Here is a 72,089-nt window from a genome sequence, read left to right as displayed (position 1 = left end):
TTTGGTGCTTAGATTACTCACAGGACTGCATTATAATTTATGGGAAGCAAGGGCCGAACTTGCACGTAAGCACTGAAAACAGGTTATACAACTTACTTGACATCACCACGGCCTCTAGGAAGGAAGCGTGAGGGGAACAGGCTCGAGGCCCCGTTCCGGGGTGTGGGAACCCAGGTGCTGAGTGTTGTGCTGTTGGCCAGGCCTTGGTGAGACATCTGGTTCCCATTGGAGGCTGGGTGTCGCTGGGCTGAGCCGAGCTGCTGGGTTTTTCCTTTGTTCCTGGCTCTGTTCATCCTCCCCCACACCTTCCCCCCTCCCCCCCGAGCTTTATGGTGCAGAAGACCTGGAAAATCCGCTGGCGCACAAGGGAGACGATGATCCCCAGAATAAGTGGATGGTTGTGGGTGAGAGGGTCCAGGTGAAGAGTCGGCCCATGGGGCAGACCTTCCACACCTGGTGCCTGTAAACGGAGCTGGACGTTCAGTCCAGCTCTAGAGTGGGGGCTGCTGCTGACAGCAAGGACAGCAAGGAGAGGAGTGGCGGGGACGGGGCGGAGGGGGAGGCAACAGCAGGCTCCCCTGGGCGCACACTCAGTCACTGAGCACCTAGGGCTTTGAGTCCCGTGTGCTGCAGGGGTGGAGGCTCAGGGCCCCACAGGGCCAGGCCCACAGCCGGACTGGCCCACAGTGAGGCTCTGGCAGCAGTCCTGGGAGTAGACACTTGAGCAGGCCTGACCTTACAGCAGCTGTGCAATGCCATGGGGCTACCGATGTGCCCTCTAACAAAACAGAGATGGCACATTTCCTCAGATAGTCCTGCTTCTCACCTGGAGAAGATACATATATATCTGTATCTGTAGTCAGCCCTCTGGCTCCATGGGCTCCCCGCCAGCAGGTTCAGCCGACCTCAGTCTGAAAATACTCAGCAAAGGTTACGCTGTTGCTGAGGTGTACTCTGTCCATGGGCCTACAATGGTTGGATGGCTGCATCTGGACTAAAAATGCACAATTTAAAAAAAATCATTTTTCACTAAGCAATACAGCCTGTTTACATAGCATTTGCATTGTGTTAGGGATAAGTAATCTAGAGCTATTTTCAAGTATAGGGGGGGATGAGCATAGGTCACAGGCAAATATGTTCTCTGTGAGGGACTTGGGTATCCATGGCAGCCCGGTGGGTATGAGAGATGCCTGTCCATGTGAATATATGTATGTACACACATATGTACATTCAAATGTGGGGCACATACAGTGTGCAAGGCAAGTTAAGCTCACTCTCTCCCAAAGCTCATCTCTGCCAATCTTTCTCCCCGGACCACGTGGAAACGCCTCCACGGCTGACAGTGGATTTGAATTCTCATGGTGTCACACACTGGTATGTGGGAGGCCTGGGGGGTGGTGTGGAACCCCGGCTCTGGGCAGGAATCACGCACAAATGTGCCTGGCACGCACTGGGCACTACTGGGGTGAACCATGCTCAGTTTTTCCGTGCATGTGCACGTTTTCCTGTGTAAATCTCACCCTTTTCATAGGCCTTCCTTGCCCTATTTCTTTAAAAGGCACTTCATAAAAATTTCCAGGGCAGCCACATGTATCTGCTCACCTGTCAGGAAGTTCTCGGAGAAGAGAAACTGTCCCACAAACTTCACTTCACGTTTACTGGGCGATCACGTGCTCGGGGCAAGCAGCGGGGCAAGCAGCAGCGCGAGCGCACCTCTGGGCTTAGTGCGCATGTGGGAGTGTGTGCGTGGTCAGCGCCCCTGTGGAACAGGGAGTGCCCGGGGATTTGGCACGCATGGGTTTTTGCAATGGCATTTCAGGGAGAATGAGCTTCACTACACACAAAAAATTAAAGCCTGCAGTTGCTGCCAGTCCCGGGCCTTTCAGCCCCGTTCCCAACTCAAAGCACCCTGTGCTTTGGCTCGTGTTGAAATATCCTTCCCCGAGTTTGTGCAGGAAAAGACATCTACTGCGTGTAGCAACAAACCACTCTCAGGCCGAGTCTCTCTGTTTCACTCTTCATCTTTCTGGGGTTGCCTCTTCTGCTCTGGCTTCTGCCCACAGGGACCTCAGAACAAATCCATCCGGGTGGGACCCTGGCCTCCCGGCCGCAGGCACAAGCTTGTCCCTCAGCCTGCAGCGCTCTCGGCCTCAGCTCCTCGGACCTTGGATCTCTGACCTGCCGGCTGACGCCACAGGTGTCTCGTTTACTATCGGTCCAGCCTCTGTCCCTGGTCCTTCCCCACCGAGGCGCAGACTCCAGCAGGGCAAGCGAGGCTTCGCTCTGGCCGCAATCACGTTTGCGGCGCTCGGGGCCTGTTGAAGCGCAGCGGGGGAGCGGAGCTGCACTGGATGGGGGCACGAGAAATGCCTGTGGGGCCTCGGCCCCACCCACCCGGTTCCGTGGAAGTTGAGTTTTGCCAGAGAGCACCACCTGCTGAATGGCTTGCTTGCGTGCCATTCCCCTCGGCCGGACTGGAGCCTCACTCAGACCTGTCCGAGCTCTCGCCCTGTTTTCTCCAGGTCAGTTTCCCCCAAACACAAGGCAGGTCACCTGCGAATTTGGTCAAGTAGGGCTGACCAAAGCCCTCCTGCGGGCGGTCGGTGTGCGCTGTTCACAGGCGAGGCCTGTCCTAAGATCATGGGCTCCCCTGCCGCCAACGGCCCTGTTCCCTACGCCCATGACCTTCTTCTGGGCGCCCTCCTCGCCGAGGGCCCTCCCGAGGGCTCTGCGTTCGGCCCGCGCCCTCTGCCCGTGACGGCTGCGGCCCGATGCACCTGCTGCGCACGGCGCGCTCTGGCGCAGCTGCAGCAGGTGCGCGCTGGTCCGCGTTTCCTGCCGCATCCGGTCACTGCACTTCAGGCCTTCTGTGCTCTGGTTACAGCAACGCCTCCCCGCACCCGCTCCAGGGCCCCGCAGGCTGCCAAACGTCACCCCTTCCACCCCGGCCCCCTCCACCTCCCTCCACGGAGCGCCGGCTGCCCCCGGCCTCGTTTCTGCCTGTGCAAACCCCCAACTCTTCCCAGGAGGGCCCTCTCTAACGCCCCTCCTTCCAGGGCCCCCTCTGCGACCCACCAGCAAATCACACTCTTTGGTGTTTCTCTCATGGCCACCAGTTATTTGTATCTCAGTTTTAGATATATCTTTCTTACCCAGAAACCATAAGCTCCTGAGGTCGGAGACTTGATTCACTCACCCAACCCCGGGCCTGCGGGCACCTTGGCAGGGCCCTGTCCTCGTGGAATGTAAGCTGAGCCCAGCGGAGGCTAAACGAGCAACCCCGGAGCGATAAAAGCATACAATGCCCTTCGAACCCGGTAGGAAAGCCCACCCCGTGCGGGGAGGCTCCGGGAACCTTCCTGAACAAGTGACCCCGGGAGTGGACTCGGAGGACGAGCCAGACAAAGGGAAGGCGGCAGCGGGTCCGGGGTTTCTGAGAACAATTCGGGGAATGTTGGTCAGGCTGCTGGCAGATGTGCCGCGGACCGGACTTAAAAGTCAGCACCCCAGAGAGCCTTGCACTTCGACCCTCATTTAAAAGACTCGGATACCTACGAAGTGAGAATAGGGGCAAATCAACAGCTTACCTGATGAAAATGAAACTCTAGGTGCCGAGTCCTTGGGTCCCTGGTCAGCGCCTGCAAGCTTTCTGGGAGCTGAGCTTATGGCCGCTGCTTAGCAACACCTTCGGAGCTGCGTGTGCGGGGCAGGGCAGGGGGCCCACGCATAAAACACGCAGCCTGAGGTGAGTTCAGTGGCGGGGCACACTGGTCCTGACAAACTTAGTCACTGTACACTAGGTGCCGCTCCAAGCACCTTACATACGATTCATTTAACTCTCACAACTGCCACAAGAGGTAGATTTACAAGAGGTTGTGATGGAGACCTGGTGTGGAGCTACACAAAACCTGCTGTGAGAGCAGGTAGGAGGAACCCCAAGCCCAAACTAGGGGTGAGTGGAAATGAGGGCCGGGGACCGGCTCCAAGAGGTAAAGCTGTTCCCTCCCCACCACCTGCCCACCAGAGGCGGCGGGGCAAGTGGGCCAGGGGCCGAGAGACTCTGGTGGCAGCTGGATGGCAGGCTGCAGGGGCCCACCGGAGAGAGGGGAGGGCAGTGAGGGGGCTGTTGCTACCAGGCCAGAAAGCCAGAGGTTTGAGTGGAGCTAGCAGCAGCACGGATGGAGAAAGTGGTGAGAAACAATACCCACAGGGGTGGGGAAGATAACCATGCCCAGACACTAACCAGGTGGGGGCACATGGCCAGCCCACACCTTCAGGACAGGGTCATGTGCAGCATTTTTACCTCGTTTAGAAAAAGTTAACCTCACCCGTCTTTAAGAGAACTAGATCCTGGCATAACAGACACACTCACCTGCAGTGTCGAATTACACGTCCTGCCAGTATTGTCACCCTCTTCTCTCCAGGGTCTCCTGAAAGGCTGGACCAGAAAGGGTCCTGCCACCAGACCCAGAGGGTCAGAGGCCTGGCGCCTCCTCAGTGGCCGTGGGAGCACTGGCCCTTCTCCTTGAAGGGCTCCTGCCCTGTGAGCGGCCCGGACTTCGGGTGAGTGTAGGCCTTCCGACAATGGGCAGGAAGGACACTACGTGGGCCACCCGTTTATTACTACTTCCCTTACTCCCTGGGTCTCTGAAGGCCTTGTCACTAAGAGTGTTGGCACTTTATATACTCTAAAACCCCTGAAAAGTGTTTTTATGAATCTTGCAGGTAGACTCATTGCGTTCAGTAAGGAATTATTTTTTTATCCTCACCTAAGAACGTTTTTTGATTCTAGAGAGAAGGGAAGGGAGGGGGAGAGGGCAAGAAGCATTGGTGTGAGAGAGACACGTGGACTGCATGCCTCTTATGCAGACCCTGGCCAGGGACTGAACCTGCAACCCAGCGACCAAAGCAAGAATTCTGTTCTTGACAGACTGAGCTGTCAGAGGGGAGGAGTGCTGAGGGACTGGGTGAATAAAAGGTGAAGGGATTAAGTAAAGACAAAACAAAAAATACCAAAAAACCCCTACCACATAGACACAACAGTACGGTTGGTGTGAAAGGGGGGGTGGGGGGAGGTAGGAGGGTAAAGGGAGAATAAATGGTGAAGGAAGGAGAACTGAGTGGTGAACACAATGTGATATGTTACAGATCATGTACATTTTAGAACCGTACCCCTGAAACTTACGTAACTTTATTAACCAGCCACCCCCATACATTCAATAAAGATGAGTATTACAAAAAAGGAATTCTGGCCCTAGCTGGTGGGGCTCAGTGGATTGAGCACCGGTTTATGAGTCAGAGTTGCTGGTTCGATTCCCAGTCAGGGCACACGCCTGGGTTGCAGGGGAGTCCCCAGGGGACTCCCAAGGGGATGTGGGAGAGGCAAGTGATCCATGTTTTCTCTCCCTCTAAAAATAAATAAAATCTTTTAAAAAATCATATTAAACTTTGGATTTTTATGTTTACAAGCAAGTCCCCCCCGCCCCACTGAAATTCTGGGCATATTTGTAGATTTTGTTTACTGTCTCAGTTTGGTACTTAGAACAAACGTCCCTGACAGAGCGCCCAAACTATTAACCCTAACTCTGCCACGGGCATGCTCGTCCTCGGTTACCACCATTCGCGTCATTCTCTGGAAGGACTTTTTCTGGTACGCAATTCACATGCCAGTCAAACCAGGATATACTTACTGTGAATTCTACACGTTGCACTTACGAGTATCATCCGTGTGCGAGGCTGCCGAGGAACCAACAGTCTTGAATGGCTGGTAAACTGGCACCAGAACACCCACTGGGTGAGTAAGAGACAGTGCTGCTTCCAGTTTACCTTCTTGCTTTCTGACTTCTGAAGCAACCCTGGGAACCTGGGGTCAATGAAATAATCTTCTTCGACTTAGTCTCAGTCTACAGACCAGTGATTTTCAGCCCTGTATCAGGACGAACGTCAAGTGAAAGAGCCCCTCCCGAGCCCTGACAGGGCCGCTGCCTCATCAGTGAGCTGCTTCCCCCCACCCCCCATCCCTCCTGTCTACTCCCTGGTTGTTAAGCTATCATTGAAAGGTCAGCCATAAGGCTCTAATCGGTCAAAAGTAACTTCAGGACGGTGGAGGGCACCTTCTCATCACGCGCCCACCACTCAGGAAGTAGCTCTGCGTGTGAGCTGCAGGGTGTAAGGACTCCCTAGCGCCCTTCGAGTCCCCGTCAGTGGCAGGGCCAGTGTCACTGCAGCCTGTGGACTTTCAGTGGCCTCTACCTGCCCCAGATGCTGCCAGGTGCTGTCTAATGTGACACTCTAGTCGCACACTGTGTGTGTGTTCACTCAGGCTATGCATCATTTTGACTTTACTTGCCCACTTGACCTTAACCAACACCACCAATTCTTCCTTCCAGCCAACAAAAAATAACAACAGCAGGAAGTTTCACTCCATAAAGCATTAAAGATATTTTAATGAGGAAAAAAATCCGTATCTTAGTCTTATATTTCTATTCAAAGACACTCAAAACTAGTTTTTCCCTGCCCATCCCTTGTAACTTTAACTTTATTTGTGACCATGTAATAAAGGCCAGTTTAAAGATTTTTTTTTAAAAAGTTTAAACCTTTTTAAAAAAGATTAAACAACCAGGCTAGCAAAAAGTTACTCAATACATACTTTCCTTATATCAAACAAGCTAGTACTTCAGTACAATGGAACTATACAGAATATGTACAATACACACATGTGCACAGAGCAAACACTATAGGCTCAGAACGGGTTTGAACAAACATAATATTCACATCAATTACAGTAACTCTAAAAATGATTGTAACGTTCAAACGGCACTTAGTTTACAAAAAAGTCACAAAAATATATATATGTAGTCACCAAGAACTATGGTTCCTGTAAAATACTAATAGCCAGATACTAGTATACAAAATGTGAAGTTCTGACATTGTGTACATTTTTAGGAAATAAAGCAAAATCCAAAACCATTTTTGTTACTGTTGAAAGTCAAACATGCCAAGTAACTTAGCTATAGCCACTGTCACCAAGTAAAGCGATACTTGAATGAGATGACGACTGGGTACGAAGCTGGTGAGCTGGGGGACTGGTACAGCCCAGAGAGCTGTCCAGGTTCTGGGAGAGGGCGGAAGACACCCATCTATGTAACGTAGTCTACATTCCCCCTCAGCACTGCCCTCCCCCAAGGGCTTCACAGAATGCCAGTGCCCCAGGAGAACCACAATGCTGGAACTAGCAAGTTTCCCCACACCCCCTTGGTGTCGGGCTACAGGCAAACAGTAAAGCATGCATCGGCTAGAGAAAGCAGTCGCCCATCCGGAAGACCGTGGTGCAGTTTCCTTCTAGGCTGGTTGCACTAGAAAGCACTCCAGTTTTTAAACGGAGCCAGATTTATCTGTTAGCTCTGTAAAACAGTGAGCTAATGTAGCAGCAAGTATTACACAAACAAAACAAGTGTATGTAAAAATTCATTTGTTGCATCAAAACACTTCTTTCCCCTTCCCGCCTGTCTCCTTCAACCAGACATCAATCTCGTCTATCACTGAGCTGTGGCGTGTTCCCTCCATCCAACTTTCTCATTTTGTTACATGTCGTAATCCTGGAAGGTTAAACTTACTCTTAAAAATGGGAATACAGGAATTTTAAAGTAGAAGTCTGTTCTAAAAGTATCTCTCACAAATATATATATTTAAATATTAAAATAGGCTACGTAGGACTTTTATCAAATGGCTTTTGGGAAGGTAGAGGAGGTGCACAGCAGCTGCCAACCACCCTCCAAGTAGACATAAGGTGCCATTCAGGGGGCCCTGGGAGAGGCAGGCAATCTGTCTGATGCGGGAGCACCAGTAATGACAGAAACATCAAATCTGCTATTGGGACTTGGTTTGAAATCAAAATTTACCCTTCTAGGGACAGTTGTGTTTTGAAAATATCTTGAAACAGAGGCATTTGAAGCCAGTGCTTTGTACAAAGAGGAAAATGAATCAAGTTTACTGATCTGACTCCTTCCGAACACCCGGTGGAGTTCACTCCAGGCCCCTGACAGATAGAGCAACACGGCCCCCCACGCACCCCGGGCTGCGCTCAGCAGACCCCTTGCACAGCATCCATTCGCGGGGACATTCAACTGGTAACTCGAAAAACACACTTCCAACCCACTCGCAGAAGATTCCCTCTGGAAAAAGGTGTTTCTAGGAGCTGCACGACAGGCTTCCCATCTTCAAATGAACAGCCTCCACTGACACCGAGGGACGGCCCCTCCTAAGGCGGGAAGACTTCTTCCACAGCGGGTGACATACTTTGGTAACCTAAACATTCATGGACAGGAAGACTTTTCCACCTTCACTGAATAATGAAAGCTGGGTGTGGTTAGATGGCATTTGGGACAAGGGCAACTGAATAAAGTTATTCAAGCTCAGTCCTCCAAACCATTACGGAGAAATTTCATCAAATACATCATCACAACTGACCCAGGGCTTTAAGCTTAATCAGAAAAATTATTCAATTTCTGAAAAGAGAAAGGTAACAATAAAAAAATTGATTTTATAAACCAGGCACTTCAAACTGAAATTCAAAAAATGAGTTAAAAATTCTTTTTTGGTTTTTGTTTTCTATCATCAGTCTGAACTCTTAAGTTCCTTGTAAAGCGCTGGAGCCCACAAGTACTTCAGGCAGCCTTGGCTTCCAGACGCCACCAAAGTGAGATCCCAACAATGTTGCCACACATCTGAGCAGAGACTATTTGTAAAGACTTAAAGACATGAATCTGTTGTTTTTTTCTGTCATAAAAATATCATCACTACGATAAAGTGAAATATCTAACCATATACTTTAGTATGAAGTACAACTATAATGTCACCAGGAGTCTTCATCCCATAATTTGACGGACTTAACTTTCCATTTCTAAATCTCAACATAAGCATAATCTAAAAATAAAATATTCAGAGTATCTGCTCTTTAGCTGAACCTGGAAATTGATTCAGTTTCACTTCATTGTTTAATATGAATCACTATTGCTTTTTGCAAATTTGTCTTTCTGAGGACTTTCTGTTGTTACTACATTCTTTGATAGCAATTGAAAGATGAAAATGGGTATAGGAAAAATAAGAAATACTCCTTTAAATTCAGATGATTTTAAAGACTGTAAGACTATGTTTAGCTATACATATTCCTCATAGATGTCTCTCAGTAACTTTCAAAATCTAAATCTATGATAAAGCATCTTATGTCAATAACTTTATAGTGAAAAAACACATTTACTATCTTTTAGGAACTTCGGGTCCTATCAAAGTGAGCTTTATAAGCCATCACCTGCCAGTTAACATTAACATCTAGAAACTATTATCCCTCACTTGGATGTATGTTTCAGAGTTGTAACTTCACATTTTGCAGGTGAGTGAAAACAGTTAAGCCCTACGTGAAAGTTTCTAATTCTTCTCTTCATCAATCCCTCAAATCTCAAATGCCTTTCAGTTAAACACTACAAGTTTATTCATCAAGTAATAAGAATAAATCTCTCCATGTGGTATGCTGGTAGAAATCACCATACCGTAACGCATTTTTCAGGGGCTACAAAGCTAAGAGAGTCTATCTAAAGCATGATCTGAGAACCTTCCAAATAAAAGCCACTGAACTAGATAACTGGCCTCCATTTAGATTAAGGTGGGTACAGGAATATAAAATAGCAAGAGACAGAAGAGAGCACAGCGAAGAAGGCTCCCTGGGAACTGTGTGTGCATCGGGAGAGACTGGCTCAGTAGTCAGAAGGTAACAGCATCACCAACGGTAAGCACATCAGATGTGAGGACTAGTCCATTCCAGTTGATAAAATAGCAAATGGACGTTTTTTTTTGCCTTTTTTAAAGCTTAAGGGGCATGTGTTGTAACAGGGAATCAAATCACGATCAGCCAGAGCGGCTGCTGAAGTGTTGGCCATGTCAGACAGAATGAGGCTACATTTGTGTGTACTCTGCCTCACTGAGATCACAGGCTTCAAAAACAGGCAATGGAACTCAATGCAGGACTGACTACTTGAAATAAAAATTAACATTACTTGAAATTCAAATGAAGAAAAATCCATTTAATTTGTGGACAGATTCCATTTGCTTTCCAGAAAACTTAAAATCCAAAAACCCATCCACATTAACCCCTCTGTTTCTGAATCGGAAGCACTTGTGGTTAGAATACGCCCTTAAAACAGAAAAGGGGATGGCAGGAACCGCGACACATGGTGTCCTTCCATTCTCCTCGCTTCTCAAGTACAACACACCCATTTGGTAGGTTAAAAATGAGAAATAAATGTTTCTTGTATAAAATACTTGGTTTTAAGCCCTGGCTGGTATAGCTCAGTGGATTGAGCGTGGGCCTGCAAACCACATGATCACGGTTCGATTCCCAGTCAGGGCACATGCCTGAGTTGCAGGCCAGTTCCCAGCAGGGAATGCACAAGAGGCAACCGTACATTGATATTTCTCTCCCTCTCTCTTTCCCTTCCCCCTCTAAAAGTAAAAAGAAAAAAAAATACTTGGTTTTAAAAAGGCAATTTATCCTGCATCCTATAATTTAAGCCCTTTAAATATCACAGTTACCCTCTTGGGCCTTAAAAAAGACAGCTATGCTTAAGAATTCTAAACTGGAATTTTTTGTTCAGTTATACTGATAATTTCTAATGAATAAGATAATGTAACTGGCCTTCATCTGTTTGCAAAGTTCTCCACATATTCTGGTAAAAATTACATATCCAAATATCCCTTAATTAAACGAATTTTAAATAAATCTAATTAACTCTATATACAATTATTCCTTGAAGCTTACTTAGTTTCTTAAGAGATTCACAAGCTAAATAAATATCATTAAACTGTGTAACAAGAAAAATGCAGAGCCTCCAGGAAAGAGAGAAAAAGAGGCCCTTGTTTCTATCGTTTTATGTTAAATGCGACTTGGTTAGCCATATTGCTGAGAACTGGGGAGGAGACAAGTGACCAAGCAAGCATTTCCCCAGTACCACACTCGACTTTCTCATGAAAACTGCAGATCTGTGCAATTCATAATTACCAGTGAAAATCTAGAGTTTCCACCTGGGACCAACAACCAGCAGCAGTAACTCTGAGGACACGGAACTGTGCAGGGCCTTCCTAGGTCGAGTTCCTGGGACAGACGCGCTAAAGCACTTTCAACCAACAAAATCCCCAAATGACTCTAATACATTTCTCTGATACTATTTCTTTCCTTCTCTTTCTTTCTTTCTTTTTCGAATAACTATTAGAACTCAGGGCAACAACTGCTGGTCACAGTTTTATCTATTCTTTGTCTTGCCCGTGTGAAGATTTAAAAATTAACTTAGGCCCTGGCTGGTGTGGCTCAGTGGATTCAGTGCGGGCCTGCGAACCAGAGGATCGCAGTTCAATTCCGGGTCAGGGCACATGCCTGGGTTTCAGGCCAGTTCCCGGTTCCCAGTGGGGGACACACGAGAGGCAACCATACATTGATATTTCTCTCCCTCTCTCCTTCCTTTTCCCTCAAAAGATAAATAAATAAAATTAAAAAAAATTAACTTGGACACTTATCTGCTGGCAGGCGTAGCAGTTTTCGAAGTGTATGCCGGGCCTCCCCAGTGGAGACGCGGCAGCACTGTGACTACCAGTCTGTGCGGGAAGCTCTCCCACCCTCCTGGTCTGGAGCGGCACCAGTGGGGGCCCTCAGGACCCGTGTGCCGGCTCTCCTGAAGGCCGCGTACACTTGTTTGAGAGCAGAGGGGTGGAAACAGGTGAAAAGCAGTGGACTATGGAAAGGGGCGGAAAGAAAATTAGCCTAAAAAAAAATCTTCAATGAGTTTGCTTTCCCTTCCTTACATTTGGGGGGATAAATTTCAGAATTAGCAAATTTTAAAAAAGGAAACAATCAAATCATTAAAACTTAAAATGGATTTTATTATTAAGGTCTACCATCTGGACAAAATTCAGATCTTATGTGTTGAATAGTAATGTATATTTTATTTTCTGATCTAATCAGGTGCTTTCATAATTATTAAACTTTGGGCATATACACAGAAAAAGAGCTACTCAGAAGTTCATTGCTGATGAACTCAAATATTTAGGATCAAGGTGTAAGTGATACTTCAAATGGTGCGAGATGGAGAGAATACTCCAGCCTAGTGGATGCTATCAATCTCAACTGTAAATCAGAAAGTTTCCTGTTTTAGCAGCAGAAGAGGTGATATTAAGATTTTTAGTTTTTCTTTAGTCAACAATTGTTTTCTTCCCTAGATTTATAACCATCATTCACAGACCACCGTGTTGCAGCCTTTTCACGTCTCTTACATTATTGCTTACATTCTGTAAAAACTACACTAACTGACTTTAATAAACTTGGCAATGTCTAAAAATATTTTGGAACAAGGACAATGTATCACTGTCATGTGGGATTTTTGTAAACAATCTTAGTTGGGTTAAGAACATAGCCTTAACAGAATTCTTTATGTTGTCCAAAACAGCATAATAAAAAACATCCCCAACAATACATAGACCTACATATAAAATATAGAATATCTCCAATATTTTTCCTTTATATACTATCACAGCTGTGTATGCAGGAGCAAGTATTGTTGATGGGGTGAGAGGAAAACAAATTCAGGCAGTGACCTAATTAGCCAGACACGAACACTCAGACAGGTAAACAACAGTTCTAGCCAGAAAAGCAGTGTTAAAGAGTGCCCAAGAGACTGGATCTACAGACTACGTTCTCCATGCCCAGCCAGTTCATGCATAGCTCGACTATTCTCAATCATGGTTCTCTGCCTTCGTTAGAGGAACAAAGGAAAGGTTTTTTTTGTTTGTTTGTTTGTTTTGAGGACTGGCACTATAAAGGTACAGGGAATACCTATCCCAATATCAAATTTTCACTATGAAAAACCAGAATAGAAATGACAAAGCTTAAAAAAATGTATGTTGGATTTCAGAAGTATTTACCCTAATAATTCTTTTGAAAGCTTATCATCAATACCTCTAAAACCAACAGACTTTTACAAATATTGTACAATGTCCGGGTGGGAGTAAACATCTCTTCAGGCCATCTGTCCAATAATTCTTAGCGCGCTCTTTCTGGTGTGCACTTTCATCTCAGGAAGGTCCGCGTCCATCCGCTCTCTCCTTTCCCTAGCACTGCCTTGTTAGCCTACTTTGAAAACTGGAGGAAGAAACTGACACATGTTTTAAGCCAAGTGGTTCTCCTTCAGTATCACAGTTTGTATCGTGTTTTGACATCATGTTACTGCGCACTTACAGAAGCAACCTCCCAATTATGAAAAATAAAACATCAATTGCAGGGTTTACAAAGTAAAAAAGGGAAATTCTTTCCCAAACTCTTTTTTGTTTAAAAAATTAAATTAAATTTAAATGTATAAGACCAAGCACAGGCACTTTCCAAAAACCAAACTGAAGCCAAAACATGAAATTACTCAATAGTTACAGAAGACAACTCTGATTTTGGGGGGTCATCTCTGGTTGCCTCGGCACAAGCACTGGTCTTTGGCTGCTCTGGCATTTCTTCCTCTTTTTCTGCCAGCCCACCAAAAGACCCCAAGGGAAAAGTGCCTTCACAATTCTGGGTTGAGGAGACCTGTGAAATCACAGGCATTTGAACAGAGGAGTTGCTTTCAAAACTGTGTTCTCCAAGATCATACTGAACAAGGGTTTCTTCTTGCTCGTGGTTTAAGTAGTCCGGTACTAGGAAATCACTAGATAAGAGGCAAAGGATGAAACAGGAGTTAATTTTTAATCTAGTAATAAACAAGACACAATAAAAATACCTGATTTGTAAAACAACATTGAATTTTTTTATTTTTCTAATTCCTGAGTGAAGATTAAATTTAGGAATTTAACTTCTCAACTGTCTTAAATATGAACCAAAGTGATCCATCAGCACCGTCTATCACTCTCACTCCCATCAGCACTAGGTAAGACTCAGTGTCACCATGGCCACCTAAATACCGCATTTTGCAGTGTATAAGGCGCACCCATGTTTTTGGTCCAAATTTTCAGGGGGAAAAAAATCTTTCGTTTTATTTTGTATTCCAATTATTTATTTATTTATATTTAGAAACAAAACCAATTGTCATATTCCAGGGTATTATTTTACATACGGATAGTTACTGCTTTCTAGAGTTACACTCTAGAAAGCATAAATAAAAGAATGAAAAATATTGATATAGATATGGAATTAGTAGAACCCATGTATAATGTGCATCCTTATTTTCCCATCAAAAATCTAGGCAAAAAAGTGGTTATACACAGCAAAATATGGCAGTCTTTCTTATTTTCTATAACAGAGTTTCTGTTAAACAAAGAGCTTTGAATAACTTATGCCTAATATTTCTTGGACTACATACTTATTAAAAGGTTAATAAACCTAGTTGTATTACTTCCTGAATATAAGATAGTTAAGACACTAAATTTTTATGCACCTTCTAAAAAATATACTACTTAGAGAAATTTTAAAAACCTATGTGTCCTGCTATTAGATTTGGTATATGAGCCCTGGCTGGTGTGGCTCAGTGGACTGAGTGCCGGTCCGTAATCCAAAGGGTTCCCGGTTCAATTCCCAGTCAGGGCACATGCCTGGGTTACAGGCCTGGTCTCCAAAAGGGGACATACAAGAAGCAACCGCACATTGATGTTTCTCTCCCTCTTTCTCCTTCCCCTCTCTCTAAAAATAAATAAGTAAAATCTAAAAAAAAAAAAAAAAAAAAAAAAAAAGATTTGTTATATGAAAACTGCTAAATTACATTTGAATCAGAGTTTGGAAATAAATGCCATGAGGTTAGTTACCTTTTAGCTCTCAGAGACTATTTAGTTTAATGATATTGAAAGCATTTAATAGTCTATTGATATAAATTATAAGCAATTAATTATTGGATGTAAAATTTACCAAAATGTTAGTAACAGTAGATATTACTCCTAGGTGGTGAGATCAGCAAAGGGCTTTGATTTTTTTATATTTCATACTTTTTTATATTTACTAAATTTTCTACTATAAGCATTTTTATAGTTAAAATCAACATTATGAAATAAGCCATCTTAGATGCTTTATTTAAATATTTATTGCTTCATTATACTAGAAATGTCAACAACTAATACACTTAATAAACTTATAATTTAATTGTTCAATATTAATAAAACCCCTAAAATCTGCTCATCTGCAAGCAGTTTAAGATGTCGTGTTATATTTTCTCCCAGTGTTAGACAAAGAAATGGAGGACAGAGGGGCTCTGTGCAGGGAGGCGCAGACGACAGCAGTGGGGGACTGGGGCCCTGCTTCAGTCCCGACTGTTCACTACGGCACGTGTGATCTAGGTTTAGAAACAGGATAGCCAGGTGCTCGGCATCAGAAGCAACTACGTTAAGCAAAGTGAATGTCTGATTTGAGGAGAAAAACAAAATCATGCAGGGATATTTGGAATTTATTGAGAAATAAGATTTAAAAAGTAAAAGTGGTAAAATTTAAGGGTCATTTTATAAGAAACTGAGCATTCCTACAGATGTATTAAAAATAGACAACTCAAAATTTTGTATCTAGAAGGGACCTTAGAAATTGCCGTTAAAACTTACATTTTATATTTTTCTAACTTTTAAGCTTCTTCATTTGTAAAGTTACACATTCAATTACAACAGCAGTTAGTGGCAAAGCTAGAACTAGAACCTGATTTTCTTGGTAATCTATAAATCAAAAAGGTAATTCTATTAGAAACTATTAATAATAAAAGAATGACACGTTAAGGCAAAAGAAAAAAAAGGAAAACTTCATTTCATCCAAGTAATCATATCCATTATACTTGCTACTGAAATTTCTCTCTTACTGTATATTCCTTTATATAAAATTAAAATTGAGAAAACTGGTCAAGAGTGGCATTAACATCCAGAGTCGGAGGTACTCTGCTATCACGGAGTACCACGTGACACGGCAAGTGTTCCGACAAGGTCTATTTCAGATCCACAGGGTTACTCTGCTCTTGTATTGTCAAAAACAAAACAAAAAACACCCCCACCAACCACCCCCAAGCCTTCCCAACAAAACCCAGAGGATGACTAGCCTACTTGTGCAGGAAAAAATTTCTAATTTCAAATATAATATTTCAAATTGTATATATTTAGAAGATTCAGCAAAATGTTATCAGATCAGGAGGTCGAAGTATGGACAGTGGGAATTTGAAAGGAATGTGAGTGATTCCCTGGCAGCCTGGAAAAGACAAAGCAGGCTGCCCTAAAAGCAGGAAAAGAGAGTTTAGAAAGCAGTTTTCCTGGTTCGGTTTTCGTTGTGCGCCTCACCTGCTCTGGAAGTAGTTTGCTAGCTCTGACGCTTCATGGTTCAGACTCCTCAGGTGCACGATTAAATTTCCAGAGTTGGTGAACATGGCGCCACATGTTTTGCACTCGTAAATCCGAGGCTTGCGGATAATGTGCCGGGAAACCCTCATGTGGTGCTTATATTCCCCGAAGGAAGTGAAAGTGGCACTACATATCTGGCACCGGAAACAGCGTTTACCTTCATGCTTTAGGCGATGCATCTTTAGCGAGTAAGCCCTGGTGAACTTTTTTCCACAGCGGTCACACTGAAATGGTTTAATTCCTACAAAATAAAGCAAAACAAAATATTGTCTAAAAACAAAACAAAGTGAAAGGTCATAAACTTCACAAATTTCTGAACTGTAATTTTGTAGCGACAGATAATTTGAAAAGGACAGGTATTACCACAAAAATGAATTCCAATTCATTTTCTCAGAGAAGGGACAGAACATAATAAGTCGTTGCTGCTTTTTTAAAAAGAAAGGCAAGTGAAGGTGAGGTCAAGCAGACATGCTCAGGCTGATTTCTGAAAACCCTTCTAGTCATCCGTTTACAGACTTCAGCACACAACTTAACTACAGTATTTACAAAGGACCCAAAGGACCCGACCTAATGTTGTTTCATTTCATTCAAGTGCTGAAGTTTATATTGAAAGGATGTGAAAAAAATCAGTGGCTACTCTTCACTCCCTCTCTCAGAGGAAATGAGAAGACAGGAGACAAAGTTTAACTTCTCTGAACATAATGACAGAATTATCATTTGATGATTTGGTTTTTTTTTTAAGATTTTATTTATCTTTAGAGGGGAAGGGAAGGAGAGAAGGAGAGAAATATCAATGTATGGTTGTTTCTCGTGTGTCCCCTGCTGGGAACTGGCCTGCAACCCAGGCATGTGCCCTGACTGGGAATCAAAGCGTGATCATGTGGTTTGCAGGCCCGCGCTCAATCCACTGAGCTACACCAGCCAGGGCTTGATGATTTGGGTTTTGGGGTATTTAATGTAATAGTGATAAAAAAAATCTGTATAAATTCACTTGTAAATTATAAATTGCTTTAATGGTCTCTAAATTCATTATCACAAGTCTCAAAATATGACCTGATGCTCTGACAAAGCCATAGGGAACTGGGATTAGACACAGTTGGACAACCAGACCCATCTACCAGGAGGAAAGGGAGGTCACACAGCTGTAGACAACAGCGAGGATTTCCTGCTGATCAGGGGTCAGTGCTTTACCTGTAAGACTTTTGTTGTCTTTACGGGATCACTGAACTTCAGTTGCAAATCTCTTTTGCACATCATTTACCCAAAATCTCTTTCATACTAAAAAAGTACTACAAAGCTAACTAGCCAGGGCACAGAGAAATTCAGGATTGCAGAATTGAAACTCAATTATACTATTAAATTTTTTAAATAACTTTTTACTTGGAAATAGTTTCAAACTTAGAAGGTGTAAGAACAGTACAAAGAACATACATGAACACACCCCCCTTTAATCCCATTTCCTTTACAATCTGTATTTGTGCCTCTCTACCTCACATATACACTGCCCCCCAATATGTCCAGAATTTTATTTACATATTACACACACACACAGCTCTAAGTTTTAATCAGAATACTTATGCCTACGGAAAATAAGCAAACAGTTTTCTGACCCTGTACCATTTCAGCAACACACCTAGGCTTATCTGTTCTCATTTGACTTCCTAGAGAAACGAATATATTTTTTTAACTCAAAACGACCGGCTTTCTATTTTTAACTGGGATTCCAAAATAAAATGTTATTTATTTATTTTATTTTATTTATTTATTTATTTATTTTTAGAGGGGAAGGAGAGAGGGAGAGAAACATCAATGTATGGTTGCCTTGTTGCCTTTTGTGCGTCCCCTGCTGGTAGTTTGCCTGCAAGGAACTGGCCTGCACCCCAGGCATGTGCCCCGACTGGGAATCGAACTGCGATTGTCTGGTTCGCAGGCCCGCAAAATAAAATGTTTTAGAGTACCCATTTATGGCTCAATAGGGAAGATGACATTACCTGAGTGGATGAGCATGTGCTGTTTCAGGTTCTGAATGCGGGTGAAGCGCACCCCGCAAGTCGGACACTGAAAAGGTCTGTCTGGACCATTTGGACTTGGCCGCTCTGTACTGCTGGTAGAAGGAGCAATGTAGAGTTGGTAGGGATACTGAACATTTTCCAATCTAAAAAACAGACCAAAGAAGGCAACCAGGCTCTGATTTTTGAGTTGAATAAACATTTCTGCACAACTTGAACAAAAGAAAAACACTTCAAAGATGTATTGAAACTGTTAACTGTTACACAACAAGCTTCACTTACAGCAGTATGAAAAATGTTACTGTCCAGAATGGCCGGCATCTTAAGCAAGGACATATGGCCACAGACAGTACCATAAACAGTTTGACCTCAGGTATCCTTAATTTTTCAAATTCTTAGCTTCCTACCACTGCTTTAATTTAGGACCTCATCAGTACAAGCCCGAATTAGTAATTCTCTCTCTTCAGCCCCACAGCCCTCTAACCCAACCTTCTCATTGTTTCACAAGGACCTCTCTGATTCAATCAGCTTGTGGAAACGCCTGCATTGGTTTAGTTTTCATCAAAATAAAGTCTAAAACCCTTTGTGCAAAGCATTCTTCGTGATCTGGGTTGTTTACTTTTCCAGCCTTGCATCTTGTCATACTCCCCCCAAACATACCCTATACCAAACAGTTCCTCATAGTTCTCCCAGTGCTGTATTCTGTACATTTAATTTCCTCTATGAGCCGACCTTCTTTGCCTAGATAATGCCCAGTCACTTTATGAAATGTAGCAAAGCCCCCCCGCCCCGCCCTCTGGCAGCTTTCACCAGTGGTTTAGGTAGGCACCCTCCAACAGAGCAACAGAACCCTCTGCAGACCACTCGAGGTTGTGTTTATGTGCCTGTCTCCAACCTCTCTCCCTCCCCCAAAGGTGGTTTGGTCTCTCTGAGGGTGAAGGCTATGCCTTTCACCTCTCATCTCTCTACCACTTACCACGGCATTTAGTACAGAACAGACGACCTCATTAATGTGTGAAATTAAGAAATCTAGGCACACTTCCATTTGTTTATACCTTCATTAATTTTTAAAAAGATTTTATTTATTTATCTTTAGAGGGGAAGGGAAGGAGAGAAGGAGAGGAATATTAATGTATGGTTGCCTCTCGGGAGTCCCCTGCTGGGAACTGGCCTGCAACCCAGGCATGGGCCCTGACTGGGAATCGAACCGTGATCATGTGGTTCGCAGGCCCACGCTCAACCCACTGAGCTACACCAGTCAGGGCAATACCTTCATTAATTTTTTTCTAATGACTCTGGTACTAACCTGTTCTGCCAGGTTTAGATATTCAAGAGTAAACCTTCTTTGAGGTCTTTGAATCTTTCAACTTTTCAACAAATACAGTTTTTAAGTCTGTCTTAGACTCTCTGAGGATTTAACTTAATGGAGTCTATTTTCAGTGGTCAGAGACAGACAATGGTTAAGAAAATGATCAGAACAGAGAGTAAAAATAAGGTGAAGTAGTGATCAGTGCTGCTTTATTTGAGACCAGTGGTCAGGAAAGCTCCCCAGAGGACTGACAGTGTCCTTTAGTCAGTGGTCTGAAGGTCAAGAAGGATCCAACAAACAATGTGAAAATCAGGGGAGAAACATTTCAGGGAGAATAAAGGCCCTAAGTGGCAGAAAGGCCCCGCAGCACAAACAAGCAGAGGCAATTCCATGAACTGAAAGGAGACCCATCTGGCCAAAACGCTGCATGCGAGGAGGCTAGTCTGAAGGGAGTCAGGAAGAAATCACCTTGTGTAGGGCTTCAAAAGGCAGTAGCAAGTTTAGATTTTAACTGTGAATCTATAGGAAACATTCAAGAATGTTTAGCATATATAACTGCTTAGCATATATAACCTGACTTAATTAAAAAACAAGATCGTTCTAGTTGCTACCTGGAGAATGACCCAAGTAGTAGGAGAGTGAAATTGGGGGCCAGTCGAGGCTACTGTAGTAGTCAGGGCAAAAGATGGTGACTTAGGTTAGGGTGGCTATCACAGAGACGGAGGAAAAGTGGACCAATATGGGATATGCTTTAGAGGGAGAAACGTGGGGACTTGCTTAAGGATTAAATATGGGGAGGGGCAATGGAAACTAAGGGAAAAAACAAGTATAATTTCTGGAGATACTGCCTGAGAAATTGGGGGGACAATGCTGTTTACTAAGAGGGGAAAGATGGGCGAAGCAGGCTTTGAAGGGAGTTAGAAGCCCTGAGTTCTGTCTTGGCCACATGAAGTCTGAAATGCCCTTTATATATCCATGTGGAAATATTAAACAGGGAGGGTCAACCTGAAGGTGACTTGGTAGATAGATGAGGGTCTGACAAGTATTTTCTGTAGCAGGACAGTAAATATTTCCAGCTTTGCACACTTCATGATCTCTGCTGTCCACAGACAATATATAAAAATATGAGGGCGGCTATGTTCAATAAAACTTGATTTACAAATGAAGGTTGCTGGGCTGGAAGTGGCCTGTGGTCCCCGGTCTGCCAACCCGATACAGACATTAAAGTGACCGGACTGGTAGTTTTGGAAATGCTAAACGCTATTGTATCAGTGGTCTGATTTATGACGTGATGATGCTACCTCATTACTCTGAAAAATACACTAAATTGTAGTCCCAATAAACTTCTTATATAATTCTCAGATAAAATACGTAGGCTTTGCGAGTGTAGTCCTTAAGAGAAAACAACATACTGACCGATCGTCCTCCTCTGCGTGAGCATTGGTGCCGGAGGTGCTCTGCAGTGCGGGTAACCCTTCAGTGGCGCCTTCATCTACTGAGCCTGGAAATGAAAGATGACTGCTGTCAATGCTCTGGTGTAAGTAAGCTGTCAATTGCAAGCTATATCTTTAAGCCTTTAAAAACAGACATATGTAAATGTATATCTGAATTATCAATCAAGAGTATGTGTTTTGTAACATTTTACTTTAAATGTTGATGTGATTTAAAAAGAAACCATATGTATAACAACGGCCCTTTATTATTAAATTCTTTTAGGAACATTTCTTTGCTGTAAATTTTAGAAACAAGCAGAGCAATTCAAATGTAAACTGAACAAACATTTATATAAAAATAAATGTTATAACAGTTACTTAAGGAACCGTAAAACTTTTATTTAGTTTTTTTGTTGTTGTTGTTGGCACCATCACAGGTGTTTCCCACCCCGCCCCCCTCCCCAGCCTTCACCGCACTGTTGTCTGTGTTCACGGGCCATGCATACCCATTCTCTGGCCAATCTCTTCACCTTCTTTCATTCGGTCCCTCCCCTCTGACAGCTGTTGGTCTGTTCCATGTTTTCATGTCTCTAATTCTCTTTTGTCAGTCAGTTTATTTTCTTCACTAGATTCCACATATAAGTAAGACTGTATGGCACTTGTTTCTTTGACTTATTTCACTTAGCATAATACTCCCCAGATCCATCCATGCTGTTACAAAGGGTAGGATTTCCTTCTTTTTCATGGCCAAGTAGAATTCCATTGTGTAAATGTACCACAGCTTTTTTACCCACTCACCCACTGATGGGTGCTTGGGCTGTTTCCAGATCCTGGCTATGGTAAACAGTGTTATGAACACAGGGGTGCATACATGCTTTCTGGTTGGTGTTTTGGAGTTCTAAGGGTATATTCCCAGAAGTGGGATAGTTGGGCCAAAGGCAATCCCACTTTAACTTTTCTGTGGAAACTCCACACTGTTTCCAGTGGCTGCACCAGTCTGAAATCCAACCAACAGTGCACTAGGGTTCCCTTTTCTTTGCATTCTGGCCAGCACTTGCTTGTTGACAATTTTTATTTACTTATTTAATTTTTTAATTTTCACCTGAGGACATTTTTTCACTGCTCTTTAGAGAGGGGAGGAGAGAAACATCAATGTGATAGAGAAACGTCAACTGGCTGCCCCCCCGCACAAGCCTGGACAGGGTTATCAAACTTGCAACCCTTCAGTTACAGGACAAGGCTCCAACTGGCCAAACTGATCAGGGGAATAAATTTCATTAAAATTTTTTTATTGTGGCGTACAACTTACTGTATATATAATTTTTACAAAGACTTAAAGAGATACCTATAAAGTGAACACCCATGCACTTCCAACAAGTCCCATTAGGACTCTGCCAGCGTCCTAGAGGTCCCCATTCAACCCTTCCCTAACCACAAACCCCTCCTTCCCAGAGGTGACCATTATCCTGACTTCAACAGTTATCATTTCCTTCCTCTTTCCTTGTCCCCCCTCCCTTTCCAAAGTGATTTTACCTCAAATACACGTACTCATGAACCAGGGGTCGTTTTCGAGGAACACAGCCATGCACCACCCACTATCACACTACAATGGGGTGGGATGACGGAGGTTGCAGCAGGGACCGGGTTGCAGCTGAATCTGAAATACTTTCTACCATGCCCGTTAAGGAAGTCTGCTACTCACCACAAACAGTACGGTTACGTTGGCTGGTTGTCAACTTACATGAACTGAGTCACACTGTGTGTATTCTTGTGTCGTGCTTCTTTCCTTCAGTATTTTGGACTTACCCATGTTATAGGTAAGTGAAGTTTAAAAATGGTGGCATGACATTCAAAACCCATCTATGTCACTCTGGGTGGACAGTTTCAGGCTATTATGGACAAGGCTGCTGGGAATATTCTTGTACAAGCAACTGAGTGTACACATGCATGTTTCTTTCCAGGATATTTAAACTCTTCATAAGACATTTATCTTGACTTTATTAGAAAATGCTAAACTCTTTCAGAAAGTGATTATATTAAACTTACATTGGTGTTCTGTTGCCCCACATCCTTATGCTTGGTACTGTTGGATTTAAAACATTTTGCCAATCCAGTGGGTGTGCCAATATTTTATTGTGGTCTGATACCCGAAGAGCCCTGAAACACCAATCCAAAAGAACCTATGCACCCCAATGCTCATAGCAGCACAATTTACAATAGCCAAGTGCTGGAAGCAACCTACATGCCCATCAGCAAATGAGTGGATCAAAAAACTATGGTACATTTACACTACAGAATTCTACAGAGCAGAGAGAAAGGAGCATATTATACCCTTTACAACAGCATGGATGGAACTAGAGAGCATTATGCTAAGTGAAATAAGCCAGGTGGTGAGGGACAAGTACCATGTAATTTCACCTTTAACTGAAACATAATCAACAAAAGAAAAAAGCAAACAAAATATAACCAGAGTCATTGAAAATAAGAACAATCTAACAATAGCCAGAGGGGAGAGAAAGAGGGGAGAAGGGCTTTCAGGAACTACTATAAAGGACACATGGACAAAACCAAGGGGGAGGGTGGAAGCAAGGGAGGGAGGTGAGTTTGGAGGGGGTGGGTGGGGGAATACAGACAACTGTAATTGAACAATAAAATACTTTTTTAAAAAGAGGTTTAGGCATTGAAAAGATAAAACTGTCATTATGTCTACATATAAATAAATACATGCCATTAAAAATATTTTATTGTGGTTTGAGTTTCATTTCCCTTATTACTAATGAGGTTGAGCACCTTTCTGTATATTTATTGAATCCCCTCTTTTGGGAAATGCTTGTTCAAGTCTTGTTATTGGGTTGTGTGCTTCTTATTATGAGTTCTTTCCTAATTCAAATACGATCCCTTTGTCAGTGATACATGTAACAAATATTCTCCCTCTTCCATGACTTTTCTTTTTATGGTTTCTTTTGATGATCAAAAGTTTTAAGTTTTAATTTAATTAAATTTATTAGTCTTTCCCTTTATGGTTATGACTTTTTGATCTTGTTTTTCAAAATCCCTCCCTATCTCAAATTATCTTACAAAAGACATTTTCCCCTTGACATTTAGCTTTTTTCAAAAATCCACCTGGAGTTGATTTTGTGATTGAAAACATTTATTGAAAAGCCCATCTTTTCTTCTCTGCAGTGCACTGAGCACACAGTCTGTTTCCAGGTTTTCTACTAGTTCCATCTGCTTGGCTGTCTTTGCATCATGCCAATCTTTAGTTACCACAGCTTTATAATAAACGTTGGTATCAGGTAGAACAAATCTCATCCTGTTCATCTTTTTCCTGAACATCTTAGCTATTCTTGGCCCCTTGCATTTCTTTATACATTCCGAATCAGTCTGTTGAATGTAAGTGGTAATAATCATTCCATTTCTCCCCTTTTGTTAGTTTGAAAATTATACAATCTTTTCCCATTCTTTTTTACTAGTTATTTTAGAAATTAGACCCATACTTATCAAAGTCTAAAATTAAATAAAACATTTACTTTCTCCTGAATAATAAGGGGCAGGGCAAAAGTAGGCTACAGTTGTTTGTATGGAAAATAACAATAATTAATAAATAATAATACAAGAATAAACTTTTACATACTCACAACTGTGTAAGTATCTTAGAACACTTTAACTCCATTTCCCACTCACTCTCACTCTGCGATTTATAAATTACTGTGATATTTTACTGTTTTTGACAAAGCCCAAGACATTATTACTTTTATACAGCAATATTTATCTAATTTGTTCACATTCTTACCTTTCTTTGCTCTTTATTCCTACTCATATATTAGACCTTTCCTCTGTGCTCCCTTTACTTCTGCCTGAAGGCTACCCTTAAGAATTTTCTTCTTAAACTCAGTATTAGTTTTAGCGGTACAGCATAGTGGTTAGACATTCACATAACTTAAGAAGTGACCTGCCCAATAAGTCTAGTACCCACCGGGCACCATAACACAGGTATTACGCTGTTATTGGCCGGAAGCACTCCCTATGCTGTTTTATAACTGCCAATTTGTAGTTCTCAATCCATTTTTCACCTGTCCCTCCCGCCCACTCCCATCTGGCAACCATCAATTTGTTCTCTGTGTCTATGAGTTTATTTCTCTTTTGTTTACTTATTTGTTTTTTAGATTCCAATATAGGTACAATTATATGATATTTGTCTGACTTGTTTCACTTAGCAGAATACCCTGTAGGTTCCTCTATGTTGTCACAAATGCCAAGATTTAATTTTTATTGCCTGATTAATATTCTATTATATATATGTACCACACTTCAGAATTTTCTTTAGTGATGATTTGCCAATTTTTTTTTCTTTGAAAATGTTTTTATTTCACCTTCGTTCCTGAAAGGTATTTTTATTGCATATTGATAACCTTTTGATAACCCTTATCTTCTCCACTGCATTTTCTGTCTCTGGGGTTAATTTTATGTGTCAATCTGACAGGGCAAAGGGACACCTAGACAGCTGGTAAAATATTACTTCTAGGCATGTATGTGGGGTGTTTCTGGAAGAGATTACCATTTGAATCCACAGACTGAGTAAAAATCATCCTCACCAATGCAAGTAGGTTTATCATCCCATTCCTTGACCAAACAGAACAAAAGGTGTAAGGATGGCAAGTTTGCTCTCTTTGCTGAAATATCCATCCATCTTCTCCAGTTCTTGGACACCAGCTTTCCTGATTCCCAGGCATTTGGGTCTGGACTGGAACCATACCACCACCTTCCCTGGGCCTCCAGCCAGCAGAAGGCAAATTGTGGGACTTCTCATCCTCCATATCACGTCAGCAAATCCCTAACAAATCTCTGTATCTCTCCTCTTGGTTCTAGAGAGCCCTAACACAGCCTCCTCTAATTTATCCTCTGACTCACCAATTTTTTTTTCTGCAAAGTCCAATCTGCTGCCAAAACATTGACTGATTTTTTTAATTTCAGTCATTGTTTCTCCCTAGAAGCCCTATATGTTTTTTTCCTTCAAATCTCCTATATTACACTTTTTAGTTTACTGCTCTCTGCAATTATGGTTCAAGTGTTTTTTATTTTGTTAAACACAGTAAGCATATTTTATATGTGTGTGAAAACTACGCCAATTTATTTCTGTTGCCTGCTCCCTGCTCCCTGCCCCCGCACTGGTTCTGCCTGCTACATTACATCGTGTGCCCTGGTTGTTTTTGACAGGAGTTAGTTAGTGCCCTAGAAAATTCTTTGTAAGAGACTGATTTACTGAAGTTAGGGTGAGTATGTCCCTTTTCGGAGAAGCTTGGTATGTTTCCTTCTGCTAGGTTACTGGAGGGCACTACTTACACCCAATTCCCTGAGATTCCTTGGCCTACCCCTGAAAGCAGCAGTCCAGATGTAAATCTGCAAGAGGCCTGGGTGGTGGCCACAACCTCTCAGGGATGTGTTCCCTTCTTTCGCCTTTTAACCTTCTACTCTGCCCAATGCCAACACAGCTGTTTCTATAGTCTCCTGGAGTCTGGAGGAAGGGCAGCAGGTTTAGCTGTACTGGTATAGAAGTTTGGGGTCCCTACTTAATGTATAGAGCAACTACTCTAAGAATTCACAACTTTCATATCTTCTGGGTCCTTACTTTTGTTTCTGTCACTTTTTGAATTGATGAACCCAAGCCATTTGAGTTTTGGCATGCATCTTAGGGAAAACCTAGTTTTAGTGTTCTGACATCTACTTACCTCTATGGGGCAGGCTGTCCCCTAAAATTAACCATCTTTTCAAATGCTTCTAAGGCACCTTTATAAAATCATATTGTTGTCTTCAGGGGGGAGGGGTAGATCCAAACAACCTAGACTGTTCTCATCAAGCACTGAACTTTGCCATTGTGTTAAAACATATGCAAATAATCTGTGCTGCACCAACTGGAAAAATCTGAGCTGCTGAGGCTGGGTAGTTCATTAATAGCAAGCAAACCTTTGGTAGTGATATTTTAATGAAAGTGAAAATGTGCTAATTCTAACAGTTTGTACAACACCACATAAATGTTTTGCTTTAGGCCGCAAGACCTGGTCTGATGCAGGTGTGCTGTGAGACTGTTTTATGTCCAACAGGAAAACACCAGGCCCTACCTGTGACCACTGGGTCCTGTGTCAGTGTCAGGCCACTTTCTAAACATTAGGGGGCTACTTTTTCTCTTCTTCAGCTAAAAAATGAGTAGTGTATTTAAAACATTTAGAACAGTGGCCCTGGCTGTGTGGCTCAGTGGACTGCAAACCAAAAGGTTGCCATTTTGATTCCCAGTCAGGGCACATGCCTGGGTTGTGAGCCAGGTCCCCAGTTGGGGGCGTGTGAGAGGCAACTGATCGATACACCAGGCAACTCATTGATACACCTCTCACATGTAGATGCTTCTCTCCCTCTCTTTCTCCCTCCTTCTTTCTAAAAACAAAAAAATAAAATCTTTAAAAAATTTATAACATTGGCTGGCACATGGTAAATGCTCACTAGTGGGTGGCCACTGTAATTATTTTTCATCACCAGAAAAGTTTTTTTAAGTACCCTTAGTACTGATCAATACTTAGCAGCAAAAAAGAGTAGTCAGTAGTAGTCAGTTTGATGTAACTGATCAACGCTCCCCTCCAGAACATGTTTCTCTCTCTCTCCATTCCTCTTTCTCACTAAAATCAATAAACGTATCTTTGGGTGAGGATTAAAAAACAATAATAATTTAAAAAGAAAACAACACACTAATACAAAAATAAACTGTTCTGTATACTTACAATGTAAACCTACTTCTTTTGCCCACCCATGTATAATGTTATCAATATATTTCCTACTCACCAGAGTACTCCAACCCTCCTATACCCTCAATCCACCTATTCAGTATCATCCAGGCAGTAATGATTCTTACTTTACATTTACAAAGTTTCTTAAAACCCATTTGTTTTAATCCTCATCTGAGAATGGTTTTTTTCACTGCTTTTCTAGAGAGGGAGGAAGGGACAAAGAGAAGAAGAAAGAAACAGACAGACAGATAGATATACATATCAATGTGAGAGGGAACTATCAATTGTTTGCCTTCTTATATACACCCAGACTAGGGCTCAAACCTGCAACCTTTTGGTCTACAGGACAATGCTCCAACCAACTGAGCCACACTGGCCAAGGCTATACGCCTATTTTCTTTATAGTTTTAGTCTAAGCATCTTCATTCATACAAGGACAAATATATGGTAACTGGTTGGCCCAAACTCCCTGCATATCAACACCAAGTTACTTTCCCTAAAATATCAGTAAATATTTATTTTATTCCCTTTAAAGTAGACTCCTTATCACCAATAGAATAAAACCCGAGCTTACTTGGCCTAGCTATGCACACACTGCTAGCTGCATACAATATCATTCTCCTCTAATTTTGTTTGAGGCAGTTACACACCAAACTAAAATTACGTATCTTGCCAGATTCCCTTGCAGCTAGAAATATGACAAAATCTGGCACAAATTTTTAAGGAATTTCTGGGAATGTTTGTGCTTTCCTGATATAAGAACTACCCCTTTCTGGAATACAAGGCTCAAGATCAAGCAAACATTTGTAACCACAAAGCAGTAAGCATACAAATGAAACTGACAATATAAGACCAGTAAATTATAAATAGGCCTATGTCACTGATTACACTGTAGAGACACTATACCAGTCCTGGATTCCTTATTTCTGAATGTTTCACGCGAAAATTAAAATCCTGTTTGGTTTAAGCTACTACCCTGAAGGGATTCTGTTACATGCAGTTGAATGTAATCCTACCTGAAACCAGTGTTCAAAGTTCTTCACAACATGCTCTCACGCACACATTTTGTCTTATCTCCTCTTATCTCCAGGCTTCTGTTTTATTCACATCATTTTGCACTGAATTTGCTCTTTACCAAACATGTATCATTCCACACCTCTGTGCTTTTATACATTTTCAAAGAAATGGCATCTCCTTGCCTGGGCAAACTCCTACTCAGCGTGCACCTTAAATATAGTGTGAACTTGCTTTCCTTTGGGAACCCATAACACTTTGTTCAGGCCTCTAGCCTAGCACTGGCCACTCACTTACACATCTGCTTCCTCAATCAGACTACCAAACCCTCTGATGCAGCAACTATCTTTTTATCATGTATCCCCAATGTCTGGCATATGTTAAGTTTTCAACAAGTTTTTAATAAAGAATAAAACACTAAGTGGATTTTTTAAACCAGTATTTTCTGCACTGAAAGTAATTCACAATTCATTAATACATATCTATACCTACCTGCCTTTGTCCCATCAAATATGGTTCAACTGTTTTCTTTCTTCCCCAATGTAATGTATAACTTACAAAGAAATTTACAGTATTAGTAGCATCTAAAAAAATCCAGTTGTGTTTTATTCTTCCTAATATTTCCTATAGGACCCAGCATAAAACTTTAATCTAGTAAGCACTTAAACAATGCTTATTCTGACTTCACTACAGCATCATGGAAAACACAGAAAACATAGTACCTATAGACGAAGACTGTGGACTAATCAGAAGGTCCTCCTGGACTTGTTCACTTCCTGGCACTGTCTGCTGATCACTCAGTGAACTCTGAGATGCACTGACAGGCTGGGACACTTCCTCATGAACCTCCTCGTCACTTAACCTTTCTACTTTGACCTGGACATCTTCTTCGGCACCCAGAGGCAAGGTAGTTTTTGTGTTCTCACAAGTCACAAAATCAGCCATTCTTCTGTCTGTCTCAGATGGGCCAGGTAATTCTAAAGTCCGGGTATTTTCTGCCTGCTTAACCTTATCAGGCTGAATCCTTCGATCAATCCCAAAAGGAAAAGTCCAGGGAAAAGCTAAAGAAGAGTCAACTGGTTGATTTCTGTTTTCTGGGTAGGAAGCTGAAGAATTCAACACCTGGGGAGAACCTGTTTGAGTGCTACACTTTACAGGACTCTCAGGAGACATAACAATGTAGCTTTTGCGCTTTCTCCGGGATTCTCGGCAGACAGGGATGGTTCTTTCTACCACACTACACTCTGAAGATACTGGTGAAAGGCTTCCATCTCGAGAAGTAAAATTGCAGTTAGAGTTATTTTCTTGTCCAGCATCTAGACCCTTTTCTGGTTGGCTGTTGGGTGTATTCCATAAAATGCTTGATTTCATGAACTCCGAGCAGGTGCTAGCAACACTAAACATTTGCATATAGCTGGCTGCAGCTAGAACATCAATGATATTTTCTGTGTTAATTGACAGAGTGGCTGTGTAAGCATATTCTAGAAGAGGTATAAAACCAGTTACTGTCACATGATGCAAATCCAACACATTCTTGTTCTCATCCTCTGCTTGGCCTACAAGTTTGGTGCGAAAAAAATCACTGCAAGCTGCTAGTACCACCTTATGTGCCCGGAAGATTTTGTCCTGGACACGAATAGTGATATCACAAAAATGTCCATCATTTCGCAGCATATTTAGTTTTCCAAGCATTTCCTGGCTGTGAGAAGAAGAGCTATGAGTAAATGTTTTCACACCCATCTTTTCCTTCCTCTTCTACAGATGCTCTTCAAGGATGCAAATGAATCAGAATTGACCTAAAAATACATAAAATAAGCATTAATTGATGGTTTAGTTAGTAATTGAAATAGGTGATTTAGGTAGTTTTCACACAGCCACTGTGCCATCTATCAAAAAGCTGATAGATGGCACACATATGGGCAACTAATTTTCAACAAAGAAGCCAAGGATACACAATGGAGAAAGAAAAGTCTCTTCAATAAATGATGCTGGGAACACTGAACAGCCACGTGCATTGAAATGAAACTAGACTCTGACCTTACACTACACACAAAAATTAACTAAGAATGGATTAAAGATTTGAATGTAGGACCTGACAATAAAATACACAGAAGAAAACATAAGCACTAAGCTTAAGGATATTGGTTTCAAGAGATGTTTTTGTGAACTTGACTCCAAAGGTAAAGGAAAAAAGGCAAAAATAAACAAATGGGACTATATCAAGCTAAAGAGCTTCTGTACAGCAAAAAGAAGGCATCAATAAACAAAAAGGCAACCAAGGGAATGAAAGACGATATTTGTAAATGATACTTCTGATTAAGGAGTTAATAGCCAAAATATATTAAAATTTTACACAGCTCAACAAAAAGACTGAGTAAAAAATGGGCAGAGGACCTGAATATATACTTTTCCAAGGAAGACACAAAAATGGCCAACAGATATATGAAAAGATGTTTAACATCACTAATTAGTAGGGAAATGCAAATCAAAACCACAATGAGAATGGCTATTATTAAAAAGACAAGAGGTAACAAGTATTGGAGAGAATATGGAGAAAAGGGACTCCTCATACACTGCTGTTGGGAATGTAAATTGGTGCAGCCACTATGGAAAACAGTAGGGAGGTTCCTCAAAAAGTTAGCAATCTCACCTCTGGATGTTTAGCTGAAAAGTTAAAAAACACTTATTTATAAAGATAAGAGATTTAGTCTCATATTGTTATTTATTATATTATTTTTCTATATAAACACCTTTAGGCTTACTTCCCCCCATACACAATGGAATATTATTCTGCCATAAAGGTGATGTATTGCCATTTGCAAAAACATAGATGGATCCTGAGAGTATTATGCTAAGTGAAATAAATCAGATGGAAAAGGACAAGAACTGTATGATTTCACATTGTGAGGGATATATAACAGAAAACAGCAAACTCGTGGACACACAAAACAGAATAGTGGTGGAGGGCACAAAGGGTGAAGGCGGTAAAGGGGGTCAGCATTACATACTGACCCAAAGGAGAGTGGAGCACACAACAGAGTATACAGATGTTAAATTACAATGAAATTTACACCTGAAAATTATACATTATTAAACAATGTTGCTCCAATAAATTTAATAAGTAAAACTCTTCATGAAACCTTCACATGCAAAAAATTTTTTTTTAAATTCCTTTTACTTGTCCCCCCAAACTGTCCAGTGTAGTGCAGTGTATGAGCTAATGTTTTAATGAAATGCAGTTTTAACTGCTTCATATTTGATAATTTATTCGACTGTCATTATATCTCTTATCAGAGCATTATTACCTGTGTGACAGAAAAGGGTTTATTACCTTGTGAAATAAAGAAGTTATTAAGTGGCAGATCTGGGTAGCCTATTTAACTCCCAGAACCTACTTGACTTCAATGCCATATACTGTCTCTTTTATTTTTATTATTTTTTAAATATTTTATTTTATTTATTTATTTTAGAGAGGAAGGAAAGGAGAGAAGGAGAGAAATATCAATGTATGGTTGCCTCTCGTGAGTCCCCTGCTGGGAACTGGCCTGCAACCCAGGCATGTGCCCTGACTGGGAATTGAACCGCGATCATGTGGTTCACAGGCTCTCGCTCAATCCACTGAGCTACATCGGCCAGGGCCATATACTGTCTCTTTTAGAACACAGTGATTAAATATAGGGGGTTAAGAGACCAGGTTTTAGAATGTGATAGGCTTGGATGCTCTCCTTAACAATTCCTCAGTGGCTGTTATGAGAACAAAATGAAATAATGTATGTAGTAAATGCTTTTGCGCAGTATTGACACTTTGTAAATCCTCAACAAATAAAAGTGGTTATTGTTGTTGTTTAGATTACTAATATAGTAAAAACCTTTCTGGAATTAAATTTATGTAAAAGAATGTTCAGTAATCAAATGACTGGATTTTCCTTAAAAGAAAAAAAGACACCTACCTGGTTTGCTATTAGTAGATTTTATATTTATTTTATTCTTAGTAAAGAATATAAAAAACTAAAATTCTCAAAGACTTCAATGTAGCAATCTAGTAACGCTTCAGTTTCTACAGTGCTTTCCCGCACCTCTTTTTCACACCCTCTCTTCGAGGTGAGGAGGCTCACAGTAGCCCTTCGACAGAGATGGGAAGGCCGACCTGTGGGTTGGTGACTAGGGCCGGTGACCACCAAAGCACAGCCAGAGCCCATCGGGGTTCCCTGACCCTCAGGCCACAACACTTTACCAATGCAGAATGCATGGCCATGTACAGGAATTATTTTACCCACGCTAAATAACTTTTTTAAAATAAAATATCTGGTACTGAAATAAATGCAAAACAAAGCAAATTTGGGGGAATAATTTTTGTAAATTATTTTTGGATAAGGTATCAAACAGCTCAAAAATGCAACCACCACTTAAAGAAGATGTTAAAAATGAGTATTTAATGGACCTGAAGAAACAAATGTTTGGTTCTGACAATTACTGACATACAGTGAACATTCAATAACTGTAGTTATATGTATGCACTCCGTGAAAAATGTGATGAAAGAATATGTAAACTATGACCCCATCCTTGTGTGAATGTGCACACACACAAAGTAGGACAATAAGAGGTCTTCACCAGAGACTCATGGATTCCGGCAGGAAGTCATGACCCTTTTGAACGTGCCTACAGAATGGCTGCATGCATGGGCAACAGCCTCCATTGCATTCAAGGGACTCGTTCAAGGAGTATGGGTGTTTGATTATTCTCTTCTTTTTTTCTTTCCCCTTGAAAAGGCTTTCAAAAACTGAAGATGGCAATCATATCCCACTCTTTCCTAAGGTTTTTATCCTAACGTTTTTCTTCTTTAAACTAAGTATCTCTTGTTCCTTTGAGTGCTCCTTAAAATCTGATTAATAATACCCTTGCTATTCAGATTGCGAGGCTCCGAATGATGTCTACCCTCGACAGGTCATTATGACCAGTGCTCAGAACTGCACACAACAGGACAGGTATGGCAGGATTATAACTGAGTGTCCTTTACTATTTTTACCTCCCTGTTTTGGACACACATATTAGTAAGCCTCAATCAGGTATTCTAACAGTCAAATCATAACACTGACTGATTTTGTTGACATTATAAAAACTTAATTCAATAACTGACTTACTAGATGTGAGGAACTCTCCTAGGTGAAGGGAGGAGAAACACAAGTAAAAATGAAACATTGTCCTTGACCTCAAAAAGCCTGCAGTCCCTTATCCTTATAAAGAAGACATAAGTGCCTAAGACTATAAGAGGTATGCTGCAGTGCTGTGCAAAAACAAAAAATGGAACACTTAATTCGCAAGGTGCAAGGGAGAAGAGGCATCATGGAGGACAGGCCTATGAAAGTAGAACTCTGCCAAGTGATGAGGCAGAAGGGAGTTTCAGGTTATCAGGGGATCACATAAGAGGTCAGCGAATGCTGCACCCTGTACACTGTGTATACCAGATTGCAACTTGTCAATGGGCATGAAGATATTGTAAATGTGAGCATGCAGAGGGCTGTCTGTTTAAATATCAAACAATCAACTATATAACATCCCTTCAAATGTTCTATGTGGGTAAATATATTTGTAAAGGCGGGGGAAAAGCTGTATATTCTAATATGGGAAGACAAAGTGATCTACCAGGTCCTCTTCCCTGTCTGATAACACCATAGGAAGGATAACAGGCATAAAGCTCTGGGCGAAGATAGCCAGGTAAGGACACTAAAATAATTATCTTGATCATAAATTAGAGTTAACAGCTCAAATATATACTTGCTCCACAAGTAATTAAAATGAGACTCTAGACAGCTAGGATTGATCTAAGCAAGCCATCACTGAATGCATTTACTCATTTCTCTTTGATAGGAATGAGATGAAGATGACAACAGAAGGCTATATAAAGTTCTTTCTTTATTTCCTGCACCCCAGTCAACTGACTTCTTTTTTAAAAATCCTGAATATCAAGAGTACTTTGATGGTCACGTGGTTCAGGGAAAAAACATGCCTTCAGAGCCAGTGATACCGTCTTAATCTAGGGGCAATATGAACAAAGGTGTATAAGGGGAAGAAATTAAATAGCATATCTGGAGAATATATGCAAAAAGTGTTAAAGTGCAACTTTTCCAATCTTGGTTTGGGTGGAGGGCCCAAACAGCAGATACTATACTATAAAGTGAGGTGCAAGACCACCCATGCATGGAGTTCGTGAAAAACTACTTTTTGACCTTGGATTATGTCTACTTTTAAGGTTCAAAGAGTTAAAGATTAAAAAAGGGTTTTTGTGGAGAATGATTGGTGTATTCTGAGTTCCAAACATTATCCCACTCCCCACTACTCCCCTGCCCGGGTAAGGGGCTGCATGTTAACAACTCTTTGTCTCAGGCCTATATAAAATGTGTCACACTTGAAATCTAAAGGGTACGAGCTGATTTGAACTCTGGCCCAAACTGGGAAGTAGGTACGCTTACCATCTCCCAACAGTATACAAAAGCAATACAGTGCAATGTTGGAAACAGGACTCAGGAGCCAGAATGCTGGATTTGCATCCTCGTTCTGCCATTTATATGTGACCTTGGCACGTCACTAATTGTACCTTAATTTCTGCAGCAGTAAAATAGGGACAAGAGAACCTATCTCAGAGAGGTCTGAGTGATAATTGGCTTAATACATATATAGTGCTTATAATAGTACCAAGCACAAAATAAATATCACATAGAGGTTTTATTTATTTAGTTTTAGAGAGGAAGGGAGGGAGAGAAACATGCATGTGTGTGAGGAACACCGATCCACCGCCTCGCATGCCCCAGCTGAGGATATGGCCTGCAACCCAGGCATGTGCTCTGACTGGAATTAAAGTGGTGACCTTTTGGTTCGTGGGTTGGTGCTCAATTCACTGAGCCATACCAGCCAGGGCTAAATGCTATAAAAACATTGGTTGCAGTTGCTATTACTATTAAAGACCTTAATTTCTTATTCAACTCTTGCCCCTACCAATCCTGGAAGGGCAGGAAACTACAGTCAGAAAATGAAGAGGAGCCCTCACTGTGTGGCTCAGTGGGTTGGGAATCATCTCACAAGCTTAAAGGTTCAATTCCTGGTCAGGTCCCTGGTTTGGGGCATGTAAGAGGCGCACTGACATTTCATTTCTCTCCCTTCCCTTCCCTTCTCTCTCCCTTCCCACTCTCTAACAGTAAATAAATAAAATCTCTAGAGAGGGGGGGAAAAAAAGAAAATGAAGAAGAATAAAAGTGCAAAGAAGAGAGGAGACAGAAAGCAAAAGGAAGCTAGAACACCCTCACCTTTTACTGCAGGCCTGCAGAAGGCCTGAGGTGGGCAAAGAGAGAAACCTTTAACTCTGTATTAAGTTTTGGAAAATAATTATTTCCTGAATGACTAGCAAAGTTATTAAGACTTGCCCTTCAAGAAACTGAAGAGAAAATTAACCTTGCAGAATCAATTAAAATGGACAGCGGAAGAGACACTGAAGTGGAAGACAAAAAAATGGATTCTGAGTACCTTCCATAACTCAAAATTGTTTGATACAACGGCTGTGCTTACATGATACAAAGCGTGACATAGCTTTGAAGCTTGACACAGCTATGACTTTTGACACAGCTTTGAGGTATGAAATGAGAGAAAGAGGAAGTGAGACTGAAAAAATGCCTTGTATGCCATGTGTTTATTACATGAGTTTCCCAACACACAGCTATGGAAGCTTAGTTTCATTATACACTCTACATTAAAAAATTACACGGAGAAATATAATTTGGAAATACTATAATATCATACATTGTGGCAAAACTTGGGATGAATGACATTATTTGAAAAAGTCATATATACTATGGACTACTCAGAAGCCAGAAAGTATAACCTAAAATTTTCATAGATAATTCTGTTAAACACCTCATACCTTTCTGTGTAGATGAGCATGTATATGTGTATATACACGTGTAAAGTTATATATTTCGCCATTTAAAATTCCTGAGTAAAGATAAATATTACTTAATTCCAATTACTAATGTAAAATTTATGCACCATTAATAAAGATGTCCTTGTGTAATAGTTTGTAATTTGAACTAGCAGGTAATTCAGAAATAGTTTCCTTCCTAACCTTCCAACTCCAAATTATTCCTGGAATAGTATGCATGCTTATCAAAGTGGTGGCTGCTAAACAACAGACTTTAAGAAAAAAAAATCCTATGACTTTTCCTGTAGTTGGGTTGAAAACTTTTTGCCAAATAAGGCATATAGCCTAGTTGTTAAAAGGGAATGACTTCAGTTACACAAATCTAACGTTTTGAATTTTGACTCTTCCATTTACCAAGCAGGCATTAAATCTTAGTCAAGAGGATTAAAATATTATAGCACAATTCCTGGTATCAAGTAAGCATTCAATAAATGTTAGCTACTATTACTAAAAATGAAATGGAGATCAAATTTCAAAATGTCTACTCTATTTCTTATATGACAAGAGCACACTGTGAATATGTATATTTTGCTGAGAAGAATTATCAGAGGATCTGATAATTCAGCATGCCTAGTACAAAATATTAGTAGTTGGCATATTAAAGTAAGGTGACTGCCTAAGATGATATTTTAAAAAGTAATGAGAGACTACTAACCCTAAAAATAATTTAGATGGGAAAAAGTGATATTTAGTAAGAATATGCATGTTTAAAAACCCAACCATATCTCAAAACTGGATGTTAACTTTACAAATGGTGCAAGATTTTAAATAAGCTAAAACTTAACTGAGAAAATTTCATTCTTATCCTATCTTCTAATTAAAACTAATCAAGGACAGAGAAGAAGGTCTAGGGGAGAAACAGAGTTTAAGATAACTGTTAGGAAATAGACCCAGATGAAAATATCATTTCTATTGGCTAACTGTCCACTCTGTAGCAGATGTAACACTAGGAGCTTTAGATAGTATCTCACATGAAGTAAGATGATAATATTCTGATTTTAGAGAGGCAACTGAGACTTGGAATATTACTTTGTCCATGGCCTGTTATGTTTATGCAATGTTAAGGACCTAGGACCTTATTCAATAGGTATGGGTAGACACTGGGGAGTAGTATAGTTATATCTATATGTTTAAAAAATTATCCTGGTGACAACATTGAGAGTAGATTTAAGGGTAGCTAGTACAACAGTATATGATAAAATCAAACCAAGTTGGTGGCAGTGAGGATAAGTTTGAGTTGAAAAAGCCAAATAAAACACACCTGAAAGCCTTGGCTGGTGTGCAGTTAAGTGGAGTGTCATTCCAAAACCCAAAGGTTGCAGGCTCAATCCCAGTCAGACACACGCCTAGGCTGTGTCCAATCCCCTAGGCTGCCAGTCCAATCCCTGTTTTAGGTACATACAATCCAAGGTCCGGGCACACAGGAGGAAACCAACTGGTATTTCTCTCTCTAAAAGCAAGGGAAAAATTGTCCTTGGGTGAGGATTTAAAGGAAATCTCAGAATATGGAGGAGTTAAAACCATCACAGCATGGCTGTGCAATGAGATGGGGTGGGGCGTAGCTAGGAGAGGTGAATCTGACCTTGGGACTCCAACACAGATGACTGAGTAGATGGTGTTTTCACCAAACAAGATGGAGAATGAGAGGAAGAACAGGTTTCAGTAGGGATTAATGATGAATGGAAAGAAGTATTTTGTTTTAGGCATGCTGAATCCAAAAGCTGCCCATTCTAGTTTGGAGTTCAGAGAAGATGCCAGAGCTGGACCTAAATAGGCATTTTATGTAAATCACTGATAAATTAATTTCACTGTTCAAAGTTAGAACTGAGGACATCTGAAGAATGTGTGGGGAAGAGGAACAGAGGAAATGTACATTGTGAGAGGCAGAGTAAAAGGATTCAGTGAAACATTTTATAGTGCGTAATTTATCTTTTGAACCTGTCCAATACTGAGCACAATACACACAAAAGAATCAATGAAATATGTGAATGGATAAATATATACCATGAGATTTCTACCTGGTTTGGTTATCTAAAATGCCTGTATCTGCTTATTACTATTGGTTAAAAGGTGAAGAAGAAGTTGCAATTTAAACTTATAGTCTTGAATTTGAATTAAAAGCATCAGAATGAACTCATAATGTAGTTAATCTTCAATAAATATCCTCACACTCAGAATGGTTTTCAAACTCCAATTCCCACTAAAAGTAACCACAGCTCCTGAGAAAAATGGCTGAGCACACTTCTGAGCCACCAAATGTCCACCTCCAACAGTTTAGCAGAGAGCAAGGCAGCCATCAAAGATTATTAGGGATGTGTTGAGGCTCAAGTCAAAGGAGGTTCTGAATGGCCAAAATGAAATAGTAACCTGCAACACATGAAATATATTTAGCCCTGGCTGGCGTAGCTCAGTGGATTGAGCGCGGGCCTGGGAACCAGACGATCGCGGTTCAATTCCCAGTCAGGGCACATGCCTGGGTTGCAGGCCAGTTCCCAGCAGGGGCCAGTTCCCAGCAGGGGATGCAGGAGAAGCAACCATACATTGATGTTTCTCTTCCTCTCTCCTTCCCTTCCCCTCTATGGATAAATAAATAAAATATTAAAAAAAAGAAATATCTCTCAAGTCATGAGTTCATGTGACACTAGAAACAAAGACAAAACTAATCTGTCACCTTTAAAAGACACTACCTGCCAGAGGGGAGGGGTGCTGAGGGCCTGGGTGAAAAGTGTAAAGGGACTCAGAAGTACAGACTGGCAGTTACAGAACAGTCACGGAGGTGTGAAGTACAGCATGGGAAACATAGTGTAATATGTTCATAATACTGTAATAACTATGTACGGTGTCAGATGGGCACTACAAATTTCAGGGGGAACACTTTGTAAAGTATATAATTAATTGTCTAGCCACTATGCTGTACACCTGAAACTAATACAAAATATTAAATGTAAACTAATTTTTAAAAAAATATAAAAAATTTTCTTAAAGAAAAAAAAGATGCTACTGAACCAAGTAATTTTTTCAAAAATTAGTTTTTAAGATAGAGGGAAAAATAAAAAATTTATTCTGCCTTCCCAACACAAATGGCACTTTAGAGGTAATCAGATAAAATATGAAGAAAGTATCTCTTATGGAAATAGTCTAGCTAATAAATGGAGCACCAGAAGTAGATTACCAATTTTGCACCCCTCCCCCCATGAACAATGATTCATACTTTCACAAAAAGAGAGCAGTAAGACAATGAAATCTGCTCAAGTTTCTAGATGCAACTGCCAATTCTTGAGAAACACAGAGGTTGACAGGAATATGTCAGGGTATACCACTACAATGCAAACAGCAAAGTCTAGATGAGGTGAAACTATACAGGACAAAAGACTTGGTTATTTCCACTAACAAACGGCAAGGAAAAAGAAGATGAAAGGGGGACTGAGAAAGGAAACTTGTAGATTAAAAGAAACTTAAAAGATTTTATGAACCAGTCATACTACGTGCACCTTATTTGAGAAAAAAATCAATGCATAAAATACAAATTAATGAGTTAACTGAAATTTTTACTGAGCATGTCATAATTAAGTACTGTTAATTTTTAATGTGATAATAACATGACTATATATTTTTTCTTTTTTAAAGATTTTATTTATTTATTTTTAGAGAGAAGGGAAGGAGAGAGAGAGGGAGAAAAACATCAATGTGTGGTTGCCTCCTGCACGCCCCGCAACCAGCGACCTGGCTCACAACCCAGGCATGTGCCCTGATTGGGAATCGAACCTGCAACCCTTTGCTTTATCAGGCCCACACTCAATCCACAGAGCTACACCAGCCATGGCATGACTATGTATTTTATAAAACAGCTGTATTAAGTAAGATACATTCACCACAGGTACAACAGTCAACAATGTAGGTTACTCACCACCTCCAAAAGAAACCCTGAATATACTAGCTGTTGGCCCCTGCCCAACACACACATTCAATCTCTACCCCTCTGCCAGCACTAAGCAATCACTGGTCTACTTTTTGTTGTTACAAATTTCTTTATTCAAGACTTTCATATGATTTTCACATAATCTGTGAACTTCTGTGGCTGGTTTCATACACTTAGCATGTTTTCAAGGTTCACCCGGGTTGTATCATGTTATCAGTGCTTCATTATTTTTTATGGACGAATAGTATTCTTTTGTCTAGATGTAGGACATTTTCTTTAGCCATTCGTAAGTTGATGGACATTGTGGTTATTTCCACCTTTTGGCTATTATGAATAATGCTGCTACTTATATTCATAAGCTTTTGGGCAGACATAAGTTGCAGTTTTCCTGAGTATGTACCTAAGAGTGAAACTGAGTCCTATGGTGACTATGATTGTTTGAGAAACTGTCAGATTGTTCTCCAATGTGGCTACACCTTTACATTTACCCCAGCAGTGTACGAGGATTCTTATTTCTCCACATCCTCAACACTTCTTGTCATTTGACTTTTTGATTCCAGCAGTCCAGCAGAGGGTGTGAAGTGGTATCTCATTGTGTTTTTGATTTGTATTATTTCCCTGATAACAAACATCTTTTCATGTGCTTACTGGCTAGTTGTGTATTTTGCTTAGAGAAATGTCTACTCAGATACTTCATCCATTTTTTTAACTGCATAATTTGTCTTTTTACTGTTGAATTGTGAAAGTTCTTAGTCTCAATTCAAGTTGCTTATCAGATACATATGGTTTACGAGTATTTTCTCCCATTCTGTGGGCTGTAATTTTTTACTTTCTTGGTGGCTTACTCTGAAGTTCAAAAGCTTTACTTTTTGACAAAGCCTAACTTATTTATTTATTGCTACCTGTGCTTTTGGTGTCATATCTAAAAATCTGTTGCTAAACCAAACAGCACAAGGATTGATCTCTTGTTTTATTCTAGAGATTTTTATAGTTTTAGCTCTGTAAGTCTTTAATTCATTTTGAGTTATTGTTTAAGGTAAAGGTCCAAACTCATTCTTTCACATGGGGCTAAGCAGTTCTCCCAGCACTATTTGTTAAAAAGACTACTCTTCCCCTTTGGTCTTGGCACCCTGCCCTGCTGGAAATTAATTCAGCATAAATGTATGGGTTTATAGCTGGATTCTCAAATCTATTCCACTGTTCTCTACATCTATCCTTATGTCAGTACCAAAATACCTTGATTACTTCTTCTATGTAGTAATGTGAAGTTAGAAAGTGTGTGTCCTGTTAATTTGAGCTTTTTCAATGTTGTTTTGGGTATTCTGGGATCCTTGCAACTCCATGATTACTGCCAATCTCTACAAAAAGTCAGTGGAGGTTTCGATAGGGATTGTGCTCCATTTGTACATTAGATTGGGGAGAAATGCCACTTTGCAATGCTGAGTCTTCCAATTCACGAACGAGGGATCTTCTATTACTTGAGACTGTCCTTAATTCCTTTAAACAATGCTTCATGGTGTTCAGAGTATAAATTTTAAACTTCCTTTGTTAAATTTATTTCCAAGTAATTATTTTTGATACTATTATGAATAGAATTGTATCCTAATTTTATTTTTGATGGTTTAGTGTTCCATTATAACATTCCCTTCCTTCTGCTTGCTGCAGGTTTAGATTGCTTTCTTTCTTACAGTGTCTTAAGGTTGAAGGTTGATGATTAATTTGAGGTCTTCCTTCTCAAATATAGGTATTTACAGCTATAAATTTCCATCTAAGTGCCGCCAAGGTTGGACACCATATGTCTTAATATATTATAAATTCATTTGCAATCATCTCTGAATGTTTCCTAATTTCTTCTTTGATCCAATGGTTATTTAGGAGTTATGTTCATTTTAGAATTGAGTTAAATATTTTGAATACTAAAATTTTATTGGATATAAGATTTTGCAACACTCAGGTTGCCTTTTTTTTTTTTTTGATAGCTTACTTTGCTGTGCAGAAGACTGTAGTCCCATTAGTTAATTTTCTTTGTTGCCTTTGCTTTTGGAGACATACCTCCAAATTCAACACCTAGACCAATGTCAAAGAGCTTTACTGCCTATGTATATCTTCTTTTAGGAGTTTTACAGCTTTAGGTCTTACAGTCAAGTCCTTCATCAATTTTCAGTTAATTTTTGTGTATAGTATAAAATAGTGGTCTAGGTTAATTCTTTTTTAATTTTTTTAAGTCTTCTTTTTCCTTCAGTGGTATCCTTTTAAAAAAAATATTTATTTATTTTTAGAGAGAGGGGACAGGAAGAAGGAAGAGAGGGAGAGAAACATCCATGTGTGGTTGCCTCTCAATTGTCCCCCACTGGGGACCCGGCCTGCAACCCACGCATGTGCCCTGACTGGGGATCGAACCAGCGACACTTGGCTTCACAGGCCCATGCTCAATCCACTGAGCTACACCAGCCAGGGCTAGGTTAATTCTTTTGCATGTATCTGTTCAGTTTTCCCCGCACCACTTATCAAAAGATTGTCCTTTGTCCGTTGTATACCTTTGTTGTAATTTACCACCTATACATTAAGTGTATTTCTGTTCTCTGTTCCATTGATCTGTGCATCTGTTTTAGTGAAAGTGGCACACTGTTTGCATACTATGGCTTTGCAGTGTAGTGTAAAATCAGGGAGCATGGTACCTCCAACTTTGTTCTTTTTCAAGCTTGCTTTGGCTATTTGATCTTTTGTATTTCTACACAAATTTTAGGATTATTGTTCTAGTTCTGTGAAAAGTGCCACTGGAGTTTGCATAAAGATTTCACTGAATCTGTAGAGTGCTTTGGGTAGTATGGACATAATACTATGTTAATAGTATTATTGTAATCAATGACTCTGGAATATCTTTCCATTTATTTGTGTCTTCAATTTCTTTCCTCAATGTGTACTAGTTTTCTGTGTACATGTCTTTCATCTCCTTGGTTAACTTTATCCCTAGATATTTTATCCTATTTAATGGATTGTAAATGGAATTTCTTGATTTCTTTCTGATAGCTCATACAGAAATACAACTGATTTCTGTATACCGACATCTGTATCCTGCAACACGACTAAAGTCATTTATTAGTTTTAAGAGTTTGCTGGTAGAGTTTTTAGGGTTTTCTATATATAGTATCACATCAATTGCAAATAGTGACAGTTGCACCACTTCCTTTCCAATTTGGATGCTTTTTATTTCTTTTTCATTTTTTGCCTACCTGCTGTAAGTAGGACTTCCCAATACTGTGCTGAATAAAAGTAGTGGGTATTCTTTTCTTATTCTTGACTTTAGAAGAAAATCTTTCAGCTTTTTACCACTGAGTATGACGTTACTTGTGGGTTTTTCATATGTGGCCTTTATTATGTTGAGGTAGGTCCCCTTTACAGCCACTTTCTTTAGACTATCATACGTGAATGCTGAACTTTGTGTCAAATACCTTTTCTGCATCTATTGGATGATCATATGACTCTTCTATGTGGTGTATCGTATTGATTTGTGGGTGTTGAACCATTCATTCTTTCCAGGAATAAATCCCCTTTGATCACGTGTAGGATCCTTTTAATACTACTGAATTCAGCTTGCTAATATCTTCTTGTATCAATGTCTATCAGGGATATTGACCTGTAATTCTCTCTCTCTTCCCCCCTCTCTCCCTCTTTTTTTTTTTGTGGTATCCCTGTTTAGTTTTGGTATCGGGGTAATAGCAAACTTGTTGAGTTAGGAAGCATTCCTCCTCTTCAATTTTTTGAAAGAGTTTTAGAAGGATAGCCATTAAATATTCTTTGAATTTTGGTAGAATTTCACCAGTGAATGCACCTGGTCCTGGACTTTGGTTTGTTGGAAGTGTTTTGATTATTGATTCTATCTATTTAGTATTATGGTTACTACTCAAATTTTCTATCTTGTCACGATTCAGTCTTAAAAGATGGTATGTTTCTAGGAATCTATCCATTTCTTCTAGATTGTTCCTTTTGTTGGCATATAAGTATTCATAATAGCCTCATAATTCTTTGTACTTCTGTAATCAGTTGAAACTTCCTATCTAATTTTATTTGGGCCATTTTTTCTTACTAATTCTAGCTAAAGGTTTGTCAATTTGTTTATAATTTCAAAGAAATAGTCCTAATTTCATTGTTTTTCTAATCTCAAATTTGTTTATTTTCGCTCTGATCTTTATTATTTCATTCCTTCTACTAACTTTGGGCTTCATTTGACCTTCTTTTGAATAGTTCATTCCTTTAGGCATAAAACTAGATTGTTTATTTGAGGTTTTTCATGTTTCTTGAGGTAGGCCTGGACTGCTAAAAACTTTCCTCTTAAAACGGCTTTTGCTGCATCCTACAGATCTTGGAATGGTATGCTTCCATTTTCATTTGTCTCAAGCTATTCTTTTTTATTTCCCCTTTGATTTCTTGGCTGATTCACTGGTTGTCCAGGAATATTTTGGTTAATTTCCACATATTTGTGATTTTGTTTTCTTCTTGTAATCAATTTCTAGTTTCATATTATTGAGGTGAGAAAAAATGCTTGATATGATTTCAATCTTCTTAAACTCATTAGAACTTGTTCTGTTACCTAACATGTGGTCTATCCTAGAGAATATTCCATGTGCTTTTTGATAGAATGTTCTATATACATCTACTAAGTCAATATGGTCTAATATGTAACTTAAGGTCAAAGTGCCCTCACTGATTTTTTTTGTAGATGACCTATCCATTATTGTAAGTTGTATATTCAAGTCCCCTACTATCCAGAGCTGTAGTGTGTACTGTATTGTGTTTCTCCCTTGGGGTCTGTTAATATTCGCTTTACATATCTAGGTGCGCCTATGTTGGGAGCATAAATATTTACAAATGTATCCTGTGGGACTCCCTTATCATTATGTAATTCCCTTCTTTGTCTTTATTACCATCTTTGTTTTAAAGTCTATTTTGTTAATATAAGTAGAGCTACAGCTATCATCTTTTCATTTCCATTTGGATGGATTATCTTTTTCCATCTCTCCACTTTAGCCTGTGTGTATTCTTAGATCTGATGTGAGTCTCTTATAGGCAACATCTAGATAGGTCTTGTGTATGCTTTTTTAAAAGCCCTCTTCAGTTACTCAAAGTCTTCTGCATTTACATTTTAAGTAATTACTGACAAGCATATACTAAAAAACTATGTTACTTATTTGTCTGGCTGTTTTTGTAGTTCCTCTGTTCCTTTCTTCTTTTACTATCTTCTCCTGTGATTTGATGACTTTACTTAGTGCTATGTTGACAATCTTTTTGCTTTATAGTTACCATGAGGTAACTACATATCAGAGCCTATATATATATTTTTTTAAGTTGAAGCAATTTAAGTTTGAACGCATTCTAAAAACTACTTTTTGCCCTGGCTGGTGTAACTCAGTGGATTGAGCGTGGGCCTATGAAGCAAGGGATCGAAGTTTGATTCCCAGTCAGGGCACATGCCTGGGATGCAGGCCAGTTCCCAGTGGGGGACACATGAGAGGCAACCACACATTGGTATTTCTCTCCCTCTCTCCTTCCCTTCCCTTCTCTCTGAAAACAAATAAATAAAATATTTAGAAAAAAAATAAACTACTTTTTACTCCCACCATATTTTACATCTTTTAATTTTGTGTATATTTTAACAAATTATTGTAGTTACAATTAATTTTTATAGCCACATGCCACATAATGACATTTGTCAGTAACAGACCCCATTTATGATAATTCCATAACATTATAATGGAGATGAAACACTTCTATTGCCTAGTGACACTGTAGCCACCCTAACGTCATGGCGCACCAAATTACCCACATCTGCCGTGTTGTTGGTGTAAATACACCTAGTGCACTGCCAGTCATATGGAGCACATACAATGACAGCAGCAGGCTACATACCACTAGTTCTTAGAACTTACTCCTGCCATTAAGTACTACGTGACTGCAACTCTATCTTTTAACTTTCACAATAGTTTTATAGGTGGCAAATGCATTACCTTTGCTATTTATTTGCTTTACAAGTGAACTTTTTGTTTTCTTATTAATTTGTACCTTTTCTTTTTAGCTCAAAGCAGTACTTTTAACATTTCCTGTAAGGTCAGTTTAGTGGTGATGACCTCCTCTGGCTCTTGCTTATCTGGAAAACTCTTACCTCTCCTTCAATTCTAAATAACCTTGCTGGGTAGACTACTGGTTGTAAGCTTTTCCTTTCAGCACTTTGATGAACTATGCCTGCTGGCCTGCAGTTTCTCATGAAAAATCAGCTTGTTGTCTTATGGGGGTTCCTTTGAATGTATTAAGTTGTTTTCCTCTTAATATTTTAAGAGAAATCTTTTAAGATTTTTAGACTTTTGACATTTTAATTATAATCTGTCTTGATGTAGATCTCCTTGGGTTTACCTTATTTGGAAGTCTCTGTGCTTCCTAAACCTAGATGTATGGATGGGGTCTTTGTCTAGGATTGAAGGTGCTGGTGGGCACCATTTCTGTGCTCGTTCCACCTTTCTAACACTGACACTGGTGGGTTCCATTTTTTAACTCCTAGATGTATGCTTGCTTCTGTAGGTTAGGGAAATTTTCAGCTATTACTTCTTCAAATAAATGTTCTGGCCCTTTCTATAATGAAAATATTGCTTTGTTTAATGTTGCAAAGGTCCCTTAAGCTATTTTAGCTTTTTAACATTTTTTCTCTTTTTGCTGTCCTGTTTGGGTTAGTTCCATTGCCCCTTATTCCAGGTCACTGATCTGTTCTGTTCCATTTTGGACGCAGTCCATTTCTAGTTGTTATATTCTTCAACTCTGAGACTTCTACCTGGCAATTTCTTATATTTTATCCTTTTGTTGAACTTCTCACTTTGTTCACCCATTTTCCCCAAGTTCAGCGACCATCTTTATGACCAATATTTTGAACTCTTTACCAAGTCAACAACTTATCTCTATTTCATGAAGGTTCCACACCACCACCCCGCCTTAGGACTTCATCTTGCTTGTCTATCTGTATCTGTAGCTGTGTACTGGATGAGATAGCTACCTCCCCCAGTCTTTAAGGAGTGGATTTGTTTAACCTTGCCCTAACTGTAGAGTATCTCTGGGACCCTTCTGATTGTCTAAGCAGCCTGATTTTTTGTTCTTCTTTTTACCATTTTTAAGCTTGTCCCAAGGACATGCTTATTGATTTTAGAGAGAGGAAAGGGAAGGAGAGAGAGACAGAAACATCAATGTGAGAAGAAAGAAACATCAACGTGAGAAGAAACATCGACCAGATGCCTCTCATACATGCCCTGACCACGGACTGAAGCCGTAGCCTAGGCATGTGCTCTAACTGGGCATGGAACTGGTGATCTTCTGGTTTACGGGGTAACACTTGAACCAACTGAGCCACATTGGCCAAGGCTGGTTTGTTCTTGACAGGTCCCAGTTGTCAATGTTCTGTCAAACTCGGTCAGTGTTCCATACGGAGGGATCTTAGTTAGCAATTAGTTTCAGGCTCAGTGGAAGTCGAATTCTCAGGCAGCAGCTTTTAAAAGTGTGCACATTTATACAATTCTGAGACTACAGTCCTAATCCCTGCTGGTCTCCAGACCAACATGTTTGAAAGTGTCGTTGGACAGTTGCAGAAATTGAGGCTCCAGACAGGTGTATCAGCTCCTTTTGGGGAAGTTCTGGTCAGCTGCTGCACGGCCACCAGAGAGCACAGACAGTACCCTCCAGTGTACTCTCCCTGAGAGGGTCTCCGTAACCACCAGATGTGTGGTGGACCTGAAGCCGGCCCCTCAGGCTGAAGCTCTAGAACAAGTAAACAGGTTTTTTTCACAGGTAGACTGGGCCTGTCTTTTAGTCCGTGCTCTGTGCCGTACCCTGGTGTAGTAGCTTGCCGAGAACTGCCTCTGTAATTGGTTCAGTACTACAAGGCCCAGCAATGAGACCCCACTAGCCACCAGAGACAGGTGCTTAGAGGGCCTCCCCTGGGTTAACTGTATGCACCCAATGATTTCAACAGGCTCAATGGAGAGCCCAGAGCTGGGTCAAGCCTGCAGGCCCAAGCAAGGGAGGAGTTAAAAAATGGAACCCACCAGTGTCAGTGTTAGTAAGGTGGAACGAGCACAGAAATGGTGCCTACCAGCACCTTCAATCCTAGACAAAGACCCAACACACCCCTCTGCCTCCAGGGGATGCTCTAAGAGTAGCTAATGAAGCTCCTTTACCCAGGTTCTAGACACTTTTCAAACTGCCGCTTTTGTGCTGGGTCCCAGGGTAAGGGATTTGCACATTAGCCCCTTAATAGCAGACCTGCCATTCCCCACAGCCTTGTGGGTACATCCTGGATGTAAGCCCTGATAGTTTCCAAAGTCAGATATTTTGAGGACACATCTTTCTGGTGCAGGCTCCAAGAATTAGGGTACCCAATGTGGGACACAAACCTCTCACTTCCCACAGAAAAGCTCTTTATTTCTGAGATCCCTCCCAATTGTGAGTCACCGTGATGGGGCTGAGTTTTTGTGAGGTCACATCTTTGCCCCTCCTATTAGTCTTCACATGGTTCTTTTATCCTTTCTTGTGGAGGAGCTGTTCAGCTAGTTTTTAAGTTTTTACAGAGGGAGCTGATCCAGATGTAGCTCTATATTTAGTATGTCCAATGGAAGAGGTGAGTTCAGAATCTTCCTATTCTGCCATATTGAATCCATTCAGTAAATATTTTCTAATGTATCACTTCAATTTTTTTAAAATAATTTTTTCACTTTTTAAAATTCTTTTCAGTGGTTAGTCAAGATGTTACCAAATAAACCATAACTTATCAGAATTAGCTTCTGATTTTTTACTAGCTTAACATTAGTGATATATAGAAATGTTACTCCTCTATAGCTCTATTCCTCCACCCTTTTATTATTGTACACATTATATATATTAATGTTATAAGCACACTAATGTGTTATTATGATTACCTCTTTACCATCTATAGTCATCCATGTAGCCCAAAATAGCTTTGCTCCCACCTACCATATTTGTGGTTTTACTGACCAATAATACATCACACATCATATGTCTTTATGTAACATGCCTAATGTTACACCATGCACATTTTATAACATGCTTTTCTTTTTTTTAGGAGCGGGAAAAGGAGGGAGAAAGGAAGGAAGAAAGGAAGAGAAATACTGATGGGCTGCCTCTCATACGCACTCTGACCAGGGATCAAACTGGTGACCTTTCACTTTGAGGGATAACACCAACCAACTGAACCATGCCAGCCAGGGCATAACTTGCTTTTCAAAAAGTTACAAGGAGAAGAAAAAATTTACTTCTACTCTTGTATAATTATGTATCTTCTTACACCAGTGTTCTTTTGTGCATGTGTGAATTTGAATTACCATCGTAAAAGCTTCTTTTAGTATTTAAGGTGGGTCTGCTAGCAAGAAATAAATTTTTTTGTTTATTGGTGAACGTATTTTGCTTTCATTTTAGAAAGGTAGTATAGGATTCTGGGTTGACAGTTTTTTCTTTATTTTTTACTGGTTATGCTATCACAGCCATCCCTACTTTTTCCCCTTTTGCCCACCTCCACCCAGCCCCCAGCCCACCTCAAGCCATCACCACACTATTGTTCCTGTCCATGGGTCATATATGTTCTTTTGCTAATCCTTTCACCTTCTTTCTTCCAGTGCCTCCCTACCCCCTGACAAGTGCCATTTTGTTCCATGTATTTATGCCTTCTGTCTTCTTCATTCATTAAATTCCACATAAGGGAGATCATATTGTATTTGTCTTTCCCTGACTCGCTTATTTCACTTAGCATAATAATCTCCAGATCCATCTACACTGTAGCAAAAGGTAAGACTTCCTTCCCTTTTTACTGTCACATAGTACTCCATTGTGTAAACGTACCACAGCTTTTTTACCCATTCATCCACTGATGGGCACTTGGGCTGTTTCCAGATCTTGGCTATTGTAAATAATGCTGCTATGACTACAGGTGTGTGTGTATTTTTTAAAATTGGTGTTTTGGGAGACAGTTTTTTTCTTTGAGCACTTTGAATGTTACACTACTGCTTTTTGGCCTCCCCTATTTCTAATAGGAATTCTGTTAATCTTATGGTGGTGGGAGGGGAGGGTCCACTGCAAGTGATGAGTTATTTTTCTCTTGGTGCTTTCAAGATATTTCTCCTTGCCCTAGCTGGTGTGGCTCAGTGGTTTGAGTGCCAGATTGTGAAGTGAAGGGTTGCTAGTTCAATACCTGGTCAGGGCACATGCCTGGGTTGCAGGCTGGGTCCCTGGTGTGGGGCATGGGAGAGGCAGCCACACACTGATGTTTCTCTCCCTCTTTTTCACCTTCCCTTCCCCTTTCTTAAAAATAAATAAAATCTTTTTTTAAAGGGTATTTTTCCTTGTCTTTAACTTCCAACTTTTTACTACGATACATATGCCTGTAGATTTCTTTGCAATTTTCTTACTTGGAGTTCACAGAGCTTCCTAGGTGAATGGGTTATTATTTCTTCAAAAAAAATTTGCATGGTTCCTGACATTATTTCTTCAATATTTTTTTCTGCTCCTACCTCTTCTTTTTCTAGCACTCCCATTACACATATATTGGTGCTCTGGATAGTATTCCACATTTTTAAACAGACTCTATTCATGTTCATGTTGATCCTTCTCCTCTGTTCTTTGCTTAATCTCTAAGAAACCACGATCAAGTCTGCTAAATCTTTCCTCTGCCAGGTCCAATGTACTGTCACGTCCTTCTAGTGGATTTCTATAATTTCTGTTATTGTACTTTTCAACTCTAGAATTTCCATTTGGTTCTTTTTCACAATTTGTATTTATTATTGCTATTTTCTCTGTTATATAAAATTGTCATATACCTTCCTTTGCTGATCATGCTTTCCTTTCGTTCTGCGAACATACTTATAATGGTTACTTTGAAATCTTTTTTTTTAAACCTGTCGTCTGGTCTGCCTCACAGACACAATTTGTGTGTTGCCTGCCTTTTTCCTGGTGTACTGGCCATACTTTCTTGCTTCTCTGCATGCTTCATCATCTTTTGTGGGAAACTGGACATACTGATATTACACTGGAGCACCTCCAGTTACGGTCAAGCATGCCCCACTTCCTGGTATTTGCTATGACACATGCCAGCTTATTTCTCAGTGACCAGCTGGATTACTTTAGATGAAGTCTGTTCTGCAATCCCAGTCCCCACAATGTTGTCTTTTATGTTGTTCCTCAGTGAGGTGAATCTTTGGGGATGTCCATGGTTAACCCTGGACCCACAGTGATATGGTAGGGCTTTCTTCCTCTCTTTCCTTAACACACTCAGGTGTTGAATTTCACTAACTGTTCCTTCCTTTCTTAACAATGCCCTGGGATATGAATTGTTCCACAAATTAATCAAATTGTGGCTCCTTTGAAGGGCTAGTTTCTGAGAACCCTGTTTGATATTTGTTCTGACAACAGGAGCTCCCTCTCCAGCTGTTGTATTCTCTGCTTCTCCCTGTATACTGGCCAGCATATAGTCTAGACTACATATTTATTAAATCCTCAATCTTCTCACAACTGCCTTTCAGCACAACTGCTACTGTTCTTGAAAGTACCAGTCTTTGAAAATACAGACAACTACGGGGAAACAGTTTTGACAGTCAGTACTACACTAAGTGTCTCCAGAGGAGCCATATGTCAGACTGCGAGGTATGACTCTGAGACAGATGGTTCTCATTCTCTTATACTGTAGACACTGCTATTCATGACCTGAACACTATCCTAGAGGTGAAAGAAATAAAGGATGGACAAAAATATCATAAAGGGGCATTCCCTTCTTCCCTACCCTTGACTCCCTCCAACTGGGAAACCCCCCTCAGAAACAGACTGAAGGAATTTGAATTTTGAAGCTGGAAGGGGTATTAGGAGATTATTTTATAGTTTAAGAGAAGTTTGTTCAACAAATATTTACTAGGTGTGCTAAAAAGCCTAGAAAGGTTAACCAAGTCAGTAACTCAATGGAAGACGGGAGTGAAGCCCAGATTACTTGATTTTTGGGAGTCCACTGCTCTGTACAAAAATCAGTTAAAACAGGATCTGGAGCCAGATATATATATATATATAAAATATATATTACAACAAGCACTCTTTCCACTGATTTGATAATACTGTAAAAATAATTGTTTCCATATAGAAAAATTGCTCTTATTAAAATAAAATTTATCTTATTACCTCTAGAACTCATATTCAATCTATTCACCAGACTAGTAATCAACTATCTGGAAAGTGAGAAACTGCCTTTATTTTTATTTTTTAAAAGATTTTATTACCCTGGCTGGTGTAGCTCAGTGGATTGAGCACAAGCCTGTGAACCCCACAATTGTGGTTCGATTCCCAGTCAGGTTACATGCCTGGGTTGCAGGCCAGTTCCCAGCAGGGGACTCACGAGAGGCAACCATACACTGATATTTCTCTCCTTCCCTCTAAAGATAAATAAATTTAAAAATTTTTTAAATAATAAAAATAAAAATAAATAAATAAAATTTAAAAAAAGATTTTATTTGTTTATGTGTAGAGAGAGGGGAAGGGAGAAAGAGAGGAAGAGAAACATCAGTGTGTGGTTGTCTTTCACATGCGCCCCACTGGGGACCTGGCCTGAAATCCAGGCATGTGCCCTGACCAGGAATCGAGCCTGCGACCCTTTGGTTTGCAGGCCCATGTTCAATCCACTGAGCTACACCAGCCAGGGCATAAACTGCTTTTATACAAGTAAAAATAAACATACTGGGATGGGAAAAGTTATGACTTGTCATAGTAAATTGTCAAATTGTTAGAAAGTCAGGGAAATTCTGTAACAAAATGATGTTAAATTTAATGATGCTATTGGGCCAGAATTTTTAAAGCTGAGTCTTAGTTATAGTATTTGCTGCAAAACAACCGTACACCACAAGAGAGTAGCATACTGCATATTGCTAAGTGAGGAAAAGATAAAAATTCAAAGTATAGTTTCTATTGAATGTGTATCACGTTTACACCATCATAAATAAAAAAAAAAGTAAGTCAGGCCTGTCTATACATGAAAAATGCCCAGTGCCTAACATATAGTATACATACAAGAATAGGACACAGTACTGAGTAATAGATGGAATATGGTTATTGATAGATCTCTGACTCTTATCACCTCTGGCTGAATTCATCTCGAATCTCTAACTCCATCACCCTTCCCAAACTTTAATTCTGTCCCTTTAATGATTAGCTAGAGTGCTAGACAACTGCATCTGAATGTGTTTGCTATCTTTCAAATTCACCATCTGAAAATAAATTCAGATTCTTTCTTTATCAACTGATACCCCACCATAAAACTTCTAATTCTGTTAATGGCTTTCAATTGCCCAGTCACCCAGAGCTTAAAACCTGGTACTCATTTTTGATTCAGCACTTCCCATCTCCTTTCAAAATCTGAAATCTTCCCTCACAGGCTCTTTCTTCACAGGCAAATTTAGAAAAATTAGATACTGCCTTACTTATATTTACTGATAAATCAGAGTTATTCTCTAGAGCAAGAGGGTTAATTATGTCCAGTTCTAGGAAATGATAATGGTTTTCATTTAGTCGTTGCTCCCGAATCTTCATTAGTTTGCTCTCTCTGTGCTTAGTTTTGAGATGATTATACATATTATTAAACCCAGCACACTTACTGATTTATAATTAATAAGCACAGAAATGGTAAGAACACTGCAAGTGTTAAATAGAAGTGTTAAATAGAAGTATGTAGTTATGGCAAAAAATAAAGTACAGAGCTAAATATATTAGTAAAGCGTGAGAGACCATGCAGCTTTGTTGTATTTCAGAATACCCACAACAAATCCTGCAACATATGAATATGTCACACCTACATAATTGTGATAATCAGCAAGTGACATGGAAAAATGGTGAAACAGACAAACTTTAGCATGTGGTTAGAGCAGCATCAACACTAGATGGCAAGATTTCAAACTCTTTAGTCTCAAGACCTCTATATTCTTAAAACTTAAAGATTCCCAAACAGCTGTTGTTATTTTTGCCAACTACATCTACTAAGTTACCATATTATGAATTAAAATTTAGAAATGTAAAAATTGATTTATTAAAAAGTAAGTCCATTACATGTTAACAGTGTGGGGGCAACTTTGCCCCCCACGGATGAAAGTAACACTACCAAGACATGATCTGCTTGAGGAGGAGAGGTGGCCAATCTCTCAGAGGAGAAAAGCCAGGAGCCCCTTCCTCAATGGCTTTTATTGGTCGTAATACACAGGAATACAGGAGGGCAAGGATCAAACAGTAGGTAATATTTCAAAGAAATCTGAGGGCTTAAACTGAGCCAGTGTCTGTCAGGAAAGGGGGTTGCAGAAATTTTCGGAGACATACTCATTTCCTGCTTGGACCCTTATGTGAATGAAAGCACTCTTACCAAAGCAGGCTTCACAACACTTTTAGGAACTCTTTCTTATGCCCGATCACCCCGGGTCCCACTCTAGCTGGCAAGGAGCTGCACTGCCTCCCCCATTATAGGTTTTCAGGCTTAAGTGGATTAGAGCTAGGAAGCGCTTCTCCCAGAGGATATGGGGACTCGGGCTATGTCAGAATGGGCGGGGGGGGGAGGGTCGCAAGGGTCCATCACTCCCTCTTTGTTGCAGCCCCCCAGGTCCTTCCATGATGGCCTCCCAAGTGATCATGTCTGGCTTAGGTTGCCCCTCTCTGAGGGGTCTCACCCATCACTGACTATCCAATCATGCACTGGGGGCAGGGGAATAAGCAGAGGCACCATTCACTACCAAAGACAAGCTTTGTCTCCTTTGTGGCTCGCATTCCAGAGGTTGTTCACTCATCCTTAGCCATGGGGGGGGGGGCAGTTACAACTCCTGAAACCAGGCAGAGCGGTTCCCAACATAACACAACATAGTTTTTTTTTTAAACTACATTTTCTAACATGATACATCACACAAACAAAAGATTAAAAAATTATATGATCAGATTAATGGATGCAGAAAAAGCACGACAAAATACAGCACCCACTTATGACAAAAAACTCTCAGCAAAGTGGGAATAGAGGGGATATACCTCAACATAATAAAAACCATGTAAGACAAACCCACAGCCAACATCTACGCAGTGGGGAAACACTAAAATGGTTTCCCTTATGATGAGGAACAAGACAGGGATGTCCACTTTCACCATTTTATTCAACATAGTACTGGAAGTCCTGAACATAGCAATCATATACTAAAACACTAAATATTTTACATTTTGTTCTAAGAAAACATGTCACTCTGTTGTCAATCTAAGCAGGAACAAATATCTATATATTTTTTCATGAAAGAAAACAAACTTTTTAGAATGGATTCACATGAATACTCATATTTGAGAACATGCTTTAACTTACTCTGAACACTAATAAAAGCATATGCAATCTTTACTTGATGATGGTATATCCCAAGGGTCTTCCTTAAGTGTTTATTAAGTTTTCAGGAAGAATTACAAATGGGTTATTGTATCTGACTTATTAAAAAGATAATTTAGTTTTATAACCAGCTATTTTCTAATCAAATAAACATTTCAACCAGTTTACTATGTAAAGAAGTTATTTCTAGTTTAGAGCTTTAAGAAATACTGAGGTTTACCTGGAGTTAATAACTCAATTAGACTAATTGCATTAAACTATTACTGCTGGTCACTACAGTCATGCTGATGGTTAACTTCTATATCAAGGGAAGATAAGTTATCATTAAGTTATTGAAAATTATTAACTCCCAAGTGTCTTTATATCACTCTGGAAAAGATTTTTAAAATCCAGTTATAAATGAGGAAACACAAAGTTAAATTAACTTGCCACTGTCCTATAAATAATAAAATCTAGATTTGAACAGAGGTCTGACTAAAAATTTCAAATTACAGTCCCTTCTCCCACTCCATCATGATCCCGCCACTTTTAAGAATTCAGGAGTTCCGCCAAGATGGAGGCATAGGTGGAAACACTGTGCCTTCTCCCACAACCAAGTTTGAATACAACAAAGGTTTGGAGAAACAAAGACACAACCAAAGGACAGAAAATTGAATTATACGGAAGTCTGACTACATCTAACCGTTCAACGGGGACGGTAAGAGGGGCGGAGCCAGCAGCGAGCAGGGTCGGGCAGGACAGGGCCCCCGACCCAGGCGCGCAGGCAGACGGGAACCAGTTGGGGTGCGGGGCAGACCGCGGGCGCATATTCGCGCACAGTGAGACAGACCACGCAGGCCCCAGGGGGCGAGGGCTGACGGCGGTGGCACACTCGCGAGCAGTGGGACGAAACACGTGGGCCAGGTGACGGCAGCAACTGCGGCACCGGTGAGGGCCGTGGCGGCAGGCGGCGGACAGGACGCCATAGTCCCTCTTTGACCCCGCCCCCACATACAGCGTCACAACCCAGCGACTTAGTTGCCCTGCAATACCAGTGAGAGCCATTGTCCCTCTTTGACCCCGCCCCCACATACAGCGTCACAACCCAGCGACTTAGTTGCCCTGCAATACCGGTGAGAGCCATTGTCGCTCTTTGACCCCGCCCCCACATACAACGTCACAACCCAGCGACTTAGTTGCCCTGTTCTAGTGAACACTTTAGGGCTCTGATCCTGCTATGGAACAGGCACGAACAACCCGAAAGATGGCACAAGAAGAACTCAAAGTCCCAGAGCCAATAACTCTAAGCGACCGAGAAATTGCCAGCCTCTCAGAAGCACAATTCAGGACACTATTTATCAGGATGCTCACAGAACTGGTAGATTATAGTCACAAATTAGAGGAACAAAGTCACAAATTAGAGGAACAAAGTCACAAATTAGAGGAACAAAGTCACAAATTAGAGGAACATATGAAGGCTAAACTAATTGAAATGAAGGGAGATGCACAGGAAACCAATAGTGATGGAAAGGAAACGGGGACTCAAATCAATGGAATGGACCAGAAGGAAGAACAAAACATCCCACCAGAAAGGAATGAAGAAATGAGAATTCAAAAAAATGAGGAGAGGCTTAGGAACCTCCAGGACATCTTTAAACGTTCCAACATCCGAATTATAGGGGTACCAGAAGGGGGAAAGAAACAGCCACGAGTGGAAAACGTATTTGAACAAATAATAAAGGAGAACTTCCCCAGTCTGGCAAAGGAAATAGACTTCCAGGAAATCCAGGAAGCTCAGAGAGTGCCAAAGAAGTTGGACCCAAGAAGGAACACACCAAGGCACATCATAATTACATTAGCCAAGACCAAAATGAAGGAGAGAATCCTAGAAGCAGCAAGGGATAAGGGGACAGTCACCTACAAAGGAGTACCCATCAGACTGTCAGCGGATTTCTCAAAAGAGACCTTACAGGCAAGAAGGGGCTGGAAAGAAGTATTCCAAGTCATGAAATCCAAAGACCTACAGCCAAGATTGCTTTATCCAGCAAAACTTTCATTTAGAATGGAAGGACAGATAAAGTGCTTCTCAGATAAGGTCAAGTTCAAGGAGTTCATCATCACCAAGCCCTTATTATATGAAATGCTAAAGGGACTTATATAAGAAAAAGAAGATGAAAAATATGAACAGTGAAAGGACAGCAAACACACAGTTATTAACAACCACACCTAAAACAAAAGCAAACCAAGAGGACAGCTAGATCAGGAGTGGAACCATAGAAATGAAGAACACATGGAGGGTTAGAAACAGGGGGGTGGGAGGGGGAGAAGGGGGGAGAGGCACAGAAAATAGCATAGATGGTAGGTAGAAAATAGATAGGGGGGAGGGCGAGAATAGTGGGGGAAATATAGAATCTAAAGAACTTGAGACACGTGGTTATGAACTAAGGGGGGCAGAATGGTGGGGGAGGGAGGGTGCGGGTGGAAGGGATTGAAGGGGGGGAATAGAACTGTAATGGTATAATCAATAAAATATATTTTTTAAAAAAGAATTCAATCATAGTACTTAAGGGATATCACCCATTAACATGAAATCATTAATAGAAAGAAAACTTGAAAGGCTTATTTATTCACTCTTTTGGATCCTTAACATGAGCAAGTCAAATTCAAGTCATTTTTAGTCAAATGGCATCTAAAGAAGTCTTTTGTCCCCTCAAGAGTTTTTAAGTGTTCACAGCTAGTACTGAAGAGTTCCAACGTGTATGTTATAAGTATGTACACAAGTACACAGGGGCTTTACACAACACGCCTCTGCACTGTTGTCAAACTGAAATGTGTCTTGTGTGTTCTCCCAAAAAGATAGGCTGAATCTCTAATCCCCAGTACCTGAAAATGTTACTTATTTGGAGACAGGTACTTCACTCAGTACCTGTCTGTTACTTCACTCAGGTAATCAAGTTAGACTGAGATAATTTAGGCTATCCTTACGTACAGGGAAAATTCAGAGACAGACTCGCACCCAGGGGGAATGCCACATGAAGACTGGAGCTCTGCTGCCACAAGCGCAGGCTCTCCGAGAAGCAGGCAAAGAAACCTGTAACAGACCCTTCTCCCTCACGGTTCCTTCCCTTGCAAGGAGCCAACCCTGCCAACACCTTGACGTCCTCCATAACTGTGACACCAGCAACTTCTCTTTCACCCACCCAGTTTGTGGTGCTTTGTCATAGCAACCCCAGCAAACTAACACCTGTCTGCTTTTCAAAGTAATGTGAACTTTAAAACTTTAAATTTTTTTAAAAATATTTTATTTATTTATTTATCTCTAGAGGGAAGTAGAGAGGGAGAGAAACACCAATGTATGGTTGCCTTTTGTGCGTCCCCTGCTGGGAGTTGGCCTGCAGGGAACTGGACTACAACCCAGGCATGTGCCCTGACTGGGAATCGAACCGCGATTGTAAAGATTTTTATTTATTTATTTTTAGATGGGAAGAAGAGAGGGAGAGAAACATCAATGTATGGTTGCCTTTTTTGTGCATCCCCTGCTGGTAGTTAGCCTGCAAGGAACTGGTTTGCAACCCAGGCATGTGCCCTGACTGGGAATCGAACCACAATCGTCTGGTTCGCAGGCCCGCACTCAATCCACTGAGCTACGCCAGCCAGGGCCCTAAAACTTTAAATTTTAATGGACTAAACATTTCAACTAAAAGGCAGAGACTGGGATTAAAAAAGCAACTATATGATCTTTATAAGAAACTAGCTTTAAATAAAAAGACAGATATTTTAGAAGATACACCATGCAAACAATAAGTAAAGAAGGCTAGTGCTGGCTATTTTAATATCAGGTAGACTTCAAGCGAAAAAAATAGTACCAGAAATGCACAGATAACAATAAAAAATGTGCATGTGCCTAACAACGAAGCTTCGAAATACAAGAGGCAAGCACTGACAGCATTAAGGAAAAGGACGATCTAGAATAATAAGTTGGAAATTTTAACACTTCTCCCAGTAATTGACAGAACTGGGCACAGGGAAAATAAATCAGTATAATCAATACACCTAGACAAAAGAAAATTAACAATGACTTAAAAGATCTGAATAATACCATCAACCACCTTGACCTAACTGATATTTATAATGCAGAATACACATTCCTTTCCAGTGCAACATGGTATGTTCACCAGACAGACCATATGCTGGGAGCTAAGACAAATCTTAATAAATTGTAAAGGAATAAATGTATACAGAGTACATTTTCCCCTAAATAAAAAAGTTAGAAATTAATAAGTAATCAAGGAAAGTCCCAATATTAGAAACAAAATACACTTTGAAATAATCCACAGGTTGATGAAGGAATCAATACATTAAAAAGTACTTTTAGCTGAGTTGTACTGCAAATACAACATTATCAAAATTTGTGGAATGCAGCTAAAGCAATGCTTAAGAGTGAAATTTATATCTCTGTGAATAAATGGAAAGAAGGTTTAAAAATCAATCGTCTACCACCACACACCCTACCCCCTCTCAATGGTTAGGATGGCTACCGTCAAAGAAAAAAAAAAAGCGAAAACAACAAGTGTTAGCAAGGATGTGGAGAAATGAAACCCTGTGCACTGCTAATGGGAATATAAGTGTAGGAAACTAGAGAACAGTATGCTGGTTCCCTACAAAATTAAAAAATAGAACTGCCCCGATCCAGCAATTCTACTTCTGGGTATATGTACCAAAGGACTGAAAGTGCCCACATGAACATCTATTTGTACACAAATGTTCATAGGAGCATTATTCACAATAGCCACTGACAGATAAATGAATAAACAAAATGTGCTACATACCATACCATGGAATATCACTTAGCTTTAAAAAGTAAATTCTGATATATACTTTGATATGAATGAATCTAAAACATTATGATGAGTAAAGCAAGCTGGTCACAAAAACAAATATTGTCTGACTCCAGTTATATGACATTTCTAGAGGAATCAAATTCAAAGGGACAGAGAGTGGAAGGGTGGCTGCCATACACTGGGGGGGGGGGGCATGGTTATTGTTTAATGGGCACAGTACAGTTTTGCAAGATGAAAAATATTCTGGAGATGGATGGTGGTGATAGTTGCCTAACAAACTGAATGTTCTTTATGCCACTAAACTGTAAAACTTAAAAATGGTTTCAGGTGGTAAAATTTCAACGTGTATTTCACTACAATTAGAAAGTAAGTGTCCCAGCTGGGTGGGTCAGTTGGTTGGAGCACTGCCCCATCTACCAAAAAGGTTGTGGGTTCAACCTCTGGTTAGGATGTGTAAAGGAGGCAACCAATTGATGTTTCTCTCTCTTTCTTAATCAATAAGCATATCCTCGGGTGAGGATTTAAAAAAAAAATCAATGGTCCAATCCACCTCCTGTTTTTAGAAATAGTTTTATTGGAACAACAACAAAAAAATCAGTGGCCTACTCTTAAGAAACTAGGAAAAACAGCAGAGAAACCCAAAATAAATAGATCAAAAACTTGTTTCTCTCAAGAAATAAGCAAAATTGATAAACCGTTAGCTAAACTAATCAAGGAAACAAAGAAGGGGTAAAAATGGGGCTGGGGATTAGCAGAAGGAAAACCTGAGAAAGAGAAACATAGAATGACCAGGATGGTAGAGTGTTCTAAAAACTAAAGGTGTAGAACATTTCAAGGAGTGGTTGACAGGGTCAAATGCTACTACTGAAAGGTCATATAAAATATAGACCAAAGCCTATTTAATTTAGCCATAGGACTCACTGATGACTTTGTAATAGCACACAAGGAAAGGGTAACAGAGTTAGTTACATGTTAGATTGCAACAGACAAAGGTAAAGAATATAGAGAAATGAGGAAGTGAAAATTTTGAGCATAGACAATTTAGTCTTAAGAAGTTTGGTTCTAAAGATAGAACAAAGGGTTAGCTGGAGGGAAATAAGGGCTCAACAGAGAATACTGGTATTTTTATAAAATAGGGGGCTACTAGACGATTTTCCCATCCCTAGATTTTTTTAAATTGTGGTAAAATAAATATACAGAGAATGTTTTGATTGCTGCTGGGAAAAGAATCAGAGAAGGAAAAATTAAAATACAAGAACAGGTAATAACAGGTAATATAACTTCTCTGGGTAGGTAGAAAGGACTAGATTCAATGCACAAGTGAAAGAACTGGACTTACTAGGAGACCCAGCAATAGGAAAAAGAGGAAAGGACGGATGCAGTTACACTGAGGTTTATAGATGGGTGGTAACAAGCGACACGAGTTCTTGTCTGATAGTTTTGGCTTTTCTCTTTGAAGTCATAGGTAGAGGCAGATCATTGAAAAGAGAGGAGACACAGGAGAAACTTGAGGAAAACGAAACATGAGAAATATGTGTGGAGGACATAAAAAGAACGGCTAGGAGACACTGAAGAACCAACTGAAATGGAAGACCACAAATTTGTAGAGGCAATAATCTATAGTTTTTGAGTTCTATCTCAATAAACTGTTATAAAAATCAGTGACTTTGAATCAGTTTCTAAAAAATTATAATAACTGTTAGTTAATAGTACTTAGACCTGGCCAAGTAGCTCAATTGGTTAGGGTGTCATCTCGATATGCCAAGGTTGTAGGTTTGATCCCCAATCAGAGCACATACAGGAATCAACCAATGGATGCATAAATAAGTGGGACAACAAATAGATGTTTTTCTCTCTTAAGAAATATCAATAAAATAAATAGTATTGCCATGGCTGGTGTAGCTCAGTGGATTGAGCTTGGGCCTGTGAACCACACGATCGCAGTTCGATTCCCAGTCAGGGCACATGCCTGGGTTGTAGGCCGGTTCCCAGCAGGGGACTCATGAGAGGCAACCATACATTGATGTTTCTCTCTCCTTCTCTCCTTCCCTTCCTCTCTAAAGATAAATAAATAAAATCTTCAAAAAAATAAATAGTATTATAATATGTACCAGGCATTTTTTCAAAAGTACTTTTTTACATACTAAATAATTTCACTTTCATACAACCTTCTGAAATAGGTGTTACTCGGTATCTTTGTTTTAGCAATAAGGAAAACCAAGTGCGGAGAAGTTAAGGAACTAACCCAAGGCTGCACAATTAGTAAGTATGAGTCAAGATCTGAACTCAGATGGTGTACTCAGCTATACTACCTCTCAAAGTAAAGCTAAGTACACCTGGTTCAAGGAAATAGGGGAAAAAATGGTACTGGGTGGGCCAAAAAGCCAGAGAGAGGCAATGGTTCCTGTAAAGAGAGATAATTCTCATAAAAGTATGGCTTGTACAGTTTTATATTGCACACAAAAGGTACCAAAGATAAAAGAAACTGTCCTTATACTGTAATGGAAAGCCACAAAAAAAGAAATAAGCAGTGTTGGAAAATCCAAAGCACAAAGGAAGAAAAGCAGAGAGTGAAGGAAAAAGTAAAACCCAGAGAGTCGTCCTGCAGAAATGAGAAAAAGGTAGAAGTGGATGAAAGCACAAACACAACCAGTAAACACCAGTAAGAGAAAAATGAAATCATGCGAAGTAAGTATTCCTGAGCCTTTGAAAACCCTTTCATTTTCTTTCTTTGGACCAAAGAATTTCCTAATTTTATCAAAAAGCACAAATAAAATACTTAATAGCAGTTTTTCATTATATATGCTTACTTAGTAAGAGTAGGCTAGGACCAAATACTTAGCAGGTTAATAACTGAGTTAAAGAGAAAACGATTAAAAAGGAATCAACTAAAGTTGCTTTAGGAGCCGGAAGGTAGCAGTTCCACAAAATTCTCATTCCAAGACTCACGATCTCAGTTGTATGCTATCCTGAGATGTTTGTAGTAACGCTGAATACATCAAAAACTATCAAAACCAAATGAATAACAAACCATGCCAACATAAATATATAATTTAATACCTGTAGAAGGATAGCAATATAGAATATTAAAGTTGCGAACTCATTGGGTATCAAACATTTGTAATTTTAATGTAATTTTTAAAGCTATAAAGAAAATTATTAAAATAGAAGTGCATTTAATGTGGAGAAAAGATGTTCTCCAAGCGGAATGAAATAAGTTTCATCTACTGGTTTTCACATGAAAAGAGAGAATCATCACTGTGAAATACGACAATGATACAAGTCAGTGATTTATTCCAGGATCAGTTATGTAAAAATGTGCTGGCTCAGGTCACCCTTGGCACTAATCATAACGTTAGTGAAGAAATTAATGTAATACTCAAAGTGCCCTTTAAGCAGGAATGTAATATAAATCTAATATGTCTTTGTATTTTTAAAGGCACACATATAATCATTATTTTACATCCTGTAAGAATCTACAGATTTCCAGTTCACTGCCTGAAATGTGGAGAAGTATTTCTAATATGAAGAACAAAGAAAACCAGTATCACCCCAATAATTTAATAATGAAAAAAAAGAACAAAGAAAAACTAGTGTAGCTGTTGGCTTAACAGGAGATAAATTTCAAGCGCTCATTCTGAGGCACATGAAAAAATGTCTGTCTCAGTCATGGATGCAGTAGTATTTAAAGCAAAACCAGCCCTCAACGCTCACACACAGAAAATGCTCAACAGCAGTCTACAAAATCCCAGCAGAGGACAGGGTGTGTGCGCGTCCCCCATACATGCACCATATATGTAATGTTCATTAAAATAGCTTAAAATTATAACTGGAAGGAATACAATTAATTAGGAACCCCCTAACTAATAAAGGAAACCCCTTTACAATAGTCTCTGATGCTTGATAGTTTTCAGTGACAGAACGTTTTTATCCTTTACCAGGCCAAGTCACTAAAAGTTTAAAAGACCACTTTACATAAAGGATATCGCATGTTACTGATTTTTATATAACTACCAATAATGTTTTATAATAAAAACATATTTTTAACCACTCTAACATTTTATCATAAAAAATTCTATAGTAAATTTAAAGAATTTTACAGGTTAATGCCTAAATAGCCAAACCTAGATTCTACCAATTACATTAAACTATACTCATTTTATCATATATTTATCCATCCACCAGTCCATCTTGATTTTTGATGTTCTTACGTTTTAAATGTCCATTAAAATGTTACATAAATGCAGTTTCTGAAGCAAGGTCTGACAGCACAAGCATGTGGAGGTTTTGGCAGGTGATCTTCAGTGTGGCTATAGGACAAAAATGAGTCATGTAGTTGAACTCATGGTGAATGAGAACACACTCACTTCTATGATGTGTTATATTCAGTTGTCAGCTGTAGCAAAGTAGTTAAGAGCTAACTCTGAAGACCAACAGACTTGAGGAGTTTGAAACCTGGATACTGAGCATGCTCTTACTTGCTAAGTAAGATATGAGCACCAATACCAATAGGTTAATGTGAGATTTAAATGAGACGATGTATAAAATGTTTTAACATAGTGCTGGCTTTCTGAAAGAGCTCAACGAAAGTTAGTAATCATCATCAATGTATTTAGCCCATTCAACTGACCACAAGGGTCCAGCTGCTCTGTAGTTATACACACCCACGCTCCCATTTGTGGCCTTTTTTTCATCATCAATATGTTCTAATACTCTTAGGTAGTCTATTTTTACTAAGATTAAAGACAATGAGGGTGAATGGGTCCGGAGCACAAGCCCTCTCCATTTTCCCACTGGCCTCCCTAAAGGAAATAGATGTCCTTTCTATTAGATGACCAAAAGCAGTGGTGGTATAGACATTAAAACAGACATCTTTTGCTTTTCAGCACCTGGTCATAGGCAGCTGACAAAATGCCTAATTGTGCTGTCTACTTTTAGACAACTGCTGCTCCCTCTTAAACCCTCATTTGAAGACATAAATACAATTTCTATCAAATTTTACTCAATCCAAACAAAATGTGCTATCTTCACTGATCACATGTCCAAGTGCCTTTTATATCTGCAGATAGCATATGCATGTCAGTTCTGTGTGGTATAAACAACACAGATTCATAAAACTTCTACCAACTACATATCTCTTTAAAGACATGATTTTCAAGAAAAACTTCAGTCTACTCTACTCACCTCTACAGATTAGTCTTAGTGCTTTTTCTTTGCCAGAGGAATCAGAATCTAACTGTGAATTTTACAGTAGTGCTCTTATAACCAGGGAAAAGTATTTTCAAGTGACTTCTGAACACAGTAAATAATCTGATTATACATACTTCTTGTAGTAATTCTAAGGACAAAAATGCAAAAAAGAAAATCTGAAACTTAGAAGTTTATTGGTAATAATAATATCGGTTATGGTAATTTTGAAATGATTTTATGTATAAATATTAAGATAAAGCAAGTATGTTGATTTTATTAAGCACCAAGATTTTCATCTAAGACAAAAAGTAAGGAACATATTTTGTCCAATGCTAATCTTTCTGCAGTTAAAATATATGAGAATGTTAGCTGTTAAAAGGTATGGCAAGAATAAATAATACTTCATTTTACAAACTAATTTGGGTGAGGCTTCTTTTTTTTTTTTAAATTTTATTTATTTATCTTTTAGAGGGGAAGGGAAGGAGAGAGAAATATCAATGTATGGTTGCCTCTGGTGTGTCCCCTGCCGGGAACTGGCCTGCAACCCAGGCATGTGCCCTGACTGGGAATCGAACCGCGATCGTCTGGTTAGCAGGCCCAAGCTCAATCCACTGAGCTACACCAGCCAGGGCCTGGGTGAGGCTTCTTTAGCGTACTTTTACAACATTTTTGAACTGCTGACTTTTGAACCATGTGTGTATTTTATATATTAAAAAAGAAAACCCTAAAATAAAAAATGTAACCCCAATGAACTGTATCAAATTGGTAGTATAACCAGGGAAAAGTATTTTCAAGTGACTTCTGAACACAGTAAATAATCTGACTATACACACTTCTTATAGTAATTCTAAGGACAAAAATGCAAAAAAAATCTGAAACTTAGAAGTTTATTGGTAATAATAATATCGGTTATGGTAATTTTGAAATGATTTTATGTATAAATATTAAGATAAAGCAAGTGTGTTGATTTTATTAAGCACCAAGATTTTCATCTAAGACAAAAAGAGACAACTGTAGAATCACAGAAGTTAAGGAAAGTCTGCAGTGTTAAATTTGAACTGGATACGTCACTATGAATTTATGATTATCCAAGCACGTAAAACATCAATTTTAGTTCTTTCCCCTGAAAGGATCTAAAAGCAATGACACTCCAGTAGCAATGAACATGCCAAACACCCAGATCTGGGTTTCTATACACCATTTCTCACTAAAAACCCCCAAACTCCTTAGATAAACAGCCCATTCCAGATCTAGAACAAAAAAACGAACAAGGCAAGCCTGGGATACTTTGTGCCAAAGAGCATTCTAAGGGTAACAGCAAGGACGAGTGTTAAAAAGACTCAGGAGCCAGCTTGAAAAGAGTCCTACTGTCCACACTTGGTACAATTTGATCACCAAAAAGAAAAATGACTGTAATGGTTATAAAAATAAATTAATTAATTAAATCATGAGCCTATAGTGGTATCTCATAAAAAAGAGGGAAAAAAATCTCACTTGCTACCATTGGGGGTGACTGTTCCCCCAGCTCTTTACTATGAAACTAGATAATGAAAGAGAAGAAATTAAACATTTGCTTTGTATTTCCAGGAGGAACTTTAGTTCACCAGGCTAATGAAGAAACAAACTGTTTCTAACAGAAAACCTCCAGGCAAATAACTGGGATAGTCATTAATGGTACGAAAATCACCAAGCAAAAAAAGTCAGTCAGAAACAGGGTATTTGCTTGGTGGTAAAGTACTACGACATCACATACAAATCACAAACCGGCAAACCATACCTTTGTAACACTGTATCTCTGTAGTCACCACTTTAAGCAAGTGGTCACATTCAGCATAATTGATAGTGTGGCAAGCTGGTATTATGTACCTCCCTCCATGATGAAATACAAGTACATAGCATCATCTATTAAATACTGTTGCCAAAGAAAGTTTAACTTAAAGTGAATCAAGCTTTTCTTTAGACCTAACTTCCAGGAACAGGAAATTCAGGGGGACAGAGTCATAAATTAAGTGATACTATGAGGAAACAGACAAATTCAGAATGTGGGAACACTCTGCAAGACGATTACTTTGGTAAATTGTCAGGAAAAAAGGAGATGGGTATTATTCTTTTAAAACAGGTACAATCACCAACGCAACGCAGTGCATGAATCTTGACTGAATACAGTTGGGAGATTGGGGGGGTAGTTTCCCAAAGAGAGTCTGGAATACTAAGGAAAATTTACATATGTTGATCACTGGGACTGGTAGGAGAATGTGCTTATTTTTAGTAAATACATGCTGAATGTTTGCAACTTGCTCTCAAATGGTAGCGCTAACACACAGACACAGAAAGGGAGAAGGGGGGAACAAGATGGCAAACTATCAGTCAACTGAATCTAGGTAGTGGGATATTCGTTGTATTGTTTTCTCAACTCCCAAAGGACTTAAATTTTTCATAATAAAGTTTAAAATAAAGTGTACCTGTACTGAGAGGTACAGGAGAAAATACCCATACAATAAAATTATATCTGAGCACAAATCTCACCTCTATTACTTAACTAGTTGTGTGGCCTAAGGTAAGCTACTTAGTATCACTTAAGTTTGTGTCTCATCTCAAGTTATAATTTAAACCGATAGGTTATTCTGAGAGTTAAATAATATCACAAATGCAAATGCCTAGCAGCCTTGCATAAAATACGTAAATCTGGCTTTCATAATTAACGAATGCAATCATCCTAAAGTATAACAATACAGGAAAACATTCCTTTCATTATCTTCACATTCCACGATAAGAAACTACATTAGGTAAAATTAAATACCCATTGGCAGTCACGTGAAGTAAGGGAGGAAATGAGGATTTACATAATATATTTTTAAATCCAATCGTTCCAACTGAAGCCCTAGACAACCATAAGAAAACCAAAACAACCTTTATTCAGACTATTTGCCATTCAACTGTGAAGTGTGCTTCTGGTATTAGCCTACATCCGAATAAAACACTAACAGGGTAACTGGAAGTTAGAGGATTTTTTCCCTGAGTGCAACCGGGCCACTCAATTACCTACATATTGAAAAAAAATGTTTGCCTTCCTTTTTGTAAGTTCCAATGAAGTACACATTATTGGGCTTTATTCTAAATTCTGGTTAAGATTCATATAACTCAACGCACGCAATTTCCTCCCATCAGTTCTAACGTACTTATCGATCTCACTCAGGTAACCCCTTTTTCTGGTTAGGCCGGCAGAGAACGGCCAGATGCGGAGTGATCCTCAGGTAGAGACGAGAAAGAGGTGATCGCGTCTGCTCCCGTTTTAGGAAGTGCCACCCCGTCCCTCCCAGTCCCAGGGGCAGGGCGGCAGGGGACCCGAGGCAGCCGGCGGCCAGGTCCGGCGCCCCGCCGGCCCAGGTGAGAGGGGGGCACACCTCAGCCTCCTCCGCCGAGGGTGTGGGCAGACGGGCGTGCAGACGGAGCGCGGCGCCCCGGAAGACAGGCTAATTTCTCCTCAGCTGTGGGCCCTCGGCCAGCCGCCTCCCCGAAGGATTAAATGCCACTGAGGGGACTCCGTGGGGTGTCTCCCGAGGCAGATGGGGTGACCAGACCCGGCTTTCCTTTCCTCCCGCGCCCCGATGGGGGGCGCACCGTACCCGCCCCTGGGCAGGAGCACCCCAGGACACAGGCGGCCGGCTGCCGCTGGGGCCCCCCTCGACGTCCTCCCCTCCCCATTACCTGCGGGCGGTGGCGCGGACCGGAGGCCTGGCACTGCTCCTCCTCCTCCTCCTCCCCGCCAGGCTGAGGCAGCGAGGTGGCGGCAGCGGCAGCAGCGACAGCCCGGGGGGAGGGGGCGGAGCGCGCGGCTCGCGGCCTCTCTCCTCCCCCGGGAGGCTGGAGGGACCCTATCTCGGGCCGCCGCGCCTAGGCCCGGGAACGGCCCGAGGCTGAGGCATGGCGGCACACAGCGGCAACGTGCCCGCGGGCGGGAGAGTGCGAGGCAGCCTGAGGAAAGCGCCCGCTGCGTTCGGAGGAGCCCGAGGGGAGGAGCGAGGGGACGGCCGTTGGGGGCGGTTGGCCGAAGGCAGGCAGGCAAGCCGCGTTTTAGGCTTTAGGGAGCTCGGCGACAGCTCGCGTTTTCCTGGCTGGGGGGGAAGGGGAAGGGGAGTGAGGGGAGGGGAGGGGAGGTTGGGAGGGAGCCGCCGCCGCCGCGCGCGCGTGCGGGACGGCGCCGCCGTTGCCGCTCCACTCACTCCAGCCTGTTTGGGGGCACTTTGTTTGTGTCCCACAATGCTCTACGCAGGCAGCAGGGTTGGAAAGGGGAGGGAAAGGGGGCGGGGCGGGCTGGGGGGGCGGGAACCCACAATTTTGGCGCAAGCGCAGGAGGAGCGGCTCGTGGTCTACCGGACTTAAACTGTAGGCGACTCGCTCTGCTTACAATTTGGGTTTCGACACAGTATGAGCACCTTTGCGTACGTGCACACGCTCAGATTTACATTATATGCTGCAAAAGCTCTGCCTAGCTTGTCTTCTAGTTTTTCCCTCAGCCCGCGTTCTGCTTGCACGAGAGAAGCATTTCTGGGCATGGCTCACACTTGCAATTTTTCCCCTTTGAACTGAAAACGAAAGAAACTGTTTTCTTGAGTGGCTTCTGTAGCGGGGCTGAAACCGGAACACCCTAGACCATTTCGGTGAGCCAGTAATCCGCCTATACTTCACACTTGGAAACTGGCCTGCCAAGAGGTGGCCCCCACAGAGGTGAGGGTTCCACTTCGCAGACAGCCGACCCGGCCGGGTACTCTGATTCCATACAGCCTTTTGCATCTCTTGGCATCCTTTCAGTGCTCTGAGATTGCTCTAGCATTTCCCTGGGCGTACTGGCAAGACGTGCTGTTCTGAAATGACTGGAGAAATCGAGTCCCAAGTCTGTCTCTTTCCCCAACACAGGACACAGAGCTGCTGCAAAACTCACGCCTATTCTTTCCACGACCTTCGATCTCACGTTTTATTACACCATCACTTCCCGGGCCTTTCCACGGGGGAGTGTGCAGGGCACCCCGAAGTGGAGCGTACTCCTGGGGAGGTTTTAAGAGTTCTAGGTCAAGCCCTGGCTGGTGTAGCTCAGTGGATTGAGCACGGGCCTGTGAACCAGAGGATCTCGGTTCGATTCCCAGTCAGGGCACATGCCTGGGTTGCAGGCGGGTTCCCTGCAGGCCAACTCCCAGCAGGGGATGCACAAAAGGCAACCATACATTGATGTTTCTCTCCCTCTCTCCTTCCCCTCAAATAAATAAATAAAATCCTTAGGTCATGTAGAGTTAAAATTTCCAGGATCCTAATGCTTCCCCAGGCCTGATGATCGGGCGCGCGCTCAGCAACAAGGTCAGGGGGTGAAGAGGGTGAAGGGGCCCTCACAGCAATAGGCAGAAGCGCCCCACAGGTGAACCCCACCTGCCGGGTGCCTGGGAGTGGAGTGGGGTTCTGGCCCTGGGGGCCTAGAGCACCGCGGGTGCTCTCTATTTGCATACTTTATTTTCCCACGCCTCCAGCTTTCAAACAGAAAGACACCTCTTCAAAGTGCTATGTGCAAGGTGAGCTGACTTCCACTTGGAAGAAAAGTGGATTTTTCCGGGTAACATATTAATCCTCTCCCTGAGACCCAAGTAGCTAAGCACCCTAGCACCCTAATTCTAACAACTGAAATCACTTTAGAAATAAAGGTAATGAAAATGGCTTTTACAGTCCTCTGCAGTTTCCAACACACTTTCAAATGTATATATTTAATTCTCACAGCAACTATAATTCATAGGTTTTACCATTGTTCCCATCGTCCTGTTTATTATTCCCATTTCAGAGTTTAGGAAAACCAGAAAGATGTGAA

General features: G+C 40.6%; 1 protein-coding gene across 4 annotated transcripts; it reads right to left on the bottom strand.

Annotated features, from left to right (window-relative positions):
• Positions 1–11,907: 11,907 nt before the first annotated feature.
• ZBTB44 (zinc finger and BTB domain containing 44) lies at positions 11,908–70,318 on the bottom strand. Of its 4 annotated transcripts, none has more exons than XM_037038312.1 (6): positions 69,947–70,033; positions 29,644–30,717; positions 21,115–21,199; positions 18,372–18,535; positions 16,321–16,621; positions 11,908–13,733 (listed from the first exon to the last, which is right to left on the bottom strand). In XM_037038312.1, exons 2-6 carry the CDS (start codon positions 30,659–30,661, stop codon positions 13,451–13,453), a joined length of 1,851 nt encoding a protein of 616 aa, XP_036894207.1. In that variant the 5' UTR covers positions 30,662–30,717; positions 69,947–70,033; the 3' UTR covers positions 11,908–13,450. The 4 variants fall into 4 exon arrangements, with proteins under 4 accessions (XP_036894207.1, XP_036894209.1, XP_036894208.1 ...); XM_037038314.1 differs by having other exon boundaries at positions 16,538–16,621; XM_037038313.1 differs by having other exon boundaries at positions 18,372–18,481.
• Positions 70,319–72,089: the final 1,771 nt, after the last annotated feature.

The sequence above is a fragment of the Sturnira hondurensis genome, unplaced genomic scaffold, assembly GCF_014824575.4.
Source record: "Sturnira hondurensis isolate 20B ecotype Veracruz unplaced genomic scaffold, ASM1482457v3 Scaffold0024152, whole genome shotgun sequence".
Taxonomy (NCBI): domain Eukaryota; kingdom Metazoa; phylum Chordata; class Mammalia; order Chiroptera; family Phyllostomidae; genus Sturnira; species Sturnira hondurensis.
Note: the sequence above shows the minus strand (reverse complement) of the source record. Positions and strands in the feature narration are given on the sequence as shown.

What these genes read in the sequence shown, in the direction of transcription:
- ZBTB44 (XM_037038312.1), bottom strand. Translation starts at nt 30,661, where the DNA reads ATGGGTGTGAAAACATTTACTCATAGCTCTTCTTCTCACAGCCAGGAA. An exon ending in CACGCAGAGGAGGACGATCG is followed by an intron (nt 18,536 to 21,114) that starts GTCAGTATGTTG and finishes TCTGTTTTTTAG; the next exon opens with ATTGGAAAATGTTCAGTATC. An exon ending in GCACATGCTCATCCACTCAG is followed by an intron (nt 16,622 to 18,371) that starts GTAATGTCATCT and finishes TTTATTTTGTAG; the next exon opens with GAATTAAACCATTTCAGTGT.